The sequence below is a fragment of the Melanaphis sacchari genome, unplaced genomic scaffold (genome assembly GCF_002803265.2).
Source record: "Melanaphis sacchari strain LSU unplaced genomic scaffold, SCAv2.0 Contig0_pilon_pilon, whole genome shotgun sequence".
NCBI classification, from domain to species: Eukaryota; Metazoa; Arthropoda; class Insecta; order Hemiptera; family Aphididae; genus Melanaphis; species Melanaphis sacchari.
The window spans coordinates 8,564,991-8,637,079 of NW_020270366.1; the positions used below are offsets into that span (position 1 = coordinate 8,564,991).

At 25.5% G+C, this 72,089-nt stretch overlaps 5 protein-coding genes and 1 long non-coding RNA gene across 8 annotated transcripts; 4 read left to right on the top strand and 2 right to left on the bottom strand.

The window, feature by feature from the left end:
* Positions 1–890: 890 nt before the first annotated feature.
* Positions 891–3,754, top strand: LOC112596268. The gene is made up of 3 exons (XR_003114753.1): positions 891–949; positions 1,682–1,845; positions 1,965–3,754. It is a non-coding gene; the product is annotated as an uncharacterized LOC112596268 (long non-coding RNA).
* A 5,842-nt stretch (positions 3,755–9,596) lies between these two features.
* LOC112599058 lies at positions 9,597–11,596 on the top strand. Its single transcript, XM_025345777.1, has 2 exons — positions 9,597–10,145; positions 11,573–11,596. Exons 1-2 carry the CDS (start codon positions 9,597–9,599, stop codon positions 11,594–11,596), a joined length of 573 nt encoding a protein of 190 aa, XP_025201562.1.
* A 917-nt stretch (positions 11,597–12,513) lies between these two features.
* On the bottom strand, positions 12,514–31,046 carry LOC112591882 (ATP-binding cassette sub-family G member 4). Of its 2 annotated transcripts, XM_025335824.1 has the most exons (14): positions 30,701–31,046; positions 20,801–20,931; positions 15,785–15,902; positions 15,106–15,295; positions 14,839–14,984; positions 14,523–14,761; positions 14,313–14,459; positions 14,120–14,221; positions 13,842–14,029; positions 13,598–13,766; positions 13,429–13,529; positions 13,150–13,305; positions 12,889–13,074; positions 12,514–12,829 (listed from the first exon to the last, which is right to left on the bottom strand). In XM_025335824.1, the coding sequence occupies exons 1-14, from the start codon at positions 30,727–30,729 to the stop codon at positions 12,671–12,673; spliced, it is 2,061 nt and encodes a 686-aa protein (XP_025191609.1). In that variant the 5' UTR covers positions 30,730–31,046; the 3' UTR covers positions 12,514–12,670. The 2 variants fall into 2 exon arrangements, with proteins under 2 accessions (XP_025191609.1, XP_025191601.1); XM_025335816.1 differs by lacking the exon at positions 30,701–31,046 and having other exon boundaries at positions 20,801–21,321.
* A 6,148-nt stretch (positions 31,047–37,194) lies between these two features.
* On the top strand, positions 37,195–39,713 carry LOC112594250 (palmitoyltransferase ZDHHC3-like). 2 transcript variants are annotated; one of them, XM_025338952.1, is made up of 5 exons: positions 37,195–37,600; positions 38,135–38,274; positions 38,389–38,503; positions 38,590–38,751; positions 38,983–39,713. In XM_025338952.1, the coding sequence occupies exons 1-5, from the start codon at positions 37,482–37,484 to the stop codon at positions 39,200–39,202; spliced, it is 756 nt and encodes a 251-aa protein (XP_025194737.1). In that variant the 5' UTR covers positions 37,195–37,481; the 3' UTR covers positions 39,203–39,713. The 2 variants fall into 2 exon arrangements, with proteins under 2 accessions (XP_025194737.1, XP_025194729.1); XM_025338944.1 differs by having other exon boundaries at positions 37,482–37,600; positions 38,374–38,503.
* Positions 39,714–40,821: 1,108 nt separating this feature from the next.
* Positions 40,822–55,289, top strand: LOC112591851. The gene is made up of 21 exons (XM_025335788.1): positions 40,822–40,976; positions 41,292–41,457; positions 41,523–41,662; positions 42,543–42,837; positions 44,737–45,078; positions 46,838–47,080; positions 47,296–47,421; positions 47,518–47,706; positions 48,925–49,403; positions 49,828–50,113; positions 50,185–50,567; positions 50,660–50,764; positions 50,846–50,878; positions 50,946–51,306; positions 51,401–51,583; positions 51,889–52,281; positions 52,359–52,542; positions 52,687–53,000; positions 53,639–54,052; positions 54,137–54,271; positions 54,678–55,289. The coding sequence occupies exons 1-21, from the start codon at positions 40,822–40,824 to the stop codon at positions 55,251–55,253; spliced, it is 5,502 nt and encodes a 1,833-aa protein (XP_025191573.1). The 3' UTR covers positions 55,254–55,289.
* Positions 55,290–55,617: 328 nt separating this feature from the next.
* LOC112591860 (transmembrane emp24 domain-containing protein 6) lies at positions 55,618–58,526 on the bottom strand. Its single transcript, XM_025335796.1, has 4 exons — positions 58,042–58,526; positions 57,765–57,961; positions 57,246–57,312; positions 55,618–55,932 (listed from the first exon to the last, which is right to left on the bottom strand). The coding sequence occupies exons 1-4, from the start codon at positions 58,327–58,329 to the stop codon at positions 55,705–55,707; spliced, it is 780 nt and encodes a 259-aa protein (XP_025191581.1). The 5' UTR covers positions 58,330–58,526; the 3' UTR covers positions 55,618–55,704.
* Between the last annotated feature and the right edge of the window lie 13,563 nt (positions 58,527–72,089).

Consider the following 72,089-nt stretch of genomic DNA (forward strand, 5'->3'; position numbering starts at 1 on the left):
ATTTTCGAACATGGACATAGCACCAAAAATGTTCATGAGTGCACCAGTGTCAAATAGTACTACAGAGAGATTACTTTCATGTCTATTTAACATAGCTTTTAATAGAGAATGATATGTTTAAAGAATTAAATTGCAAACATTTAATTGACAAATTTGCTGTTACAAAATGTCGACGTAAACCGATATAATAAATAATTACCATAGTATACAAGTTTAAAGAATGTATTTTGTCATTAATTATTAATACAAATGGTTTAACTATTTAGAAATTATGTTTTAGTAATTAAATAAAATTTGTTTTGCATAATTACTTGATTAATATTTATTTTATAGTAGGTAATTAAATGATAATTCAGTTAGTGCAGTATATTATTTTAGTTATTTAGTGCGGCAACTTTTCACGGAGTCTACACGCAGAAAACATGTAAATACGCTACTATGAGTATAGAATAGTCGATTGTCAATTAATGTATTTGTTAAACTCTCACCACTCTTTCAAATGCACATAAATACATAATATTCTAATATAAGTACACTGTTAAATAGGCATGTAGATAAATTAAAAAAATAATTGATATATAATATTATATATTAATATTATTACATATGTCATTAAATAACATGTGTTTAATGGTATAACTAATTAGCTATAGTTGATATTCACAATACTTACGTAGGTATACCTATAGTACCTATATAAATATTATGTTTGTATAACTGTAGTTTTGTATGCGTTTATAATAAGTTATGACATAAAATAATCGAATAATTATTATAAACAATGTGATTCGTTTAAAAGTAAATATTTATTTTTTAGAAGTGTGTCAACGTAGCAATATTTTATTTTAAATACATACAATTATTACTAAACAACATTATATAAGAGTATCATTTTTTTCTCTAAAAATATGTTTAGTGAATTACCAAAAATGTTGATCTAAATGGTAATGTAAGTATTTGTCATGAAATTAATAGTTTGTATAGTATGTCACTACCTGTATTATAATATATTATTATTTATTACAAATTGTTAAGATCAATAATAATACGTACTCGCCTGGAGTGCCCATTTTTATTCAAGATATGGTTATGTTATCTAGGTTAAATTATGAAAATAATTGCTATATAAGTTTTAAAATTGAATAATAATAAAATTACTGCAAATGAATGACCATCGCCGCAGTAACTTTCAATTATTGACACAATGGCTATACAAAATCTTGATTTTTTTCAATTGAAAAACATCAGGAATATATACAGTTTGACGTAGAGGTGTTTTTAATATTTAATGTTTGACTAATCGTATTACAGCAAGTACTTAAAGTTGATCCATATGTAGTATGTGTATAATTATGACTTATGTGGTATTAAACATAACACACAACAATATAAATAACACACACACTGGTACAGACTCTGTTGAATGATTTTCAACACTCGTTATTAACTGAATTAACTTCATCTTTATGTTTATTGATTAAACTGTTCTAATGATATCATCTTTTAGTTATTAAGTGGCTACACTTTCGATTTCATATAATCTAAATTTTGAAATAGAATATTTTTTTTAAAAATGTTATCTACTGCAAGTATCGAATGTATTTTAGAACCTAAAGGAATCGAGAGATGTATTAGTGATTACAAAAACGTGTTTTATAAAAATATTTTTTATGTCTTTCAGAAGATTAAATAGTGCATTTTAGTGTATAGAAGGACGGACGCTATGATTCGAAGAAACTAATCACTACCACCATAAGAATCGCCCTATATCTGTGTATTTTTAGCTATGTAATTCAAGATATTAAAGTTTATGGTGAAGAATTAGTCTACAGTTCTTCGGCCCGGGTTCATAAAATATTATACTGTATAATCTCGAGTATTTTACGCGGACGCTTTGCGTAGTTGCGTCAGTACTCAATAATAATGATAATGGTTGTAATAATAATAATTATTATTTTTCGCAGATTTCGGGCACGAATAGCGCAGGTTGAATGAAGGCGATCGAGACCCGAGGATAAATATCGTTCTCGGATCCGACAACGATTATAATATTAAAAACTCTTACGTCAAAATCGCTGTCCGACTACATTATCGCAACTCTGCGTACACGTATGCGTAATATTTAATACGTATACACGCGCTCGGGTACAAAATTATAGAGGAAACGACGCTCGGAGGAATGATTACTGTTTCGCATCATCGTGTTCAATGTATAATATTATCATTGATCAACGACCATATTAATATATAACATTATAGGAGGTATACATACGCATAGCTGGTACCCATACATAATATTATAATAACATTAATAACGTATGCAATCATAGCGCGCCAGGCAGTCGTGTTGACCAGGTAGATAGTTACGACGTCGACGCACTGCCCTTTTTTTTTTTTTTTTTTCGAATCCTCGCGTACGGAATTCTATGCGTACGAAAATAATGATATTGATTATCGCTCATACTATTTTTAATTGTCGATGGGCATTATTATTACCTATAGCGTATAATTGTTTTATGTACCTACTACTACACGTCATACGACGACTTCGGCTGTGCGTCAGGACCGTGGAGCAGTTTCGATCCGCGCAACCACCACGTCGTGCCCTGTGGTGTGTGCAACCGAATTATGAGTATTGCGAAACGTACGTCGTAAACACAATAATAATAATATGTCTGCGTATAGTGTTATTGCGTGAACTGTCATTATTTTTTCGTGCGAGCCGGCCGGTTATTATGGTATACCCGTGATACGGCCACGGCACATCCGCATAATATCGTATACCAAGTGGTGTTGTTTCGATATATCATATACGACAGATACCACAACAATAATGTGTTATTACCTAGCCATAAATACCTATTATTATTATGCTTGCAAACAGGAAAAATTCGTTTTTTGAGCATTTTTTATATGCCATTATTAAATTCTTGCTCACGCTGGAATTGAAATATAAATAATACAATCTACAGTTGCCAGGTACACTGCGCTATATATTATTCACAGGATGTAAAATATTATGTAGGTATATGTATATATAACATGACCGCAAATCTGTTGTCTGTACACTAATAATAATAATAATAATATGACTAATACGAATATTATTATTATAATTATTACGGTTGGCGATGCGCTGCAGTGTAACAAGTGGTTACTATGCCGTAATACTTGTAAAGTTAATGAAAATAATATACCAACATCGGAGAACAGTGGTTAATTTATTTTTTATTTTTTACTAATTGCTTTGTTGCCGTCTATTTTTTTCACCATAAGTCGTTATGTGGTGTCATTTGGTATTCCATCTTAGCTGATAGTTATAAAACAATATTACGCAATATCCATTAAGGTCCATGGGCCTCGCGTATAAATTATTAAATATCGCTTGCGTACAAGAGACTTGCGATGGTGATTCGGGCGACACGTAATATAGTAGGTATACTGTAAATACGACAGTAAGTACCTATTGACTAGCATATAACTGCGGTTCGTATATTCGTTTTGAACTAGAAATATTCATATCGAAGCGAATAAATTAATTACAATTACTGAATTATGTACAGCAATCAAACGGTTTGGTAAAAGAGTATATATCTATTGTTCTTATATTCTCAAATATAATTATTAAAAATAGGAAATGCATATCTGGAGTATGTGGTCAGAAATTCTACTGTACAGAAAGGAAATGACATATTTATAGACTATAGTTCAGGGGTCGGAAACTTAACTTTCCTCTTCTCTCACCTAAAATATATACTGTAATACTATTGTCTATTGTATATTATATTTAGTTAATTTATATTGTAATATTTAATCTAATTTATTTAATATAATTTTATTACCTTTATTTAATAATAAAAATAAAGCTGTGGCAAAATACTGCTAGGTTATTGTAATAAAATAAATATAAATATATTTATGGCATTTTTGCTAAAATCTAACTTAATTGTTTTTATACCTACATGTTATGCTTGCGTATTTTTGGTTGGAGTCGAAAAGAATGACGATTGACATACTTCGCAAATGTAGCGATTAATGTAACCCGCGATTATGACGCGTGCATCGTATATAATGTAATGATATTGTAACTGCGTCCATTTGTAATGGTTTTGTAATTTTACTAATGACTTCTAACATAATTATGATAACTAAGAAAAGAAATATTTGTGATGAATACTTTATAATTATTTTTGTGTTAATTAGTATTTTTTTTTTTAGTTGAGAATAAAAGTAAACCCTCATGCCTAGTTTGTAAAAAAACAAATTCAGTTTTGAAAGAATATCACATAAAACGATATTATGATTCTGAGCATAAATCTACTATTAAAAATATCATTGGTGTTTTAAAAAAAATATATATCATTTTAAATCTTTATTAAAAAGTTGTTATATAATTTGTTGATATTTTTAAAAAACAAATTAATCAAAATAATTCAATAGCATGAACTAGAATAAATAGATATGTAATTGTTGAAATTATATCAAAAAATAATCATCTTTTCATTGATGCTGAATTCATTTAAAAATTCATGTTTTCTATTGTTATCTGTTGATAAAATTTGTTCGAATAAAAAAAAATTGAGACATAAGTCTTTTTTCTAATACTGAAAAATAAAAAAATAATAAAATAATGCAGTAATTCAAAGACCAAATTATTATTTTTAATTATTTTTACTCGCAACGGATGAAAGTACAGACATAGATACGTGATACAGTACTACTTTAAATTTTTATTTCTGAGATTGATGGTAATTTTAATGTTTATGAAGTACCAGATGATCTATGTAATTTAAAAAATAGGTACTACCACAGGAAAAAATTTCTTCAGAAGTATTGATAATTGATAAATCAATAATCAATTTAGGATTAGAATGGAAAAAATTAGTAAACATGAAAATAAGTAGTGGAAAATACAAGAGTAGGTAACTCAAATAAAGGTATAGTAAGAAGAATTAAGAAAAGAATATAGGAAAACGATTATAAAATTCTGATAAACTATTACTGTATAATTCACCAAAAGCATTATATTGTAAAGTTTTCGTGTGGAAAGAAGTTTTATGTGTTGTAATTTCTTCAATACATTTTATTCAAAAGAATGGTTATTTGAGTCATTATCAATTTCAACAAATTTTTATTGAAATTGAATCGAAATATGGAAACGTTATACATTTAAAAAAAAATCAGGCGGTTGAATAGATTATAGCAAAACTTAAATGGTTTTTAAATTTACGATTAATAAAGTAATATTTCTAAATGAAAAAGATAAAATTATTTCAGAATCCTTTATAATCAACAATAATTTACAAACGGAAATTATTGAATTTCAAAATTAAGAGGTTCTTAAAAATTCTTTTCGGGAATAGCTTTAATTTAATCTTAAATCTCAATATTATAGTTGCCTTTCTGTATTTACATTTAAGGGAATCAGGCAATCTGTATAAAAAACGATAGCAACGTTTACAATTACATATGTATGTGAGCAGATATTTTAAATTGTAAATTATAGGAAAAATAAACACCCTTCACAATTTAGCAATGAACATTTAAACTCGACATTTACGAATCTCAACTACAAGTTTGCAAGCTGATATTGAAAAATTAACGAATACCTTACAATTACAAAAATTGCATTAATTTAAAATTTTAATTTTTTAATATTTGATTGAATTTTTAATTTTTTCGTAAAAGTTTTTTTTTATACTTAAAAACCTATATTTTTTTTAAAAAGTTATAAATAAGTCATAGCTTATAAACATAGTTTATTTTAGTCACAAAATTATCATTATCACCTAATAATATATATAATGTGTACAATTTGTCTTTCTAATTAATACGATCCTCGACGGAAAGTTGAAAAAAATATGACTCACATGGTTAAACAGGTTGACAACCCCTTTATAGGAATCAATATTATTCTACGCGGTACAATGTAATTCGTCAAATCATCAAAAGGTTCTAAGTAAATGACCTATTAAGTGTATAAGGTGAATTAACTCTTGTTTAAACAGTAATTATATGTTTAGAATACCTATACACTATACAGCTATACCTTATATTATGTAAATACTAAATACGTATGCTCTTTACATGACCTTTTAATTTTTATTATACCTAATTCACGTCACGTGTGTTTAAGACTAATAATAATTGATATTATAGAAATTATTACATTTTGCATGTTGATGATTAGAATTAGGTATTGGTGGTTTTGGACCTAGTCAGAGTTTCCACCCTTCGTATATTATATATTTATAAATGTAATGATGGTACACGAATCTTGTATGCTGTTTATAAAAAAGTATTTACAAAAAATGATTACTAATCGTATCAATCTATAAGCATCATGTTTGACAACACCGTTTCTGATACCACAGGTATTATTTAACATTTGATTAATTTTACCAATTAGATTTGGTTTTCAATGATTTTTAAAAGTATTTTTTATTTTACGACCTCAAATTTTATCCACAGCGTTTAACTTTATATAAAAATATTAATTTTGAAATAATTCATGAGTTTTTAAAAACTGAACACAAGTTTTGTTAAAAACAATAGTAATTAGTGAGTATACCTGAATTATAACAAATAGGCACACATTTTCTTCTTTTGACCTCTCTATCTATTGGATTGTATATATATAATGTAATATAATATATATTTAAATATAAATAATATAATAAATGCATCTATTACTTACCGCAAAAAGGCATTCTACTTATAGATATTCTAACGGAGACGTCCACAGTACCTAAATGTTCTAAATCCTTAACGTAGTCCTAATTTTTTTAGTCTTGTGTAATATATTGATGTTTACCCAACTGCCTTGGACAAATAATAATGCGGACGCCGATAAATATCGTTAAAATAATAGTTTATTCAATGGGGTCAACAACCAATTACCTACTACATGAATAACGTGATATCTAATTAATATATATGTACATATATAATGGAAGAGTCCTATTAGAGACGTCATTTTTTGAATGGATAATTAACTTGAGAAAATTTCGTGCAGAGTATATTGTATTCCGAAGTTTCAGTCGTAGAAAAATTTTATTCACATTTATTTTATGGTACTCGCTTCGGTTTTTTTTCTCACTAAGAATCAATTCTGACGCACAGGATTTCCCGTCGTATTAAATTTAAGAATATCGCAAATACCGCTGAAATGACTAGACAACTATCGGTTAAATATTTGATTTCAATATCTTGTAAATTGTAATATACAATATAAATATAGATACCTAAATAAATAGTTAACATCGTCAGTCATATCTCAGGACATATGTAGAGTCAAGACTATACTTAATATTTCATGACTTGATGTATTAAATTATCGTTTATCATACTATACTACGCAGGAAGTTAATTTCAGAATTTGTGTTCAACAAATAAATAGGGCTATTTGATGTAGCACTTGTAACGCTTCGATGTACACCCAAGACCCAACTATCTACAAATTGTTTTTGCATACTTGGGAAGTTAGGTACCAATGTAACATATAATACTTACCTAGTGACTTAAACACATTATTACTTACGTATATGCACCATATAAGCATATCATGTTGACTTATATTATTAACTATTATGTTGTACTACGTTAATTCTGAGAAATATTTCTTTTCAAGTGCCTAGCGCCAATATCATTTTCAACAGTTGATTTGTATGAAACTGATTTTCAGACCGATATTGAACAGTGTAAAATGTCTACATAACCGTGGTTCACCTATCATCCAAGCATAGGCGTTACTAGACCTTAAAGTTAGGGGGGCTTCAGCCCTAGAATTTTTATTATAAGTAAATTAAGTGGAAGGCTCTACCCCCCATACCCCCATACCCCCACCCCACCAAACACCTTACATTCATTGATTATACATATAATATGAATGTAAATTAATATTTAATTATAAAACAAATAATAAACCAAGTGGTATTAACATATTATTAAGTTTTATTTTAGATATAAAGAATTTAACGATTTTTAGTTTATTGACAACTTCTTAGTAGGGAGTATTTGTGTAGTAAAAATTACACAACATGATACGTCTTACACAGGATCATTACATACAATAATATAGTTTAAATTAATATTTTTCCAAGATATTAAATTTAAAAAAATAAAACGATATTTTAAATTTAAGTTTAAAAATGTTACTAATATTGGCGGGAGTGTGGGACTAGGAATTATGACAGGAGGGCTAAAAATTATGTTGGGGGGACTAAGCCCCCCCCAAGTCCCCTCCTAGTTACGCCTATGCATCCAAGATATATATTTTGATACAAATATAAATTATTATCATTTAATTTTTAGATTTTGAGTAAAGCATTAAAAGTATTAATTTTATAGTATGTTTTATTTTATTTATGTGTTTGAATCTGAAAACACTTTCAATAGTAGAAAAAATGCTCTATTTTTCATTTCGTTAAATGTTGATTAAAATGTTTTTGTTTGACTAAGAAATTTGAAAATCTAATACAATTTTTCTCATAAGTTTGTATTAAAGCTTTATATAAATATTAAAGATATGTAGACATGATTTATTTTATAATCAATCTTATAATTATACAATTTATTGAAATCGCGAACATTTGGAATAAATTAATATTATTGAAGTTAAAAATTTATAAAGTGTTCAATAGTTAAAACTTAAAATTTAATTTAAGGTTTTTCATAAGAAGATCATACTGAAAATCAAAAAAATCTAAAATATATAAGTACACTAAAATTTTTTTTTATAGACATTTTAGGTTAAAAATTGGATATTTATTTAAACGAAGAATAACATTATAGATTCTATTAGATGACAATAACTCAAAGGTCAAAGAATTCAAAAATATTTTTAAAAAACGTGTAAAAATACAATTATTTTATCCTTTTGGTATGCATTTTATAGGATTTGTTTTGAAACCGAAGTAATTTTTTTTTTTAGTCATAAAATAAAAGAACGTATTTTGAAGGTTCATGTTGTACGACTTATACAATCGTTTAAAAACGATAATAATTGTAATCATATAATTTATTTTCATGTGGAGGTATCTATTACCGGTATCTACGTTAGAAATCCGCCTTGCTGCTTACAATAATAGTTAAGGACGCTGATCGTTTGTAATCAATTTTTAAGGTCAGACTCATCACTTATCCTGCAGTTATCCGATACTATAAGCTTTCGTCTTGTTGTTTAACGAAAAGTGAAATAACGTTTTAAAACAATCTTATTGTTATCATTAACAATCAAAAAAAAAAAAACAAACAAACAAAAGAATTGGATAAAGCATGAAATAAATAAATAATTATCAACTATGGACTAGTAATAATATCTACATTACGAATATAAACAACGATAATTAGGTAATGTTAAGGTGTACCCAGTACCCGATTCATGGACGAATCCCCGTAATACATTTCCCCGTTAGACATTTCCCCGTTACACTTTCCCCGTCCAGCGATTTTCCCCGTTAGACATTTCTTCGTCAAAAGAAGGATATACAGGGTGATTTTTTTATCAAACAACACTCATTATTTCCAAAAGTATTCATTTTTATTATTATAAAGAACTTCTAAATTTGGAAAACAATTTACGGCCAGCAAGTGTTATGGTTGATTTTGAACAAGCGCTTTTAGGTGCGATTGCAGACGTTTTCAAGGACATCCGAATAAGAGGCTGCTTTTTTCATTTTGGACAATGCATATGGAGAAAAATACAGTGTATCCCTGAAATACGAGAAAAATATATTTCAAATGCTGACTTTGCCTTAAATGTAAAACAGCTAATGGCTTTAGCATTTGTACCGATACCTGACGTTGAAAAAAAATTTGACGAGTTAATGTCCCAAAGTTTTTTTGTAGAAAATGAAGAACTATTGTTTCCATTGACAGACTACTTTGAAGATACATGGATCGGCAGACCAAATAGACGTAGAACTCGACGCCCACCTACATTTAGTTTAGCACTGCGGAATCAATACGACGTAACACTTGCAGATTTGCCAAAAACAAACAACTCCGTCGAAGGATGGCACAGAGCATTTTCGTCATTGTTAGGTGCATCTCATCCAACAATATGGCGATTAATAGACGTAATAAAAAAAGAACAAGGGTTAACGGAAATAAAAATCAATCAATTAATAGCAGGGCAAGAACAGGTAGCTAAAAAGAAAAAATATACGAAGACAACCACACGGATTAAAAAAATTGTAAATTCTTACCATGAACGTAATTTAAATGAATATTTAATTGGAATTGCTCATAATTTACAAATATAAGGTATTAATTTTTATTATAATTATTGCTCAAAATTTTTATTATTATTTATATATTTATTATTATTATTATTATTAAATAACATTTTACAAATTATTTTATGTATCTGTAATAATGTAATAACGTATACCAGTAGCATTCATTTTTATTATAATTATTGCTCAACATTTTTATTATTATTTATATATTTTTTATTATTATTATTAAATAACATTTTACAAATTATTTTATGTGTCTGTAATAACGTATACCAATAGCATTATTTTTTATTATAATTATTTCTCAAAATTTTTATTATTATTAATATTATTATTTATATACTTTTATTATTATTATTAATTAACAACATTTTACAAATTACGGGGACGGGGAAATGTCGCACGGGAAAACGTATTAGACGGAAAAATATTTTACGGGGAAGTGTTTACGGGGAAATGTTCGACGGTGAAATGGGGACGGGGAAATGACCCGTTACCTACCTATTATACTAATATTCAGCGCCAGCATACTATTAATATTTAATTTTGATTTTGATGCCGTTTTCTTATAAACTTTTATGGATGTAGGTTATTTAAAAAATCTATAATCATTCTAAATATAGTCATACTTTTCATCGTTTGTGCTAGTTTTCGACAATCATCTGCTTGATTGAAATTGAAGTATATAGGTACCTATGTAGGTACATTTAACAAACATTATTAATATTAATAAAAATATATTTTGTATTGCTTTTGGTGAAATACCAAGTTGGTACCTAATATACGTTTATAATATAAATTCAGAATATCATGGGTATACCTACCCATGAAGATCTGTAGTAATTTTAATACAGCTATTAAGTACTATAGGCAGTGGGTAAGATATAATACATACGTTACAGCCTTATAGGATATCGTATAATGTAATCATACAAATCAGTGCAGCACGTGCATTTGAGGTTGCATTTGTTTTTTCCAATATGTCTAATATAGTACAATAATATAAAATTCAGCGCGCATAATACATAAATATTGGCGAGGAATTTGTCAAATAATTGCAATACGCACAAAACACGATGATAGATGTATTTCCTAGGTATTTACGAGAGATTACAAAAAAAAAATTTAAAAACTATCAGTTGTCACTTTCTATTTAGTTTTATGTCTTGTTAAATGTATTTAGAATATCATGACTATGTATAATTATTATAACTCAAGAAGTATATTACAGGTTGGTTAGGTTAGGTCAAACCTAACTCATTTTATTAAAAGTTGCATATCATAATGTTTGTATTAAAATGTATAATTATCACTATTTAAATTTGATATAGACGCGGTGTAAGTACTATTTGTAAGATTGTAGTTGGTGTAATGGCACTGGATCAAGTAGGTAACTGTGATTCAAGTGTATTTTTTGTTTGTTTAAATATTATTTGTTTTATACTCACTTGAATAAGTTTTTCACTGTTCCACAAAATGAAGGATAAGGAAATTTAGGAAATAAAATGTATGCATTACAAAATAAACATTATATTCTACAATGTTGTACCTCTATAGTCAACACAGAAACTATATTGATTTCAAGCATAAACGATTTATCATAAATACGTGGAAACTTCCATGCATCAATAATAAAATATATGGTCCTTATTACATTTATAAATTGTTATTGTTGTGAAGCATTAACAATAATATTTTAATTGTGTATAAGTAAGTCTAAAAACGAAATAAATAAAATGATTCAAGAATAATAACATACGACATTAATTATTAGAATATAATTTTTTTTTTAAGAACAGAATAATTTATACATTTGAAAACAACAAACGATAGAATTGTCATCATTGCAACATTGCAAGTATTATTTTATTTTGTATTCAAAATTACATTTTTATACCAAATAATTATTAGAGGAAATAAGTACTCATGGAAAATAAAAGGAATCAGATCAAAGTATATTTCATAATACATTGATTTAACATTGTATATAATGCATGTATATATATATATATATAAAAGAAATAGAAACAAAAATAATAAGTTATTAAATAATCTGATAAAATTTGGTCAAAGTTCTAAAGATTAAACAAATACATAAAAAAAGTACTTAAAAAAATTAATAAACTAATGAAAACTATTAATCACAGTAATTTAACAATACAATATGTTAAATCTACTAAAACAAATGCCTTGTAGTTTTTTATTTTTTCGTCAATATAATATATAATATATTATATTGCCAAATAGAAAATATTTTTATCACAATATTACATTTAATTATTATAAAATCTGTAAAAACCATAACCGGGCAATAATAATAAATTTGTATATATATACTATATACACATTCACAGACAAATCAGATATCTTAATTAACTATTAACGTATAGTTGATCGTAATAGAAGAGCTTTTCAATAATTTATACAAATTAACGTGAAGACTTGAGCTTCCATCGGAGAAATATGAATGCAGATATACGAAGCACAAAGAATATTATGATCAGGGCAATAATATCCAAAGAAAAGCTTGCGTCCGTCATATCTAATTCTCTTAGTGTGGTACTCGGTTTTTTGAAGTGGCAATAAATCTAAAAATTTAAAAGATTTTAAACCATGTATAACATCATATAAGATATTGTTTTTGTACCTGGTGACATTGGAGGATTGTTCGGTTATAACCATAAGTAGCCAATGCTGTACCTTCAAAACCATAACGGATATAACTTAAGTATGTGATCCATCGCAAATAAATAGGTATAGCATCAAAGCTAACAAAGAAACCAGAGAAAAGCAAGAAAGGTACAGACATGACTGGTGCTAAGAACACTCCGTTCTAAAACAAATAGTGATTTTAAATTAGTTAAAAATAATATAATGTAATTATTACTATAAATTATAGTTGACTTACTTGTACATTCATTGCAGCTCCAACTACAAGTCCAACACTTTGAGCAACAAATGATATGAGAAGACAGGCTGATAAGAACATACCAAATCTGAACATTTCAAGTGGTTGTGAAGTCATGTAATACACAATACCCACATACATGACACAAAATATTGCCTTAAGAAAAAACAAAAAAGAGAATACATTAAGGTAAGATATTTTATAGTAATTCTTATTACTCAGGTAAATTTTCATATTAATTAGATATTAATTTATTATACTAATATAAAAAAAAATTACCTGGAACGGAATATCTGATAATGTAATAGCTAAGTAATATGATCTGAGAGAATACCATCTATTAAAATTTTCTTTGATCAAAACAGGCAATTCTAGAGGGACTGTAAAAATGGATTATGTATTTTACTAATTTTTAATTATTTATTAAACAATGAATTGGTAAACTTACATGACAAAATGGTGATTGTCATTGATGTGTACATAAGGAACAACATGTTGAAAAATAGAAATCCAAGATTACTAAGTACTTTGGCACCATCATTACCAATATCATAATACAATGAACCAATTAAAAATCCCACCAAAATATGAGCAAACAAACGTAAGTACATAAGAGTCTGAAATTAAATTATCCAGTTATTATTAATTAATTTAAACATTTTCATAATTTATCTAGTTTGATAAAAATATACCCAATCTCTTCTGCTGAAAAGTAATGTACGCTTAAGAACAATCCAAAATTGAGCAAATTCAGATGTAGCATATCGCTGTTGACTACTTGGTAAACCATTCTTTAATAAGGTATCAGTTGCTTCATCTGCATTATTTAGATTTCCAGTTTTTATTGAACTCAATTCTGAATTAAGAACAGAGCTATCATCTAAAACATTAAAAAAATTACTGTACATAATTATAATAATGATAAAACATATTTCATGAATAATTTATACAACATTAAATTACCACTTACCAGGTTTAGAAAATTGATTTCCTGCATACTGCAATAAACTATTAGAATCCACAGATTTTGATAATTTATCTATTTCGATGAAGTTTGAAGACAAGTTACTACCTGAAATCATAAAAAAGATAAAAAATTTAAAATATTTATTTTGAAAACATTTTGTAGTTTTCAAGATGATTAATTGTATAGTAATATTTACTTTTCATTATTTCTTTTTGGTTAACATTATTCAAATTTTCTGGTTGTGGGAAAGGTTTGCCAACTTGAATATCGTATTTTCCATTTTTAATGGCCGTCACTAATTTGCGTACATTGTCACCATACTCACCACATGACACTTCGATTACTGCGCAAGAATTTTATTAGTTATACCTTGAAATAATTTATTCGAGTATTGAATTTGACTCACGGTAAGACGCGGGGTTATGATAACTGGGACATTCAAGTCCGAGGGTGCCGAGGAAAGGGACGAGTTGTTTCGTGGATCCCTGGTAGACACATTGTCCTTCAGCAAGGGTGTACAGATGGTCAAACATCTCGAATAGTCGAGCACTGGGTTGATGAATCGTACAGATGATAGTACGTCCGCCACGACTAAGCGATTTCAGTAGGGAAATACATTGAAAACAAGAACTGCTGTCTAAGCCACTGAAATTATATAAATTAACATGTTTTAATATTTGTACGTGTTCGGACTTTATCGTGGTGCTGGTAATGTATCTAACCTAGTTGGCTCGTCGAAAAACATAATGGGAGGATTGTTTACAAGTTCAAGAGCGATAGACAAACGTTTTTTTTGCCCACCAGACAAATTGCTTGTCATTGTCCTTCGATGTTCTTGCAAACCTAATGTTTCTAATATTTCTTGAATCTAAAAACAATATTAAATTTATGAAAAATATCAATTTTTGTTTCTGCGGTTTTATAGATCTTCGTCAATCGTAAGGAACGGTAATAATTAAAATATAAATAGTACGAGTACTGCAACTAACCACTTGATATTTACTGTCCTTTGATATGTCTGATCCTAACTTTAACGAGGTAGCTACGTGCATAGCTTCTTCTACAGATAAATTGGCATGGAGTTGATTGTCCTGCATAATATAACATGACAATTTTCTGAATTGACTCAAATTTCTTTCATGCCCGTTAATCGTGATAGAACCTTTAACGCCGGAACATCTAAAAAGTAAAGTATAACGAGACATTAACACATATTATGATTACAGAATAGTAATTAGGCATGATTTTTTTTATTATATACAGTGGGAAATGAGTGTATGAGACGACATTAAACAGAACCAATAAATACCAAATTACGGAAAAAAAAAATTATTTATTTCGTGTGACAAAATATGAATTAACATTACAGGAATATGTAATAACGACCAATTAATGTACTATCGAAATGATTGATAAGTCTATAAACATTATGAACATATCATTTAGATACGCGTATATCCTTATTCAATTGATATGCCTATACATTCTAAATAATTATAATCAGTTTCTATATGCAATTAGATTTAACATTGAGTAAAAAAAATATATTTCGAACACTAAAAAAACTCCTCTAATCTTTTACTATTTTTCCGATACTAAAATTTAACGCAATATTTATAGTACAAGACAATGACTAAACTATAACCACATTATATAAACTCTTTTTACTTGTATCCCGTGAGTATGTTCAGCAGTGTGGATTTACCGGCACCAGACGGTCCCATTATGGCCGTCAATTCACCTGATCTCAAACGGCCGCTTACAGATTTTAAAATATTTTTGGAAGCTGAAAAACATGAAATAATATAGGTTAAATGCAATGTAAACAAAATATTTGAATTTAAGATGATCAGTAGCGTCTCAGTGATAAAAAGATTATAGTATATAGAAAAATCAAAAAAACTTTAAAACTCTCTGTTATTTAATGATTTTTTTTTTTTATCCTTAAGAAACTAAAAGCTGATATGTTAAATTAGTATATATCAGAGAATGTTTAAATCATTACACTAAAAAGTGATTTTGTTTAATTCAATTATTTTGCAGATTACATAATACACAAAATCTCAAAATTTTGTATCTTAGTCAATTAAGAGGATATAATCTCCTCTTTTTAATCACTTTTTTCCATATCCATTAAAAAATAATTTCAGAAAATTACTGCATGTTTCAAGGTTTTCTCTATATGAAATTGTATTGCTGTAACGCTACTAATCTCGAATTCTTTCAATATTGTTGATGATTTCAACACACATTGTAGTTGTACTACTGATTATAGACTTAGTAATTTCAATTTTTTTTATTTTAGTTTGTGAAATATCATCACAGTATTTTATATAAAACTAGCACACCGAGAAACTAAAAATGATTCAATAAGTCATACGCAATAGTGTAAGATCTGTTTTAATTGAAATTTACAAAATAAAATAAGTGTTTAATTATGCACATAGTGTAATACATTTAAAAAATATATTTCTTACGTATTATATAAATATGAATGTTAAATAAGGTCAATCATTACAAGTAGTTTCCGTAATTGTTTATACTTATCTATTTATATATATTTTAACATTAATATATAGTGTGTTATGCATACAAATATGATATTATGAAATATATTTTAAACAGCGGGTAAAGGCAACATAATGAGCTAAAATTAAAAGTTTATATTATCTAAGAACAGTAACTTACAAAGAAAATAGCAGTAAAAAAAAAAAATAAACAAACATGTCGATACAAATATTTAATTTAAAACTTAAGCTCAAAAAAATTGTAAATACATTCTTTTGAATGGTATGTCACAAGAAATATCAATGATAATTATTCTAAAAGAGGTTATATATTATATAGAAGGTATCTGCGAGTAGAAATATATAATTTGAATTAAATACCATGAACGTATTTAATCCGCTATACAGGACCTTCAAAAATTATGGATATACTTTGTGCACAACTGAAAATAATACAATATAATATGTACAAAGAAATAACAATTTTATGAGATTATATCATCATATGGTGATTTTTCCCTATTTTATTTTTAAAGATTTTTGTCCCGAAATATATGTAACAAATAAATAATAATAATAATAATAATAATAATATTATTATTATTATTATATGAAATATAAAGGTATACCATTGCAATACAATTTGAGAGATAGTATGATTAGGGGTTCTCCTTATGTCTGAAAAGTTGTATACTATAATATTATACAAGAACCGGTCTGATCGAGGACACTACACATATTGTGACCTTGCATTTTAAGTCTGCGAAGATTTTTTAAGTTAGTAAAATATTAATAGTCAACGTTTAAGTCAATGGTTAATGCATTACTAGTCATTAAAATTTCACTAAGAATTCTTCAAATACATGTAAGTAATGTAATACTTGATAATCCTTGTAATTTTGATGTGTTGTAAAAACAATACCAATTTTGTTCTTTAAAAGTCATAAGAAAAATAATATTACTTTAAATCACTAAAGCATTGAAGAAAAACATACGTAAACACTGTTTATTTCACAGACATTCATATGATTGTTATATACATAAAATTAGTTTCACTGAATTCAAAACACGATTCAGAACAAATAAATATCGTTTGCTCATAAATGTTCAAGATATTTTTTAAGTTTATGCTTTCTTTGTAGTTTCTTTGTTAGTTTCTGTTTTTTTTAATTTTAACAGCTATCGAGTAAAATAAGCTCCTTCAAGTACAAACTTAAACCTTAAGTTTAAATTTACAGTTCATAAGTATATCCTAAGTGCTTTTTAAATTATTTCAAAGTGTTCAAAAAATTTAAAAATATTTAAAAACCAATAAATACAAATGTTTATTAAATTATATACAGCACTTCCAAGAATTTTGATTTAACGGAACAATTTAAATATTATTTTATTTTTTATTTCACAATTTCAAAATATCCCACCTAGTTTGTACTCATCATAATAAAAACGTAAAAAATAATTTTAATTTATTTGAAACTATAAAATAATAATTCTTATTTATATCTACAACATTTATTTAATTTTAGTATTGAATAAATTTATGTGCAATCATTAGTCATATTATTAAAAGACAAAGTTTTTTTTAACATTCACAATGATAAATATTATCGAATTTATTATTATTCTTATAATAATTAAAACAATTTAATGTTTATATTTTTTGTATTTTTAGTGGTAGCACAATAAGGAAATTGCCTTTAATACATAATAAGCGATAGTCGCGTATTTGTTATTGAAATATACAAACGAGTTTCGGTCATGGGTAAATAGTGATTGAGACGCATCCGGTAATTATGGGTAAATGCAAGTTATTGCAAGTATTGGAGTATGTAATATATTTAAATAATAAAGTCTAAATTAAACGAAATAATAAAACAATTTCTAAATGCTCACCTATTGGTAGACATAAAAAACATACAGATAATAATTATCTAATAAACAATAATAATATATCTGTTTCAATAATCCAATATTTAATGGGTTAAATTCCAATGATTTTTTTAAATCAATTTTATTATCATTAATTCGTTACATAATATGTTTATGATTGAATATAATTATTGATAAAAGTTCACTTCGTAAAATCACGTTCAATATTTAAATCATACATATTATGAATCAATAATCGCCATAGCTCGAATAAGATAAAATTAAAATTAAAATACAAAATTGTGATTATATTATCTATAAATAATGTAGTATAACCGAAAATTCGTCTTTTTTTCGTGTAAATGGGTATTAAATGAATACAAAATAATAAATATTACTTATTAATTTGATAAATATAAATTAATTGGATAAACCATATCAATTTTTTAAACTTAAATCCACAATTTTCTTTTATAACATTTGGATGAAATTATACTATTATTCTATATGGGTAGTACTTAACTGTTTTTTAAGCAGGTTATGACAATTTAGTATCGTTTTTTTATACTCAAGCTTAAATGAAAAGTCAGGAAAACTTTTAAATAAAAAAAATAAAACAACAAAAAAGTATAGTTTTTAGAGAAATGGTACTTAAGAAGGCATGCCTCCTCCTCACTAAATGTCTCAGAAGTTATTTTAAATTCATATATATTTATTTTATTTTTTTTTATAAGCACGTTTTTGTAGTTATGATAATATTATATTTACCTAATATTAATTGATAATACGATCGTGAAATAACACAATATTATTTTTAATTCAATGAATTTCAGGAAGTAAAATTATTATAGCTTCCCTTCCTAAAAAAATATTTTGGACAATTAATTTTATAAATTAACGAATTTAAGTTCTTAATACTATAATAATACTAAAGTTATACAAATTAAAATATGTAACCTTCGATTTCTTAATGGCGTGTATAAGCATAACCTCATTTAGTAATTTAATTCAAAACGTAAAGAAATTAACATGTATGGAATTTGAATAGTACTGAAAAAATACCTAGGTATATGATACTGATATCGTAGTATTTTGATAACAGTAGATTAATGAAAACAATTAAAAGTTCATTCTTTTTATTTAAATTTTTATGAACATTTTGGAAAACACTGTTTTGGATACCTAATACTTTTCATGGACTATACTTATATATGTAATGGTTACAGGTAGGGGATACTCGACCTTCTGCCATTTCCCGCTTATTAATCGTCGTTATGTATTTGGTAATAAGTTATTATAATGAAAAGATGTTTCTTTTACAAACGTATGGGTATAGCCTAGAGTATAATAATTTAATATTTAAAAATCGACGGGAAAAAAATTACAAAAGAAATCGACCCAAGCATAATACACGCTATAGGTATACGCGAGATGTTATTGCCAACCGTTTAATAACCATACCTATAGGTAACTAATATTATAACGGGCTTGGACTCAAAAACAATAACAACTAATAAGAAAACAATGAGTAAACGCTGATTCGTCAGCCTTCGCAACAGTAATAATTTACCTACTGTAATAATATAATATGTGTCGGACATAATAATACGCGTGATCAAGATGAACTTTAGACACTTCAATAAATAAATAGTAAATTGTGTCATATCATGTTTTAGATTCCCAGTGCTGTGACCTTATATCCACGGGCAAATCTCCTATACCTACTAACGTTAAATATTTATACATATTATTATATCAGTTAAATTGGCCATAATAACCTCATTTACAAATTTCTACTACCTTTCATTATTTTATGCACCGTATAATTTTGAGATAATACGTTCTACAAAGTAGTGGTGAACGAGTGAAGACATAAGGGTAATGAGTTATAATTATATGTAAATTGTAAATAGGCATGTTCATGAAAACCAAGAATTGGAAAAGTTTCAAGAAGAACGCGTACCCTACTAAATTCTTTATAGCTCATCAATTAATATTTGTTGATACGAAGACAAACCGTATAGTTAAATTACACCGACAGAATCGATATTAAGATGGTCATTATGGTTAAGTGAACTACATGATAATGTTGTCTGCAATGGCCTCGTCGACACAAATACAATAAATACGCAATAAATAATATAACAACTGACATGATTGTATTCGTCAACTTGATTTGTCAGTTTTAAGCTATAGTTTATATATATATATATATATATATAAAACGCATGATTTTTGCACTATACTCATCTACATAGGATATAAATATGAATATAATGTATAAAAATATGATTGAATAAACACTTACTGTTTTTGGTGCCTTCGGTCACAGTGTACATAAGGTCAGAAAAGGCGATGTCCACAGGCGGCCTCTTGGGAAGGTGACTCAGGGTCTTGGGTTGACATGGCGTAATTGTCACTTTGACTGCACCGGATTTTCTGTCAACAGACACGGGATCCATAATTAAACGACCGTCTTGTTTCACGGCGGACAGTTCGTCCATTGGGACAACGATGGATTCATCGATTATAGTCATGATGAATTATCGCTGCAGGTGCAACAGGATTAACACTTTTGTGCGCGTTTTTTAATATTACGTCTCTAAATTTATAAATATTTGTACGGAAATCAATGTCCGGTTTCCGTTTGAATTGAATTCAAAAAGAATATGAAACCGATTTTAACTATCACGCATAATTTAAACGGGAACGTACAAGGACCGTTTGCTTGCAGTTCATCGCAACCACTACTAGCTACATAATATTACTACACTGACGAGCTTGACTACGTTTTTTTTTGCTTGCGCGCCGTAGTAGCGCGGCGCTCGCATATGTATAATGAATATAATAACAGTTGACGACTGAATGTTTTAATAGTAGGGACTAGGAAATAACCTTTGTTTGCCTTGAAAGACGCCGCCGTTCCCCACTACTAATGCTGACTCTATCACTCTATATATTTATATACGCGGTAAAATTATGCACACCATCCGATAGATAGGTAAATTAGTGAAATCAAAATAATACTATCCGGTGTGTGTGTAAATTTTTTTATGACGTATTATATGACCATGTTGGTCTATCTGTCAAATATTTAAACGGCACAAAGGGTAATTGTGCTACTGCATTATTTTATTAGATACATACAAATATACGGACTAAATTAGTGTCGATAGTGTGTACAATACTATAATATTATAATAACGTTTTTAATTCGTTTTTAAGCATGGCATGGAGCTAAATGTAAATCGATAAATTGGTTAGGTCAAAATACTACAAAAATGCACACGTCTTTTGTAGAAACACCAACTTTTTAAATCTAAACAAGACTTGAATGTTATATTTTTTATTGTATTTTTGATTACTTTAAAATAATAATGTATTAATTAAAATATATTATGTTATAAGAAGCAATTTTAATTGGTTACTGACATATTTACTAAAATTAACTTAACTTAAATACATCTAATACAAACTTTCATTCAAGGAATAAGAGTATTCAGATATTGAATACGAAAAAAAGTTAGGTTAACAATTGTTCCTAATATGTATTTAATTTATTCAAATAAAAGTATATCTTATACATCTTTTAACCTTTGCGTGTGTAATACAACTTTTTGAGTATACTGACAACGTCATTATGTGATGTCAAACAAAAATAGAATAAAATTCTTATTAATATGTATAATAGAAAAATATTTATAGGTATTTTCTGGTAAGTAAATGGTATCAGAAGAGGGTCTTAAGTTAAAAGTCAAGGATCATTTTCAAGTTTTTATTTTTTCATGTGCTTAATTTATGTTTTATAGTAATTTTATTTCATGTCCAAAAAATCGAATAGATAAAAAAATTACTACGACTTGGTAAATTTGATTTTTTTTTTACTTATTATAGTTTTAATTTGAAAATTATTATTATTATTTAGTCGATTGTATTAAAATTAATAAGTCTATGCGGTCAATATGTTAAAATAATTTAATTTCTCATTTCAAAGAGTAGAAGCAGGTATTAATATACGTTTAACAATAAATTACTTTAATTAATATACTTATGAACACTTAATTTTACTATGTACCTATACCTGGAGATAAATTTTAATAACTCTACCAAAAACAATAAATAATGAGATTTTTATTATTATTATTTTATTGTAGGTCATAATAATATAGAGTGAATAACATCGTGATTGTTATGAGTTAAACGTTATTGATTTAATAGATTGAAAATATACTTATTTTCTTAAATTAACTTTTAATTACACTGAATAGATAAACGAGTTTTATATATTACATTAAGCATATAATATATAGGGTATTTAAAGGAACAATAGCATAAAATTAAAATCACAGTTGAATTCAAATGATCCAGGATAAGTAAGCATACATGTGGAAGGGACCGAGGACATACAGAATGAAATTTGAGATTTAATTAAAATACTTCATGTATCTAATGTATACATACACTATAAACCCTCCTCCTGGTCCTTTAAAAAATGTAACTGGATCATAGTAAAAATAATACTTATATACTTCCGTTACTATATACCTAAGATTACATCAGTTAAATATGAGTTGGCATTTTTTATACTAATCACAATAAAAAACAAAATGTAAAACAATTAATTTGAAAATTAACCATTTGAAACTATGAGGATAAGGGCATTTGTAGATATCGCAGGCCGCAGCTATATTTTTTGAAATCGGACATATCCTTATCATTTTTAGACAATAATTTTAAACATGGTATAAAAATAAGATAAATAAATAACTTAATAAAAAAAAAGATTTATGTATTTGTTTTTATATTTTAGTTAACCTTTCCCAACCAAAAGACTTACACAATATCTAAAACTATTAGATATAACAAGAAATACATTTAATTAATTTTACAGTATACATTCCAAAGTGTTTGAAATATAAATAAAGTATTTCATTAAAATAAAATCTGCATACTTTATATTTTATGACCCGTGTTTGAATAATAAGAATAATATATTTTGTTTTTATTTTCACAACTTATTATGGGTATATAAGTATTTTGTAATTTATTAAGTATACTCATGCAATAAGTCATAAATCAACATAATTATTACAGATATCTAGGTACATAAGGCGAAATTAATATTATTAAGACTAAATATGCATACAGTACCAGACTATTACCTATATTGCAATGTAATTTATTTTGTACAATTCCAACATCCAATTAGTACAGGTAATACTATATTAAATAATAATGCGGTACACTCCGTAAACTGTGTATTATCGGTACTATAAATATATATTGTACGTCTCATTACACATTTTTTTATTTGTATTATGCTGTTATAATGATTTTTATGTTACTTAAAGATTTCAGTATATTAATAGACATTTTTGTATTTATCATTAATGAAAGAAATTACTATAAATTATAATAGATAAACATTGCTTAAATAATTTTTAAAATATTTAATATCATGAGAAAACTGAAACATTTAATACGCTTTGTATAACAGAGAATTTCATAAATCAAATAAATTATGTGTAATAAAATACGCAATTTAATATTAAAAATTATACAACTAAATCATTTTATGTTTTTGAATTTTTTTCATAAATACATTTATATTAGATACAAACTGATTACAATAAAATAATTACCTATTATTTATTGCAATTACGATTTTTCTAACACGATTTATGATCTATTTAAAATATTGGATTCTTTAATCGCAATTACCTATAGTACGTAGGTAGGTATAATGTATTTTATAATATATATAAAACCGTGTACTATACTCTATAGACTTCATAACTTCTCCTCTCACCCTTGAATTAAGAATCGCTGATATAAAATACATAGGAAGTGCATCGTGCATGTGTCGAATTAAGTACGATTAATTGAAATATAGATGAACAATGTTACAGCCTTAATAAATGTAATTATGTAAAACAAAATACACGCGTGTCGCTTGTATTGTATTTCATGACTACAACGATGTTCTTGATAATTCTATTTTTTAATTGCCTATTGTTTTAATGCCATAATATATACTTTATCATTACAATTAGTGGTATAAATTAATACAAAAATATTATGTATTACATATTGTATACATTTAGTTTCATAACTTTGTATTATTACTCAACAGACGCACTAACGCACAGATCGCAAAGACATTCTCCGTCACCCATCAACCTTATAACGTTACTGACACCAACTTTCTACTTATTATATTTATATTATTTTTATTCTAAAATTTAAAATACATTGTCTGTTAATATAACACTCTAAATTGGTTTAAAGTTCTAATATACATATGAATTGAATATAAATAAGTAATAATGATACGATTTAATGAATCCACAGCATATAATAAACATAACTTCTGATTTAAGTAAAATCATAAAAAGTTCAATTTTTACTTCAACTAAAATATTTGATTTAGACAAAAAATTAATCATCTATATTTATCTAAAAATGTATTAATGTATTTTTAATATATTTTTTTCAAAACCTTTCCATCTTAATGAGGAAACTGTGTTTCTGAGTAACTCATTATATAATAACTTTCTATTAACATAACTATTTTAATATCATAATATCAATTTTATAAGTGTACTTCAGTAGTGTATCGCGTGTCTTAAAAAGACCCAAAGAAGCAAAGCAACGTAGTGTAGATAATAAAAATATTAAAAAAAGAAAAATATGATGATTTAAATAAAATATTTATTAAATAAGCATGTAAGGTACGTTAAATAAAAAAAATATTTATACATATAACTAGTTCATTTTAATTCAACAATTATCTTTATAAAATATTTAAAAATGATGTAAAAATATCACGTTTATAACGCCAACGTATCAACAAAGTAATATTTTTAAATAAACATTATTATTATATAAACAATAATAAAATACAAGCACGTGCATGAAATAAGTTTTATCTTATAATACTTTCAAAAAACTAGGTTGCCAAAATTTATTAATTATTAAACAATTTAATTAAATGTATTTAAAAACTAGCAACAGTAGTTTAGCATGTAAAAGAATATTTAAAGATAATGCAAATACAACATGGATACTTGAATATAATAAATAAATATTTTATTGTAAATTTAAAAAAATTATATAGCATAATTATTTTAAATAACAATGAAATTAATAAATGTACGTTTTTGATATTTTCAGATATATATGTCCTCCTTGAAGAACGCAACAACAAAATCAGTTTTTTTAGATATTTTGTGTAAAATTTATAAAATTTATAAAATTTCATAGGTTTATATTTCAATATTTGTAAATACTTAAATTTTACTAAAGGATTAAAGGTAAAAAAATATTGACAATCTACAAAAAATGCAGGAGAAATCGCTGCATATGAAAATATTACTGAGTATTATGATTTTCAATTGCAATAATAATATAATACACCAAGGTTATTTATAAATGATGATAACTTTCAAAGATTATTTCATCAAATACTAAATATAGTAAACCAAATTCTTTCAAAAATTGATTTTTTTGAATACTATAATTTATGATTACCTATTTTATAGGAGAAATAAATAGGTAAGATCTTAACAAAAATGAATTTCGTAGAATTACGTACAAAAGAAGGTGGAAGAAATTCTTGTCTCTTGATCGAATTATATTTTTATACGTAGATACATATAATAATAATATAATACCTACAATAATATACAATAATAGCAATAACTAATGAAATATGGCGGAAGACTCTTACCCTTTTTCCAAATATGTGTATCATCAAGTACCAACTTATATTTAATTGTTCATGATTTATTTTAAAATATATAAAAATCTTACAACTATATGGCCGTCTACTATACACATAGTGTACCTATTTATTCTGTAAGCGCTTAGTGATAAAATTATATATTATGCTTACTTATATATATGAGTAGAGTACAGATTTTTATGCACTAAAAAATATTGAAATATGCTTTATAATATGCAATAAAAATTATAAAAATATGCAAGAAATTTTTTTTTTATTTATGTAAAATTTATAAATTAAACAATTTACAATAATTAATTACTTAAATAAATTAAGTAGGTATATAAAAATTTTTCGTTTCAATATTGAATATATTTCGAATTTTGTAGAAATATACAGAAATATACAAATAAAATTTCACTATTAGATTCAAATTATTATAATTTGTGAAAAAAATAATAAGTCCACGCTATGGTTATTATTTAATGCTAAAAAAATTATTTTTAATATTTCTACTTGACAAAATATTATTTTACACAATTTTTTTTTTAACTTTTGCTTTAATATGCAATATATTTAGAATTTTGTAAAAATATGCAACAACCATTAAATATACAGAAATATGCAAAAAAAAAATTCACTATTAAAGTAAAATTATTACGATTCATGAAGATAACTGATAAAAATCCAAAAAATTAAAAGGAAAAGATATATGTGATTGCATAGAAATCTGCGCTTTATTTGAGTATATATAAATATGGTACGTAATATATTTTATTATAATATATCAATTTCGATACTTAATGTTGAAGTTTTTTTTTTTTAAACTAAACGACTCATACCGCATGTAATTTACAAATATTTCTACGAATTTAGAGAAGAATTTAGTTAGTAAATAGAATGTTCTATTACGTTTTAGTACCTTGAACTTTTTTTGAGATATTACAAACATAATAAAAGAATAATATATTATAGCTGTAGTTAATATCAAACCTACCAAAAATGAATACGTTTAAAAAAATATATTTAAATTGCAATAAACATATACTAACAAAAATATAAGTAAAAATTATCTTTCATCATTGTAAAATATATTCAAACTCAGTAAAATGATAAATGGACAACAGATATACCCAGGCGATTAAATAACCCAATATGTAAGAAACTAAAACATAGTCCATTTATATTTTAAGAAAACATTGATACCACAAAAATGTTATATACTAAAAATTTCACTAGCATCATTTCTATGAAATAATAAGATTTATAATCATATAGTTACTTTCATGCATAGCGAGTTTAAATGTATAGTTGCATCAACAAATTATCTTTTCAAATAATTACACAATTCTTCTTCCAGAGAGAAAGTAACTACTAAATTCCTTGACCTAATCATATGTTATTTGTAAATATTGAATAAATATCTAATATCTTCTTAAGATCTATATGTTGATAAAAATATACAGAATATGAATAATACAACATATTAAAAAAGTGGAAGATATATTCTAAATTATGATTTATTTAAAATAATTATAAAAAAATTTTATATCATAGAATTTTTATATTCTGTGAAATAAAAAATATTAACTTAGATTTTTTTAATACCCCTTTAATATATCTATAATTAGGATAAGTTTAACAATATAAGTATTGATTATTTTAAATAAATTTCTCCAACATTTGTTACTAGCAATATAGATTCAGAGAACAAAAAAACAGGTTTTACAATTCCAACAGTTGTTGGTTTGAGGAAAAGTGAAAGTGAAACTGAAGGCTTAATTTATAAGATCCTCAACAAACCAAGCCTATGTACATATTGTGTTATAACAGAATGTCAGACTGCAAATCATAGATAAGAACAGATTTTATTAATAAAGTATACATTAAAAAAATAACTAGGGCCTTCAACTGCAAAAAAAAGCAGTTATAAAATTACAATTTATTAAAACATCTACCTTGAACAAAATTAATACTTGATCTCACACATATTTTTTAATAAAAATAAAATCTAGTTACAATCAAACTAAAAACAATTTAGCTAAGACATAAAATTTAAATATTATGCATATACTATTTTTTTTTTAAATTTAGAACTATATAATTAAAAAGTTGATTGAGGTAAATATTTTGAAGGATAGAAAATATATTGCATTGTTTTTAGGAAGTAGCTTAAAGCCCAATAACTAAGAAAAATACCATACTTTTTATTTTTTGATTTTTAAGTAAAAAAAAAATGTTTAAGGTATAATTGTTTTGTGCGATAATACTAAAAATACATAAATATTAATATAAATAACTCAAGTAAGTATTTAAGAGATAACAGACCTATATGTGCAGTCTTACTAATACAAAACATAGAAAATAGTATGCTGGGAAGAATTCATTTTACTGTTTTATTTTAGTATTAAAGTGATTTCATAAATTTTAAAATGCTTATACCTTGCTTTAAAATTAAAATATAAAAAAAAACCTATAAGGAGTTCTGAATAATTATCTAAATTTTAAATTTAATAATAGTAAAAATAAAAAAAAAAACATAATAAATTGTATTCTTCTTAACATACAATTTTCTGTTATGTGTTATACAGTCAGTAAGACAGAATCCTGTAAGACATCTTCTTAATTATAAATAACATATTTATTTTCTTACATAAAATAATTATTTTAACTATAAATTAGTGTATTATTAGGAAATCATTTAAAGAACTAGGAAGTAAAAACTTAGGTAGTATCTCTAAATTTTATATAATATATATGTCTAAAAATAATAATGTATCTAATGCTATAACTACTGATGATAATAATTTTAAAGAATACTTAAATAGATATCAAAACGTTTCTTTAATTCTAAATTTAAATTTATAAACGTTTATAAAATAAAATATCTTGTAAAACATTAAAACCCACTAAATAATTTAAATACAAATTTTCAATACTCCTATAATAATTAATTAATTTACATAGAGGTATTAAAGAAATACACATATATAACTATGCTCAAAATAATTTGACTAACCTAAATAATTTAATACCTACCATAGTTTCATGATCAATATTTAATTAACTTTTATTGTAAACAATTTATTTACTAGTATGCCAATCAGTATAAGAAATTATTTACTAAATAAATTTTTAAGTACCTAAAAGATAAATACAGTTTAAACTGTGTATATTTAATAAATACCGATAAATATATTACCTATAAAATTGCAATCCCTCCCTGCATCATCAATTATAAGCATAACTAAAGAAGTGCATGCCTACAACTAGCAAAAAAAAGACACATTTTTCTTCTTTGATAAATTAGAATTACCTTTCTAAAATTAATTTTTTTTGTACCTATTATTTTTCATATAATATTATGTTTTTAATTTTAATAATATGTATTTAAATTGGACCACTCCCATATTATTTATAAACAAATAAAATTAATTAATTAAATACTAGCCTATTAGTTTTGAAATAAGAAAAATAGCACATGTTTTTTAACTAAAATTTTTATTAGTGGAGATATTTATTGTTTATCTCAATTCCTTAAAAACAATATTTGTAGCTAAAAAGATAAAATATGATATAACTTTCATATTCAGGAGTGGACTGGCCAAGGAGGTAAAGGGGCAATCACCTACCAGGATCTTGATAGTGTCAATTAATAAAAATTATATATATTTAAGTATAAAAAGTAATATTAAAATAAAATAGTTAAATAGGTACCATTTATTTTCAAATGAATGAAAATTAATTAAGCACTATTAACTAAAAATATTTATTAATTAAAATGTGATAATAATAGGTCCAGTTGATTAACCCTCAGGACCCCTCGATACCTAGTCCCCCCTGAGTATATTACATATTTAATAATATTGACCATTGCATGTTAGATATAAAATATACAATGTCTTGTGTAGTGGTAAATTGTGAATCCACACTGTGCAAAAGTGTCATTAACAAATTTTATCAACATATATATCGATTACAGTATTTGTAAACACAACCACACTATCACGAGTAATATATTCATCTGAATTATAAGCATTGAAAAACCTATAAAAAAATGTGCTGCAATTGTGTTAGCTAGATACCAGACATATATTATGCGGGTGCTATACAGATGTCAGTAAACATTTTTCAAAAAAATGAAGGCAAACTTCAATACTTAAACTTAATATTATACAATTTTAAGTCGTAAACAAATCTCTTGTACTGCCCCATCCAACCGGATAACTAAAATGGTACATGGAGCAAGTTATGATTGACACATACAAGAAAATCTCTGTGCACAAGTTGTGATCTTTGTCCTAACCTAACGCAAAGGATAATCTGAAGATTTAAACCCAAATTAAATGTATATTTATGTATCCAATCACAAGCCAAACCAACCGACACTAGGTACCCTCAATTGCAATACCATAAATTCATAATAATTTAATTAAGTATCACGATATATACATATAGGCGATATCCAACGTAAATATAACTCACTTGTTGTTATTCAACACAAAGGAATTCATACTTGACGACGTGGATAAAACGGAATATCGTCGATAACGATATTACCCGGGCAATGTCGGGGTACACTTTCGGACGAAACTAGCACTACACTACCCCAAAATAATCGTGGTCGGACGAATGTCTCACGATTGATGTGGATTCAGAATATACAGTTTACGTTATTAATAAACTTCACGATTAGACGGTGATTAGCAGACGACCAAATAGTTAAAGACGCGCACTACAAAATAGATCCATGATGACGATTGAGTGCTGACTAACTAACTAAAAGTCTAAAACGACTAAAACTAAACGGGTTATCGTTATCATCGAAAGTAAAACCGCAGCGAGCTGGTGAAGTGGTGAGTGTTGACGCAAGCGTCTCACGCTCACGCGACAAGTAGGGATGACATTAAAATATCGATGTTTTAAAAACATCGATATTTCAAGCTAAAGTAATCGAGGTTTTACATAGATGGTTACGTTTCAATATTTTGCAATTTGCATCGATGTTTACATTTCAATGTTCGTGAATATTTTATATTCTTTAATACATTGAAATGATTTTAAAATGTTCTGTTACTAGCACATTAAAAATATATAGTTTATATTAACTTGTTTTTGAATCAACGAAAAATTGATCGAAATTCGAAGTTGTTTTAAAACAGTAAGCACAGAGTGCTTTACGAATTTTCGATTTATCTCATCTTAAGACTTAAATATATTGACGGAGCATTCAAAGATTTTCACAACTGGTAATTTGGAAGTCTACAAATATATGCCTAGTGCCTATTCATACGTAAGTATAATATAATAGATAATAATGATTGTTTGGGTACCTACTTTAAAAGTTACTGCAAGTCTTTTCATGGGAGTTATCGCTAGCCCTCCAATGAGGGCTCTTGATTTGTCTCTTGATATAATTTTTAATTTTTAATAATAAAATATCAAAACTATATTTTTTGGACATCCGGAAATACTCAAAAAACTTGGTTTCGTGATTTATCAATTATTTTATTGTGTTGTAAATTTTCCTTTGATATTTCTTTTCTTCTATAAATCATGAACCTATTTAGTTTTATTTTTTTTACTAGGTAGGTACTTTTTTTTTCTGCTGCTTCATCTTCATCCAGTAGCAGTGGCGCACAGAGGTATTTTGAGAGCACATGCAACTATCCAAAGTTACCCACCCACCCACCCATTTTTTTTATTTAAAAACAAAATGTTATTTTATTGAACGTAATGTAATATTTTAATAAATAACTGTGAAAATTGAATAATAATAAGTGATAGTTAATTTCACCAATAAAAAATTGCCATAGACGCATACAAAATAATTTGAAGTTCGTAGATCAAACAGTCAACAGACGAACAACACAAATTCACTAAAATATCTAGTGGAAAGTGTGGAATACCGAATACTGGAATTTATTAACCGATTATCGGTCATAATAATTAATAATTATCGTGAAGCCAATGGATAGGCCGGGTAGGGTGGTTGCTGGCTAGTTATATTGAGGGAACAGGGAAACACATTTCTAAAAATAAATACTTAATATACGCTATTATTGGTATCTTATCACCATGTAGCAATACCCGTATTGTTATTTTGATTTGTATACAAAAATATAATAATTCATAATATTAAATATACGAGCGTATCAGCTAAACAGCGTACAACATTAATATTCGAATATTGTATAATTCTTGATTCAGATGATTTTTCTATTACTTTATCATTTAATATGTTGTAACTTGTAACTATAAGTAACTTGTAACATCATATGAGTTGTCGTGTAGCATTGTTATACTTTACTCCTATACTTTATTTAGGTACCTATAACCATAGGGACTAGGGACTATACCTATCCACCCACCTACCCACCTACCCATCACGAAAGCACATGCAGTTGCACCCCTTGCTAACCTGTCTGGGCGCCACTGTCCAGTAGTATCGCCCGAGTATCGAAACCATTGCTAAATCCTCTATTTCTAAATTTTCTGTTATAAAAATAGGGTAGAAAACGCTATTGACACAAGTTCTGTATGCCATTGAATTTGTAAATCAAACTTAAAGTCACCTACTCACGAAGTTCATATTATAATATAAAATACCGAATGGCACAAAATAGGATATATTGTGTGAAGTATATGTTATCAGATGGTTCTGTCACTGAACTGACAGTACGGATAAGGATCGTATATTATATACTTTTATGTACGATATACCTAACCTTTATATGGGTTTGCGACTGTTGGCTGTCATTTAATGCCTATTTTTATATAGGCGTGACTCGTTTCTCCCAAAAATGACCGTACCAGTTTCGTCCAGATATCCGTTCGCCCAAATTTTGTTATTATAAGATTCCCGTTTCGCCCAGACTAGTTTAGAGTGTTTAGACCAATTTAAAATTAAGTTGGCAATGGTTTAGTCAAGTATTGTACATTATATTTGAATATATTTTGCGTTACCCAGAGAACACCACGAGGAGACGATACTCTTTATTCTCCAAAACTTTAAATTCATTTCGCGTTAAAAATTTAGTATTTACAAATAATACGTTCAATAAAATATTTAAAAAAAAACTACATATGTAATAAAAGGTTTTAATTTTGTTAAAATTATATTTAATACCTACACACTATTTTTAAAATTATTACACATACTTTTCATGAACTCATATCGGGTAATTTTGTTTAAACGGTATCGTATTATTTGTTTTTTATTGTGTTCTTGTCTTTTTAATTATAATTACATCTTTTAATGTTTTTGGTATTTCAACGCTATCGATTTTTATGTAAGTATCAATTTGAACATAATTTTGCATAACATTCAACCAACTTAATATAGATTGGTAATTAGAATAAAAATTGTCATTGTAAAATGAATGGAACGACTCACACACATTCGTCGTAAACCGTATATTCACTGTATTACATGCCCATAAACTAAGAGTAAATGTACTATCCTCAGAAATATAATTGTTTATTAAATAATCACAGTATTTAATAACTCTATCGTCAGTTGGACATTCCGACATCAAATCTTTAACAAAACAATCCGACACTTCGTAGCGTTTTAAATATGTTAAACCGAAAGTGTATTTAATCCATTTCAAATATAGACCATTTGCCAATGTCTGTATTTTCGCTATATTCTGTAGCTAAACTATGCTTCAGAATATTTTGAAACCATGTCTGTGTTAAGTAAAAACGACAAGTCGACACCCAACTGTCTTTAATAGAGACCAAACTTCATTAACAGCCGAGTGTATGGCTAATTAAAAGTCAATAATATTATGTTTAGGTGAAAAATTCAAGCTAATTTCATTACATTTATCTTCAATTGCATTAAGCGTATATACATATATATATATGTTTTATACTTTTTATCGAGAAGAAGACAAAAAATTAACGGTATGTAATGTCCATTTCAAAAACCATGAATGGTAAATATTTGTGTAAAAAATCAGGCATAATATTGAAAAGTCCTATCCATATAAATTGATTCCACAGTCTAGTTATGTGATCGAAAATAGAAAATGTCCAATTAAATGCAATTAATGGATAGTTCCTTATTCACGTAACCACATAAATGTTTTTATATTCCTTATACTTATTGTGCATAATTGTATAGATTGTAAATTTTTTGTAAAAAAACAATGAAATCAACTTTTATAATTGGTAATAGGTGATTAATAATTACGTTACCATAGTAAAGTTATAATACCGTTAAAATATTTGGTATATTTTGAAAACAAAGTTTGAAACAGTTTTTGATTTTCTAGACAGCATTTATAATCTATCTTTTTTTTTTTACAAGTATTTATAATAATATAACGTCAAGAATGGCTAAAATAAATGTAGAGTTTTTAATTTATAAGGCGATAAACGCCTTCAACGTGAGTATTTGGTTAATTTCCTGTAAATAACATTAAATAATGATAAAAACATTTTTCAGGGACGTATTAATCATCATTTATTGGTGAAACTTTTTGAGGTCATTATCAAGTATGTACAGCTTGATAAATAAAAAAATCAAAATAACCATTTTGTAAATTCGATTTTTAGAAATATTTTGGTTAAACAATTTTTAAAGTTTGCTTAAATCCAAATGTATTTTTCGCTTATCAATGTTATACTAATTATAGATTATCGATTATCCAGAAATCTATTTGAAATAATATAAAATTATGCGAACTTCAAAAAATTGTAAAAAATAAACGGCTGTAATTTTTTACATTTTTCATTTTTTTTTTTTTTTGCAAACATATTTTAAAAATCATATCAACGAAATGACTATTTTGATTTTTTTAAATATCAAGTTTCTTGATTTTACATACAAAATTAAAAAAAAAAAAAATCAAAAATTAATTTAAATATAGTACAGATGACAAATGATAATTAAAAAAAAAGTTGAAAATGTTCAATAGAACAAAATTTATTGCAATTGTCAGTTCACCGTGAAACATCCTGTATATTAATATATAATATTGGAAATTTAATACAATAATCAGATTATATTAGGTATAGTATATATTTATGACTCCATATCTACTTTTAATAATTTAAAGTTAATAATAATATATATTTCTTATATGTCTTATAATTAGTTATTTTAATAACCACATGAAAAAATTAATAACTGTTCCGCATAGCTATGTTTTTAAAACATTTTGTACTTATCGAAGAATTAATTTTTTTATTCGTTCCTTACGCTTATGACATTCTACAGGAACCTGCCACCTGCGAAAATTATAGGTACTTTTATACTTATACATGCATATTGAATACATTATAATAAATTATGTATTCTGTGGTTTTTAGAAAGAAAACTAATATAAGTTATAGGGATATAAAGCCGTTTAAGTAGGTACAATCATTGTAAAAATAAAAAATACAGAATCACATACCGTAGTAAAATATAATGACACTTGTCTATTTCACAATAATTATATCATTTAAAATTTGAAGATATTGAAATATGATACCAATATAATATGCCTATTTATGTAACAATGATAATCAAAATAACTTTCACGAATTAATGATTGCAACTTAAATAACTGCACTGCAGTGTAGATTCGATATATTCCAACTGCAAGATTATATTTTAATATAACAGTAGTAATGGTCTAGTTATGGTATAGTAGATATTGAATGCAGAAGCGATTTATGAGGGGTGTCGGGGTGTCGCATTTTTAGAATTAGATGAATTTACAAAAATGTTTAATACAAAGTCACCTTTTCGTGTAAAAAAAATGTATATGGACAAAAAAATACAATTATCTAATATTATTATAATTATATATCAATACCTATTTATAATTTTGTTAATAACAAATTACTCTTATAGTTACTTTATAAGTATCTAAGTGATAAGTTCATAATACTTAAATTTTAATAAAATCTTAAGGTATGTTTACTTATTAAAAAGAACTTATATTATATGTAGGTACCTACTCAAAACATTAATCATTATTAAATTTAAGCATAAATATTTTTTTAGAAATCGTCCTATGTGAGGGTGTAAGGTGTCAGCCATTTGTATTTATCTGCCTCTAATTTATAAATAAGTTCATTAAAGTTCAGGTAAGACTTAAAATAAAATAAAAAAACAATTGACTTTAAAGTACCTACATAAAAATTTAATATAGTTTTTACTATGTTCAAGACATTACATTATTTTTCTATTTTTTGTAGTGAATAATTAATGTAAGTATTTAAAACAATGATGTATGATGTATGATGTATTTCTCTCATTATTAAATTATTCATAATTTTGAAAACCGTTCCTATCTCACACTAGATCGTCTAAATTTGTCTAAAATAATTATTGATTTCTCTCATAGTAGAAATAGAAAATTACCATTTACAGGTAGCTAAACTGACTGGAAGAGTGATGGATAATTAAATCATTTTAAAAAGATTTGGAAATATGTCTTTTATTATTTTTCTGTTAATTAAATAATTTGATATTCCTTCTATTATATTTTTCAAAATTATTATTTCACATTTTAAATCATTAGAGATGATTTAAAACAAATCTGTGAATTATGTAATTTTGAATTGAATGCATGACAAAAATAGTATTAATAAATAAACAAAATATATTTATTGAGACAAAATTCTTCTTGTTTTTTGTGAGATGGGGGCTTATCCCATCAGTTACTCCTAATATACTACTACTACTACCTACTATTTATATATGCTACTTGCATTCGATTTACACAAGCTACGCTACCCTTCAGGATTTATTGGGTCTACAGAGTACGGAGTGTCGAAGTTATGGCTATTACTCAAGTTTTACATTGTTACCTTAGTACCTTACTATAAACCAATATTTCTGTGAACAAATTTACTATGGAGGCAAAACAATTTTCATTATTATCGATATCTTTTCGTTATCATTGTCTTTTAGCGCTTATCACTAAATAAATTCAATTTAGATACTGATATTTATTTAGAGTTTAGACGTCCATAGTTCATAAATCATAATTTTATAATGTATTATTAATTAATATTTATTTTACCTTTATAGTATGAAACATAAATACTTAACACTTCAGTTCGTTTTATTGTCTTGTTGATTTGTTTAAATTTATCAATTATTTTAACATTATATGGATACTAGGCTTTGGGCAATAGGCATGTTCTTAAGTATTCTTGGTTATCGTTATTTATGATGGGGACAAAGTTTCTTATGGTTATAATCAAATATAGTATTAATAAGTAATGTAATTCAAGTTTGTGTGGTTAGAAACCTACAATTATGATGAAATTAGTTAATGATCCTTGTGGTATATTTTGCATAATATTCACATATACTTCAATCATATACGCTGACTATGTAGTGATACAATGGGTTGTTTTGCACACCATGCAAGATAGGTAATATTTTATTTTATTATGTCTAATAATGTGTTTCCTATATTTTTAGTCTATTTATTAAATGTTAATGCTTTTAATAAACTAACATACGTTTTAACTTAGTGTAAGACATTTGCAATATAATAAATTATTTCAACCTATCAAATTTTTTTTCTTTATTATATATTTTACATAAAGAATAGTTTCTACTTATATTTGTGATTCTATATAACATACTCTAATATGAGTATACATAAAACTTAAAATATTACAAAACCAATCCAGTTATATTATTATATCTAGATATCTACCTACTTAAGAAATAATTTATCGGCCTAATAAAAACATTTAAAAATGTTTGAGTTTTAGTCATAAATAAAGTATTTTATTAGTATAAATGTAGTTTTTACCAATTTTATTAAACCTAAAGTTAAATTTTTATTTTTTTTATTGATAAATTAACTATATATATATTTACACCTATATTCTTATTATAATTTCTTTGAATTTCATATAAATTATTTACTCAAGATTATTATTTTATATACTTTTCAGCTTATGGGCTCCATTTCACATAGTGCTTTTCAATACGTTTCTTTTGTTATTGACAGTATCACATTTACGAGCAATGTTTTCTGATCCTGGAACTGTACCTCTATCACATACTAACGTTTCTTTATCAGACTTACGGCAAGGTATGTAATTAAATACAATTATTTTATTTTTATAAATTATTAGTTGACAAATGTCTATGACCCTTTCTATGATGTTTGTGAACATACCTACCTATATAGTTAATGAACCTTTAGTGAAAAGAGAAGATTGGACTATGTGTACACGATGTGAAGCATATCGACCACCTCGAGCTCATCACTGTCGAATTTGTAAGCGCTGTATTAGACGAATGGATCATCATTGCCCATGGTATTAATAAAAAAAAAAAATATTAATGCAATATATTTATCATTACTTTTATTGTTATTTATGGTGAAACTTTTTTTTAAAATTAGGATTAATAATTGTGTTGGAGAAAAAAATCAAAAATATTTTGTCCAATTTCTTTTTTTTGTTTGTATTATTTCCGCATACACTATCATGTTAGTTATCATGTCATGGGTACGTGAATGCCGGCAGTGTAAACTATATGATATGGATACAAGACAAACACAAGTGTAAGTTTTTTGTATACTTGATATAACTACTGTGATTTTTATTACATATTATAATAAAATAAGGTTAAATATTAGTATCTCTGCTCAATAAAAAATTATTGTGTATTATCTAATGTAAACATGTTAATTTTGATTAGAAGACTAAATTTAATTTAAAGTATTTCATAATTATTAGATTATTTATTTATTTTATAATTAATTATATAACATTTTTTCTTGTTTATTTTTTAGCCTACATTCAGTAATTTTAATAATGGAAAGTGCTCTTTTTGGTATGTTTGTTATTGCAATCTTGTATGATCAAATGGATGCTATTTATAATGATCAGACAACAATAGAACAAACAGTCTATAAACGTCCAAATCCATTACACAGATATATATTTTCTGTTATTTGTCGTTGGCCAAAAATATCTAGGTCTACATCTAAAATCAACATTCGATCTGTATGATTTGTTTATTGTTAATTTACATAATTAATGTAGAGATTAGTTAAATTTTTTAATTTTTAAATTCATATTAGCAATAGGTACATTATGTTATGTAAATGATTCATTATGCAAAGCAATTAAACTCTGTGTTATTTAAATTGATTTAAAACACAAAATTATAAAATATTTATATCTTAAAATTGTCAAGCAAAACAGATTGTGTTCGGTTTTATAATTTTGTGTTGTTTTTTTTTTTTTACTTATGTTTATTATGGTACAAATTACAATTATATTTTGTCTTGTACATATATTTTGTAAATAACATTCATGTGGCACTTTCATGTCAGTCATATTCTTATTCTTCTTAGCTACATTTCTCTTATAATTAAACTTTTTACTAATTATTCCCAAATATCTCACAATTCATTGACTGATCTTATTTTAACTGTTAGCTTTTCAATTTAAAATGTTAATGGTAATTCTTCCCTAAATTTACTAATGTACCTTTTCCATGCACAAATCACTGTTAAACAATTTATACATAGTAAATACAAGATCAATTACTTAAATAAAGTTTCAAATTTATAAGAACTTGTTATAATTTATCATTACATTAAACTATAATTATATATTTCTATTCTTAGAACAAATTAAGTGATACTTGTACCCAACATCTGGTTTTTGTTACAATAGTTATAATTTTTTTTAGATTGTTTTTTTAAGAAATTTATAAATTAACATAATTAATTTTAATTTAATGTTAACATATAACTTTAATTAGTTATATACTTAATATTTTATTTTTATCTTAAGAAATTGAATAAAACGGTGCCAGATTATTATTGGCATAAAATCATAAAATATCAAAATGTTTTTTATGAATGTACATGCACAGTTTGTACTATTATTATTAAATTATTTAATCTGAAAAAATCAAATATGTATTAAATAATAACTATTTTTTCAATATTGAGTTGATCATGATGTGATGAAAATATTTATAAAATACAATCAATATCATAATAGAATTGATAAAGTTTTCTTATAGTGACAAAATATTTAATACTCATACTATCTATTTTTAAAATTTTTAGTTCAGTTTACTTATATTGGATCCTGTCTATTTTTGTAGATACTTATATACATTAATAATTATAAAATTTTTGTGGATTATTATTCCATAATAATTATGTAATGTTAATATTTTTGAAACATGGTGTTAAGTTTAATAATTTATATAGTTCATATCTACTTAATTATTAATTTCAATTTTAAAATGTAGCATAAATTCTGAAATTACTATTATATTGTTAAATTTTTGTATTGTAATTATAAATATGTAAAAATAATATTTCCATGTAAAAAGTATATAATTCTGTTAAAATTTGAATACAATAAATGTTATTGTGTTTTTAAATAATGACATGTATAAATATATACAATTTATTTAGCAAATAACTGTATTTATTATTTCTTATATTCTAGATAAAAATGTTTTATTTTTAATCCACATTTTATTGATTAAACTAAATATTTACTCATACTAGATTATTTGCTAGGCAACAGAACTTACTGTTGTTATTATTTTATTCAATATCTTTGTTGCATTTAAAATTTCTCTTAAATTTAATTTTTACATAATGTTTTGTTATAAAAAATATAGTAAACATATCACAGAAGAAACAATTAATGGTCATCAAAATGATGACAATAATTTGTTAAAAAGTGGTGATTTCATATCCAAACCAATTAAAAGTATGAAATGTACAATAGATGAAAATATACTACAACTTCAGTATCCTTTCTCATATCAAAATAGTATTTTGCACGTATAGATTTTAATGTGTAATTGTAGTTACAGTTTATACCTAATTATCTTTTTTTTTTTATGAAACAAAAGTTATCTATAATTAAGAGGTATCTAATTAGGTGTGGTAGATGATATTACATACAAATAAATAATAATGTAGTTTAATTGATATTATTATCTTTATTTTTTTAATATTAAATACTAATAATTCTGTTAAATAGTTACACAAACAATATGATGTATGGTACCTAGGGGGTAACCTGTAACAGAGGTAAAAAATCCTTAAGCTCTATGTCTAAGTCATTCTTTTGGCTATGATTGCTGTCATAAAATGTTCAATATATGTGCAGCAGACAAGCATACAGTTGTATATGCAGCAGGTAGTTATATAATTATGTTTGACATTAATGAAGGAAAATTGGATTTTAGAAAATGTGCCGGCAATGGAGGAATAGGACATATAACTGTAAGTTTATTGAATATTTAGAGTATTTTTCAATAATTAATAACAATACATTTTTGTTAAAATAGAAAAATCCAGTTTTGAGCCACATTGCAGTAGGAGAAAATTGTACTAATCCACTGATTATTGTGTATGAATGGCCAACATTTAAAATAATTAGTGTTCTCAAAGACAGTGCCAAACAACAAAACAACTGGTTATCTTATAGGTTTAACTAGTATAAGTATATTATGATATGAATTAAATGTACCTATTAATATATGCTATTAACATAATAAACATAAAAATTGAGTATAGTAGGTTATTGATACTTATCATTTGTATAATTACGACATATCTGATCATTGAGCATTTATTAAGTCACAATAATTGAATAATGTACCTATGTATTAAGTATTTGAATTCAATGATAAACCTAGGTACCTATGAAAAACTACTTAGCATGAAGACAATCTGTTTGAGAATTATTACTAAATACTAAGTACATTTTGTTATATTAAAATAATTAATCTAAATATTTTAAAAATTTCACTGTATACAGTAAATATATAGTAATATACCTATGTAAAAGTTTTAAGTATCTATTATGTATCCACAAATAGTATTTTTGAATGGCAACAAAATAAGTAACTAAAATTAATATTTTTATTTGAACATCTAATATTGTTAAAATTTGAACTTCTATTAGGTACCTGCCTACTTATAAAAAATTTGTGTTATGGCTTTATGCTAAACTTTTTTTTAACTTCCGTGAACAAAATTTAGGAAAAGTCTTAAAATATTTGAATTTTTTAAATATCAGGTGTTAAAATAAAAATTGCATACATTTATATCTACAAAATAATTTGCATTTTTTCATGATTTCGATGAATTTCATAAACATTTGGACATAAAACCCATATATAAAAAATAATGACTATTTTCAATAATTTTTAATTGATATAAAAATCACTTATGAGTTATGAGTTATTGTATTACATTTTCAACCTTTTTTAGTCGAAAATATTTTGAATATTTCATCTAAGTAGTAAATGCTAATAAAAGACTATAATATATTTTTATAATAAAAATTCCATTTTTGTTTTTAGCCAAAATGGTGAATATTTGTGTTCACAAGCAGGAGAACCCGATAATACTTTAACAATTTGGGATTGGAAGAAATCAAAAATAGTTTTGAAGACTAAGTCTTACGATCAGAATGTATCTGTATGTAGATTTTCAAACTTTATACCCGATCACTTGGTAACAGCAGGGACGGGACACTTAAAATTTTGGAAAATGGCAAAAACATTTAGTGGATTAAAGCTTCAAGGTCAGCTCGGACGTTTTGGAAAAACAGAAGTATCGAACGTCATTGGAATTTTTTCGATGCCCGATGAGAAAGTAAAATAAATATGGTCATATTTTTAATAACTTTAATAAATAAGAGCAAATACTATTATATAATAATATATATATACATGTATTTTGGTTATTGACTTATTGTAATGTTAGTATTTGTGTTATTTGTGTTGTATGTGTTATAATCATTTCATTTATTCGAAATTCTCGATTATGAATATTAATAATATACAATCGATCACCCCCCCCCCCCCCCCCCCCCCACCACCCATAAAAAAAAAAAGAATTTTTTTTAAAAACAATTACCTACCTTGTTATGTTATCTATTGTAAGTTTTATGAATAAGGCGGGGAAACATATTTTCTTAGATAGGTATTTAAAATTATTATAGTTTCCTAAGTTTCATTTTCCATTGATTATACGTATTATGAATCTGTTAGTACAACATTAATGAGTAGACGTTGAATATTTAAATTTTAAAGTATAAGTTTTTTAAATGAGTTAATTAAATACTATTTTTACTAAATTTTTAAATGTAATTGCTGCCCATATTTCATATCAATTATTAAAAGTCTTTCTAATCATTACTTTGTACAGCCTTAATATTTTTTTTTTAGATTTGAATAATTTAGATAACGCTAAGAAGCTCGCAAAAGAAGCTCTTTCTGTCTTTACTATTCTCATATTTATATCACGTGATTAATCGTTTTTTTTTTTCTAAAAATTATTGTGGAATTCTTCAAATTTTTCAAAAGCTGTTGAATCCATGTTGTCCTGAGAAAGCTCTCTGTAAAGAAGTTTCAATATTTTGTTTTTTTTCTTCATATATCGGCTCTAATTTTTTGTGGTTTTTTCAAAAACTTTAGTTAAACATAAAATTCCTCTAGTAATTCACTATTTTGAAAAGATGTTCAGTTGAATCGTAGCTAGAATTTGTACTTAGTGTTGATTGATCGCTACAATACTTGTTTTATTTTGCATAATTCGCTCTGCTTTGAAGATTTAGATCTTCGATATATTATCTTCTTCAGAAAGTTTGCTAGGTATCATTTATGACTTAAGTAATTCTATGAAATATTTTCTCCATATTTTAGCCTTTTTTTTTTGTTTCATGTGAATAGATTTTGATTTATTTTTTATTGTTTTTAACTTTTAAGCTTGGGTTGAATTGTTGATGTTCTTAATAACACTACAAAAATAACTTTAGTTACCTACCTCGTAAAACTTTTTTCTTTCCGTTTAGGTACTCTAATATTTAATTTAAATAATTTTACTTTCTCTTTTGCAAAATATGTTATCTAGCAATTTTTGCTTTTCAATTGTTTTTTGGCAAACTTTATTTAATTATTTATTCTTTGAATTAAAAAAAAAAAAAAATCAATTTCTTATTTTGCAAATATCCTTAAGTAGTTAACTGATTTAGGTCCAGTCTAAATCTAAGTCTTGTAAGTTGAAGTTTTTAATTTTTATCCAGTTTTCCATAAAGTTATGTTGGATTTTTGGGTCTTTGACTGCCTTACATCGTCACCCTTACATCGTCACCCTTAAATCTTCTTACATCTTTGATTTAGGATCTTAAATGTTTTTGTATTTATACATGGTCAATTTGGTTGGTTACCTTTTCATCTAGTTATTTTCAAGGAATCTTGTGAATCTTTTTGAGTATAAAAGTTGTTATACTTATAATCTTTGTCTTGGATGCTGCAAATTATATTATCTTTGGGCCCTTTAAATTGGTATCTATCCTGTGGAAAATATTAATCTATTTGGAAGCTAAGCGTTATCATACCTATATTTTGAAGGAAAATAAATAGAAAAAAGTCCCAATTATTACAACAAACTAATCACTCAAATCTACATAATACTAATTTAATAAGTAAATATAGATATAAATAATTATATGAAAGATTATAATAACTCGTCTATCATATTAAATAATAGGTGATATCTGGCTGCAATTGGGGTAATATTTTAGTATGGGATAAAGAATTTATCGACGTCGAAGTTACGAGGAAATTTAGAAAACCTTGTCATTCAGCACCGATCATCATGTTTTTGTATTCCAAAAATGACGAGCTGTTGACGAGCATCAGCATAGACGGTACAATCAAATTCTGGTATTATCGTACAGTGGATTTAGCCGACCCGCCTGAAAATGATCGTGTGCTGGAAATGGAACCGTCCTTTACAATCAGTGTTCAAGACAATGTGGGCAACGCAAAAATCATGGGTATGTGTAAGGTTGACGACGGCGACAACAAATCAAACGATTATTTCATTCAGGTATAATTAACATTTGACGAATCTAGCTATATGTTCTATGTATAATTAATTATTATGATATAGCTATAGTGATATGACTTTATATAATACAAATGTATAATATGAATATTGTGTTATACATAATGTATAGTATTATACATCTATACACGTATACACGTTGTATAGAATTATTTTATACATGACTGTTAAATATCAAATATGTTTAGTAAAGTTGTAATTTATTAATATTTAAATATTTTATATTGATGTACAAAAATGTAACCTTTAGAACTACAAAAATAAGAAAGTAAAAGTATTTATTTTTATTTTTAATTTCTTAAATGTTTGAGTAACCAAGTTTTATATATGATTTCAAATTTGATTATCTTTAAATAAAGTACCTATTTAGATTTTTATACCGTAAAAATATACCTATTTAAGATATTGGTAATATACTAATGTGTAATTTTAGTCGCGTAATAATTTAATTGCATGGGTGATTATCAATGGTTTTTATAACTAGTGTGCTCAAAACGATTAAATAATTATAATCAACTTAACGATTTGTACTAAATCTCGAACTATTCGAACGCGGAACTATTGCGCAACTGAAAATTGTATGCTAATTATAAATTATATACATATAAGGTAAAAGGTATATTAGGTGGATGGATTTATATGTTTGTTATGTATTCATGTGAATAAAACAAATAGACATAACCAATAGGCAATATTATGTTGGACAATAATTGGATTAAAAAATATAACAAACATAAGAATAAAAAAATTAATTAAAATATAATAGGTATAAAAAAAAGTTATTTACACTATGTCATTATTTTTAGAAATATTAAAAGTATAAAAATTAAAACGTTATGTATAATATTTTTTAACAGGAAATTTTGAACGATTCCATATTAAAAGGATGTTTTAGTCTAATTACATGACTTTAAACAATTCTTAGAATTCGTTTATCCGCATCAATAAATGTCTTTAATTTTTTGAGGGGACTGATATTGACTATAGGTATTTATATAAAAATTAATACTAAAATACATTTTTTACGTGAATCACTAAAAATATTTCACTTGACAAAAAGTTATCTGATTGATATGATTATTTATTGATCTGATTGGCTAATTGATTTTTAGGTAGTGTTAAGAACCCCTCATTTAGTTATAGAAATATAGCATGTAAGCATTTTCATTGCGTATGCGACATTCCTAGCTCGCATATTTTTTTGCAATCAGTCGATCGCAAACTGTGAAAATAATAAGACGCTTCATTATTACAATGTAAATTTAAAACTTATACATTAAGTAAATCAATAAAAATAAATCTTATCGACTAAAAACTGTGTCAATAATTTTCTTTTTTAAGAAGAACCCATTATCAAACAACCAAACCAGACTAAATTGGAACGGCATATAACAGTAGTATACTTGTATACTATACCTAAATATGTTTGGTTTATAAGATACATTTACTTTTATAATCGTATGTGGTTATTAAAATTAAAAAAAAAATAATTGTCCAACAAATGCCCATTATATTTAATTTAAATTTTTTGAGTTTTGAATGTTTAAACTTTACAACGATGAATAGTATTATAATATGGTTAAGAAATGAAAGTAATAATATGCATTATAAATGTACAATATATAAATAATTTAACACATTTTTTATATTTATTTTATATAACATTTTGATAATGGTATATAAGCTTATCGTAAACTTTTTTGTTGAATATATTTGTATCGATTTTGTCGTTCAATTTTAGGATGGTAATGGGGGAATGTGGCTTGCTGACATCGAAATGGCCGCAAACGCGAAACCGCTAAGACGGCTAGCTAAGTTTCATGGCGGTGAAATAACTTCTTTGCAACCATCGTCTATCGGTTATTTTATTGCTACTACTTCGTTGGACGGTTGGCTCCATGTGTACGATGTCATCAACAAAAAGTTGATATTCACTCATGATTTTAAAACACCAATTACTTCATCAATTTGGTTACCGCTGGAGGTATATGAACTTCATATTTTTTCACCGTTGTTTTTTTGTAATTAAGAGAGACGTATTCAGTATTTTGATGCTCCTGATCTATGTTGTAGGTGATCACCCGCCTAGTCATACCCTTAAATATGTGTTACAAACTTACAAACATGACTTAATAATTATCACGTATATTATATTTTAATGTAATGTTTAAACCAAATTTCAACTAATAATCTGTATAGATAGCTAGCTCGGGAGATATTTTCGTGATTGGATTTCAAACTGGAATTTTAAAAATAGTCGCCGTACCCCTCAAAAAATGTATTGAAGAAAAAATATTAAATCCTACTGAATTAGTGGAAGTACAAGTATGTTATAAGTACTGACTTATTAAAACTTATAGAAATATCTACAGATTAATTATAATAATTGTAGGTACAAGATCGTATTGTTTTTTTTTTTAGAGTTCAAAACCTCATACTAGTACAATCAGGCATTTGTCTATAAATCCTAGCGCCAACACTCTGTTATCTGGAAGTGATGATAACACAATATTTGTCTACAAAATAAAAACTAAACCTATCAAGTTGAGTCCTATTGGAATGTTTCCATTACCTGGAAAAGTCACTTTTATTCAATGGAAACCTTCAGAAGTAAAGATATTTATATTCGTAATAATTAATAACTAGGGCTGTGAATTTAATTCTGAAAAATATATTTAAATGTAAAAAGATCAATTTAAAATGCTAAGAAAACTTAATTAAAAAAATATAAAAATCTACCAAGATTTATTGAAGGAAAAAATCATATTTTTATTATAACGATAAAAATAATCTATAAAATTTCTATTAATAGAGATCTATAACAATATTTTCAAAAAAAGGTCCACTTATAAAATTTAAATAAAATAAAGTCCCCCAAAAAATATTCTTGATTATATTTCCCTAAAAAAAATACCTGTAATTTAAATAATGTTTATTAATGGCCCATATTTTTAACTTTCTACGTATAATATGGAATATAGTACATTAGCTATAAAAATGCATTGTAAAATTGATTAATAAATATTAGAAACAGTATAAGTTATAAATTTATTTATTTCATTAACCTTTATTTAGTTCATACTTGAAAATACATTAAAAAGTTGTTTTGTTAAGACTCACAGAATACCTAAATAGTTCCTAATGCGTATATGCATATATTTCTTAAATTCTTACATTATAGAAGTACGATAATATAATTTGATGGATACTTGAATGTCATTTAATTTATATTTAAGTTAATACAAAAATTTTCATAATATATTTTCATGATGGTCAATGGACAATTAAAGTTATTGAAATATGTGATACATACTTTTAATACATTTTTTATTTATTTATGCGTGAGTTTTTGTTTAGTATTTATTTATTTATGTTTCATGTTTCTTTTAGAATAATATTAACCTATCAAATTATTTTTATTATTTTTGAATTACTAAATCTGACTTTTTATTTGGACATTTTTTACGTATATTTGGTTCTGAAACAGTAAATAGTTTTAATTGTAAGAAACTGTTGAGAAATTCGAGATATTTAGTCACTTAAGTTAAACGCGAGTTGGATCTGGGTAGTAATTTAATACTACTTGAATTATATTCACGTAATCATAACTTGCGGTGGCTTTGAAATAAAAGGTTATAAATTTTACTAAGCCAAAATTCACTGATTTCGTGAGTCACAGTTGAGTCCTACTAAAATGTTTCCATTTTCTGAAAAATGTCTTTTATTTATTGGAACCATTCCAAAGTAAAATTATTTTTACGTGTTTACATTTTATAATCATTAATCAATAAATTTTGTGATTTTTTTCAATATTTAAATTGATTTCAGAAACAAATGGTGTTAATAAGTTGCGCTTCTGGACATATTGTAGAAGTGAAAGTTCCTACAAGCCGTCCGTCTTACACCACAGAATCATTTTTGTTAAAACTTGAATCACGTGTAATTCAAACTATGAGCATTAAATCAGAAATACAACGTCAACAATATTCTTTTGATTTGGAGCACAAAAAAAAAGAGAAAATTAATAAAAAAATAGAGAAATTGAAAATTATTAGAGAAAAAAATTCCAATCTAGAAATTGATTCTGAAGAAAACGAAGAACCGCCAAAAAAATGTATTCTATCATTACCAAACCCTGTATTGTTTGCAATATACACTCCATCAGAGAAAGGTATATGGGTGTCAATTGATGGATATGATGCTGGTTATTTGTATGAATATGATTTTAATACGTCCAGACCAGTAATGAATGCGCATATAATAATACCATATAAAAATAATATTCCACTAACTGCGATTACAATGTTGTAAGTATATATATTAGGTACTCTTATAAGTGTATACTGTAGTTTCTACTAAAATTAATAACTGCATAATATATTCTATACTCTATATATATTATGTCTATATGCTTTCTTAACAAGTTACGAGTAGCTAGTGCTTGAATTTCGAAGGGCCACGGGGAGAGGGAGTATCTCTTTTTTCATAAAAGTATTTTAACTTATTTATTTTGATTGTATCATGATCAATAAGAAATTTAAATCATCAGATGCACATATTTTTTAAATTCCTCTATTTAAATAATATGAAGTATAATAAATCTTTTTACTTTTTGTAAGAATCCATTTTTTTTTAATTAAAAATATTTGCTAATCTTCACATAATGTTTTTATCTTGTCATATAACTAATAATCTATGTTTTATTAATATATACCTCATTATGATTTTAAGTGGAACTGATCCATTAACAATTTTAATGGGATTTGCTGATGGTAGAATACGCCTTACAAATGTTCAAGTTAAAGATATATCAGATTTTGGTGATTATATTGAGTATTCAATTCACGATAACAAAAGAGGAAGAGTAAATATGTTATGTTTCAGTCATGATAATTGTATGTTATATACTTGTGGTAATGATGGAAACATTTTTAGTTTTGTATTTCAATGTAAAAATAAAGTCATTGAGAAGTGTATGTTTTCAATTTCTAAATTTCCTCAGTCATCTGTATTGGTTGTAAGTATTATGCTATAAAATAATAATATAATATAATTATTTAAAATTATAAATTTTTATTTATAAATTAGGGAGAAGATATTTTAACTGCTAAAGAAGACTTAAAATTAAGTTTGGAAGAGAGAAAAATTTATCAAGAAAATCTTAAAGCTTTAAATTTAGCTAATAAAGAAAAGGATAAGACTAGTAATCTATTAAATGAATTGAGAGAGAGGTTCAAACAAGTTATAGTCAGCAACAAGTCATTACCAGAGACATTACAATTAACTGATGATTATTTTCAATTAGATGAACGAATTAATAGTTCACTTATTGAAGAAGCACAATCTGAAATGGATAAATTACATTTGAAGTTAGCGTTTGATTATGAAAAAAGCTCATTAGGTCTTAGATATTTGAAAAGTTATTTCATCGATCCAATTTTAACTAATAAGTTTGCAGTTAAAGCAATTTTGTACGTATACTAATTTGACAAGATTAATACATTTTTTTTTATATAAATATTATTTTTGTTAATACCTTTATTTTTAAATTAAATATTTATAGGAGAGATGTAGTAGTCAAAACATTATACCATGAAATGCGTCATAATTTATTTAGTAGTTTAGTAGAAGAATTTATGTCTAAAAAACTTAAACTTCCAAAACAGTCGTAAGTAATTAATTTTAATAATCATATTTAAAATATTATCAGATGTTTAATGAACAACAAATAAATGTGTATGCTGCTAAGGCTTGAGGAAATAAAAGTTCCAAACAGTATAAGGTCTGTATAATTTTAAATTAGTTGTATAAACATAAAATATTGATATTTACTGTTATTGTATTTGTAGAAGACATGGATCTACTGTATTAAACAAAGGAGCTCACAATCAGATTCATAATGTATCTGAATCAGAAATATTTCTTCGAAATGTACTTGAAGAGTATCCTTCTTTACCGAAGAAAATTCAAAGTGCCATAGATAGGTTTGCTACGAGAAGAGATTTTGAAAATCAAGAAATTCTTAAAATTCAAAATATGTATAACAATAAGCCAAACAATAACACTATTGAAGAAGAAGCATTGCTAGATAATGCTTGGAATACTATTGGCTATATGAACTTAAAAACAGGATCGGATTTCAAGCTGACTGAAAATGAAATAGTTACAATGAAAGATAAATTTGAAAAATACATTAATGTTAAAAATGAGGTTAATTATTATTTATTATTCAAAATACTTAAAATATATACATTTATTAGGTATAATTTAAGTATATATCATATTATATGTATTTATGTAATAGGCTTACAACTTGAAAACATCTTTTAATGAAAAAGTGTTAGGCCTTAAACTACGCAAAATAAGTTTAATACACGATTACAAACAATTCAAGTTTGACGTTTGTATGATACAAAAAGAATTTAATGATCCAGAAATAATGACCCCATCAAATTTTCCTGAAGTTCTATTGGATGAATCTATTGATGTAAGAAACAATATACAATTGTAGTAATTTATTATCATTAAGTTCTAAAGATAATAGATAGGAAATGTAATAATTCATAACATTTATCATAGAAGTTTTGAATATGAAGCACAATATTTTAAAACATGAAGGCTCAGTAAAAACGTATACATCTCCTCATCTCCAGTATTAATATTTATTTTATTTTTGAATACTGTATATCATTGTATTAATACATATTATATAGTTTAAATATTACTATAGTCTACTAAAATATAATTGTATGATGTACATAATTGATTAATTATGATTTAATTATGTTTTAGCCTAGCTTAATTGATTCATTTGAACCTATTAGTCATTGGGATCCGACAGATTTGATTTTAAAACCAAAAAAAAATCATATGTATGAAAATACAATTTTAGATGAGCCTACTCATCTAGAAATTATTATGCAAAATATGAGAAAAGAACAATTGAAATATAGACATATGCGTTTGCATGAAACCATATTAACAAAAATCAATTTGTTTGATGAAGATCTAATAGAATTGGATAAAATGCGAAAAAATATAAAGCTCAGAATTAAATTTCTTGATTTATTGGCTTTAACATTTGAAGAAGAATTGATTATTTTAAATGATTTTGATTTAGTTGAAGATGAATATTTACAGAGAGTATGTGTTAAAATAGGTTTACAGAATGATAAAGTTAATCAAGTAATGTATTTATTTAATAAACTTTTATCAATTAAATAATAATACTAATTAACTAGACGTAATTTTATTTCTTCTAGATACAAAATATTCAAGAAAAAATCAAATATTTGAATGATATTATTAATAACAAGTCAAATATGTTAATAGATATTCAACATACTTTTGAAATGGAAATTCGAAATGATGGATTTGCTAAATATCTTAAAAAAATTTTCAAAAAGAAATTGAAAGTACCTAAACTCAAATCTGATGATGCTGAAGGTTTCTATCATAATATATTTTATTAAATTAATAATAATATTTATTTTATAGTTTCTTGATACTTCCTCTAGAAGTTATCCACATAAGTTATTTGTTTTCATGAAATATTAGGTATGTTAATAAAAAATATTTAATTATTTTTAGATACACTTTCATCTTCTTCATCTGGAGGAAGTGACGAATCTGATTCAGAATTTATTAATGAAAGCGCAGAATCATTTATGGCAATGAGTCGAGAAGCCGTTTTTGATGAAAAAGTATTACCATTAGGTTGTGATCCAAAATTATTTAATATTACATTAGAATTGAGGTCAAAACGATATGAAATCAAAAAAATCATTGAGGATAATAAAAAAAAAATGGATGTTCTTAATACACGTTTAAGTTTATCTTATGAAGAATTTGATGCCCTTGAAAATGAATTAAAACAAAATATAAATGAACTAGAAGCATATCGGGTTAGAATTTTACTTACATAATTTTTGTTTTTTAGTTAGGTATTAGCATATTAAATGTAAGCAAATTTGCTTCTCTAAAACTTGAAAGAATAGATTTTTAGTGACACTTTAATAGAACAACTCAAGTAAGGATAATAATTTAGTATCAAAATAAACATTTATACTCTTAACGAAAAATTGAATGATGACCAAAGACTATAATTATAATGTATTTAATTATATTTAGGTATGATGCATTGGTTTAACTACTATGATACCATTGGTACTAACACATTATTCCAGAAGCTAGCTGAAATAATGTTAAATGTTAGAAGTATCACTATTATTCTTGTTTATTGAATAATTTTATATAAAGTAGAAACGTTAATATTTCGGATTATATTGTCTTCAATATAAAATTACGATTATTTCAAAATATAGTCTGGCAGCAAAATACATAGAATTTTGCTTATAATTTGACAAAAACATTTTTCAAGTTGTATATTATTATATAACTATTCTTTCAAGGATACAATTTTATACACCAGTTCTACTGGTACAAAAGTTAATTTTAATAAATTTAAAAAAAATAATAATTTGATTTAATTTCCTATTTATAATAGTGGATTTATTGATTTTTATATTTATTTAAATTATAGATGAAAAAACAATTGAAACTAAATGATGTTAAAACTACAATTGTATTAAATAAATCTCAAATGACTAAAGCTAAATTATTGAAAAATTGTATCGTATTATATGGAAATGTTATGCAAGATCTAACAAACAGAGTAATGGAGTTAAAAAAAGAAAAAAAAGAGATAATAAATACATTTAAAAATGAAAAATTAGTTGCTAAACAGTTTCGTATGGAAATAACCAAAATGGAGAATATTTTAAAAAGTTATAAAATAGCCATTAAAGATGAGATGATAAAAAAATTTAAAATTGAAACAGACTGGAATTTTTTAGATGAAATGGAAATGACTATAATAGACTTTATGATTATAAACTCTAAGTCCAAGGCCAAAGATACAAAGGAATGTTTCCTTCGAGAAATAAGACTATTAGAAGTATCTATACCTATTACAATATAATATACGATATAGGAACATAAATTTTAGTTATTAACTATTTCAGGAATTGTTTTTTTTCAGAATAAAATCAGCTCTCAAACAGAGTTAATAATTGATTTGTTAAAATGGAATACTTACAAAACAAAAATTTTAAAAGATGTTTGTGAAAACATAAATAAAATTCAACAGTGTTTGGCTGAACAAAAAAAAATAAATGTAAGTAATATTTTTTTCAAATAAGTAGAATATTTTAGCTAATTAAAATGTTAACCCAATTATTTAAATATCTATAACTGGTTTATAATTTATTAGTTTATTATTAACGTTTTGAAAATATTTTTTCTGAAATAATGAATGGTTAACCTATTCTTAAAAGAATTACTTTATATACTTTTACAATTATACATAGAACATTAAAATTTTAACATAATTAAGAAACCAACAATAATTAGAAATTTGTTAACCCAAATTGATATAAAAAAGGGTACCAGAAAGTTTGTACTCTATCATTGACATTGACATTATATGTTTTATTATTCTGATGTGAGATAATTTTACATCAGTTTGGGTCAACCAATTTCTAGTAAATATATGTAGTAAATATTTATTTTCTAATACTTAGATAAAACTTCAAAATTTAACATTGGAATCATCATTTATTATGGAATTAACTACTATTAAACATACACATGACACATTACTAAAACAGAAACAAGACATTAGTGAAAAAATAAACATGTATAAATGTAAAGGCAAAATGTTCCCTCCCATAATAAAACAATCGTGCACCAAGTCAATACAAAATCAGGCAATCAATGACCGGTCCTTAGTTATAACTCCTACTTTACAAGAGGAGAGTGAAGAGTCTTGGACAATTAATGATGAACAACTTACTTACAACATGGAGTTTAATGTTGAACCGAAGATATCAAATTTATCTAAACAATCATTATCACGGTTAACGAAGCAGTCATCAAATTATGATAGTTTTGAAAATATTGATGAAGTGTATGGAACAAACAAATGGATGAATTATTATGATGATGAAGTGATATCACCTGTAAAAGAGGCTGTCGAAGACGTTAGAGAAAATAATGTTTTTAGCAAGATGACTGAATCCGAGAATAGTTTGTCAGATGATAATGAAGTTAATGGTAATCTCAATAATATTCATAGTAACAATGAACCAAAAAATTAACATAAAAACTTAAAGAAACAAAGCTATAAAATAAAATATAAAATATGAATAGTATGTACATTTGTTTTCAAATAATGAATATAAAATAGGTATCTACTTCTTGAATTTTTATAATTTTAGAAAAGAAACTTTAGATTAAATAAAAGTTAATATAATACAATTTAATATGATACCATTAGTATTATCAGATTTTATTTTAGTTTTAGTCAATTGCATTATAAAATTATGTGGGACAAAATAAAAATATTAAAAACTATTATATATTTAACAAAATTATTCTATTTTATCATTTTTATTAATCACAGATTAAATATTGTATATATTAATATATTTGATGTTATTACATTACTTTATAAAAGGATGCATTGCATTATCCTAAAAAAAAAAAAAAAAGGAATGACATAATAATAAAATAACATAATATTATACACACACAAATATGATATTCTTTTTAAGCCCTCGTTTTTGACTTTCCAGCCTTAGTTTCAAATAATTTACGAACAAAATATACTTGTAAAGTTGTTGTTCCCATTATTAACAAAATTTGCATTATAGACCATCTGTTTACATATGTCTTGTTATCAATCAATAGATTATAATCGCGATTTTCTTGACTGCGGACATGGTGTTGATGTTGCAACATGTGATTTATGTTATTTTCAACTGATTTCACGGTAGACTAAAACAAATAATAATAAATACTTTAAATATATTATAGATGAAAAATTTTCAATAGTTTCATACATAAAGTACATAGTTGAAATATTTCATTCATCTAGCAGTAGCAACAACCATTTGAAAAACTGGTGGGTGAATAGATAGTGATATGCATAATAATAATAAGATATACTTATAATACTTAATTTATAAGTTGAAAGTATTTTTTATAACTAAAATGGTAAATAAAAAGATTTTAAATGATTGTGGATACGTGAGATGGATTAAATATGATTTTAACACATTGTATTAGGATTTAGTATGCCACTATAAACAATTATATACTTATTTCAACTAAATGTATTAAAACATGTTTATTTTTATTTGTTTTAATGATTTATTCATAAGAGTTCTATACAAGTATTAGTTAATTTGTAGACTGTACTATTACCAAATTTCAGAAGAACCAATTTTAATTTATAATATACCTAGTTAAATTAAATACAAATTATTTTTGTTTAGATAAACTTCAATAAAATAAGTTATACTCATATTATCAGTTGTTTAAATATGGATAAATAAGTACATATTTTATTTAATGTTCAAACAATTTGATTAAGATTAATTTGTATAACTGATTATTTATAAAATATTGTACTGAATGACTATTTTATTGTGCATTTACTTATAACTGATTTAACTGGATGCATATATGATGCATTGTATTATAGGTTTAATTTTCAAAATACATGTTCATAAAAAATAACAGGATAATTAGGAAAACTTTTTTTAATACACTTTTATATATATCTAATTTTTACTCATTGTACAAACATAAATAGTATTACAATTGAAAACTCTAAATACATAATATAGTATAGTCCGTCAGCACAATTTTCTGTACATAATAAGTATAATCTTTAAATTACAAACATTTTTTACATGGTCACCATTCATAAAATATGTTTTAATAAGGGATTTGTTTCAGTATTTCATCAGATAGTATAGATAATTTTGTAAAATAGGAATATCATTTTAGAATTAAGAAATAGGTCGTAGTACTGCTCATGATTTATGGTTATAATTTGGAGATAGGTCATTTCACTATACAATAATTTATTATTTTATTAATTTAATATTTTAAAATATTTGATTTATTTTTATTATTATAGTAAGAGTAAGTAGATTTGATTTGTTTACCACGAACAGATTTAAATAAAAATTTCAATATTATAGTTATTATTAATAGCATTGATAAAAAGATATTATTGTTTATGGTTTATTAAACTAATTTTTAGCTATTAATGAAATTAAGATATTTTTTATAAGACTTACTGTAAAATTTTCTACGCCGACATTCATATCTTCTATTTCTTTATGATATTCATCCCATTTATCATACCTGAAAATAAACAAGTTAAATAATTTAAATGACACAAATATTTTATTATGGTAAATTATGTTCATTACATCGATAGAAAAAAAATTCTCTGAAAAAAGATAAAAAAAATTAGTTTTTTTAAATTTTATAGATATATGATTTTTTATTATGTTTAATTATATTGTGTATCTATCAATTATAATATGGTTTGTAACTAATTTTAATAAATGAGTTAATAATTTCAATTATAAAATAAAAAATGTACAACAAAACTATATCAGTGACAATTTAGCATACATAAATACCAATACTGGAATGTGGATATAAATGTACGAGAATTTCCTCAGCAAAATGATTTTTAATTCAATTGATTTTATGTATGTACTTATAGGGCATTTTTTTTTTTAGATATAAAATAGAAATACTGTGACAAAATTCTCCATGGTTTTTTTCCTAAATTTCATCATACTAACCTAATAACAGTGATGTACAAATTTACTAATTTGGCAGCAAACTTTGAAAACTGATTATCTATACAAACACTGTAGTAACCTCCTGTGGACTCTTGGTCTTGGTAATCAGAGCTGGCTTTCCACTGATATGGGTGAACGATCTGGCCATTGGGATGTCTGACGGCAAAACCAGCCATCCCATCACCACCTCTTAGTACCTGTTAAAAATAATATAATTATCAATTAAATAATTAGCACCAAAACAGTCACAAATCATTTAAAATCTTTTCATCCATACTTGAGCGCTTGCGTAAAAAGTTGCTCCAGGATTGACAAATTGAAAATAACAATCCTCTTTGCCTGGATCAATGATTACTTTGTAATCCATAGCGACGGCTGGCAAGGTTTCGTACCATGGCGCTGTGGGTTGAACCGGTGGGGGCTGCTGTTCTTGAGCAGGAATTGGCTGTGCTTGGCCATTTACATCGTCCAATATCGTAAAAAACACAGCGACGATATAACATAGACCAAACGTCGATGGCGACAACCAGTGGACTGCTGCACTTTTCTGGCGTTCAGCGACCATAATTGTGAAGTCACCGTCGCAAATTTTTTGGGAACACAACAAACTAGTTTGTGGTAAAAAAAAATGCTCACAGCTGCACGTTTAAAGACATTTTGTCTTTTACTGATGAAGAATGAATCACTTTCACTTTATACGCGAGTCTAAGTCAACCGCTTGGCGCCTACAGGCTACAGTACAGATATACACGACACATCGGCACGTTATCATTAACGTGATATCACAAGTTTTAGTCTACCAGTCAACATGATTTTAATATAATTGCGTGTCATACATGAAGTTCGGAGCGAATTAAATTTGTTCGATTATCAATTAATATTGTTATCTACAGTAAAGTGATTTGAATTCAGAGATGTTAAACAAATCTCTGTTTGAATTAGTGAATTACAATTTACAGTCAACACTCAACAGTACAGATCTTACTTTCTGTAATTGTGGTTTGGACCCAAGATCACGGTTTAAAACATATTTAAAAAAATTTTAAATAAATAAATCAAATTAACAATATTAGTTATGTATTATTGTTATTAGTGTATATTTTAAACATTTAAACCGTGATTTGGATTCCTAAACGTGAAGACTAGGTACATTCTTATGTACCTACATAAGAATATGTTTGACATAAGCGCTTAAGGTATCGTTTGATGTTTCGGTTTTATAAAAAATTATCAATAATATACCTACATACAAATAAAATATATAATTTTAATTAATTGGTTGATTTTTTAATCCAATTTTTTTTACATATTTCATACGATTTATTTCACCATCATGGTATTTCTTTCATTGTACAATTATTTCTCTTGGTACACCTTAATGACACGTTACTGCTGGCCATTTCTCGTAAAAATCTATATTTTTGATCTTTAAATAAAATACACACAACACCTTTATTAGCAATAGTTTTTGTAAAATTAATTTTAACGAATGACGCATACTTTGTTTTATATTTTTGATGATATTGTATAAAAATAGTTATTTTTCTTTATCAAAACACATAATTATGTATCATATTAATCGAATAATATTCCTATATGCGTTTACCATGTATATATTTCAGTGTTTTATAAAGGAGAACTTACATAATAAATTATTAATTATTATATTACATTAAATTTATTCGGTGGTACTGTGGTAGATTAATTTATATTGTACATCTGAACTTGATACAATGAACTACTAGGCCTCGTTATAGGTATCGTTGTAGACTGTAGTTTATGTTTTAATTTATAACTATTATTATACAATTATCGAAAGTACTTATTGCATACAACCCAATATCCATTGATATTAAATTTCTTTGAAATTTGAATAATACCTACCGAAACCAGTTAGATTTGCAGCCATTTAAATTTTCGCTCATCAATAACACAGTAACACTGTATCTATTGTTACCCTTCTACATTTAGTGGTTGTTGGTTAATGATCTCCAAACGGAGTGTACGAATATATAAAATCTTCAAACGTATTCCACGACATAAATGCTGTATCGTAATGGTAAAATTATCAATATAGCAGCAGCTGGCAGATTACGTTACATAAACTTTATAAACTAAAATGAATAGTATTGTTGCGTGCCAATATCAGATCCAGACTCAGGGTGTTATTTAAATGTAATTTACAACTCTTAAGAACAATAATGTGTTTATTACGTATAAATGAAGTACATGTAACTTATACAAAAAGTGGCTGAGTGTCGTGAAGTTGCTCAGGTCTTCGTGGCTCTGGTATAGTCTGGTACATCTGCCTCTGTTGGTCTCTGGACTCCCTTATATACAAAGAAGTCTCTTGTTGTTGTAGTCAACAACCTTCTTCTATTTCATATTAATTCTTGGAATTGTTTTCACATTTGAAAACAACAATCTCCAGGATATCTTCTGTTCTTAAGTGGCAATTTGTGGAATTGTAATAATACATTTAAACGACCTCGACATTTTAACAACTGCCATTATGATGATGAATTATAATGGATTATTATGCTTCTAGCAATATTATTATATATTTTATTATATATAGGTACTATCGTAGCATATCTCGTAGCCCATAACAGTATATAGTATATAGAGTGGACGATTTTAAGTTGACATTCCTAAAGCAAATGACTAAGGAAAAAAATAGAAGTTAGTTAAGGCCGTTTATGGCTTTGTTGATTAATTTTCATCTAATAAAATATCTCAACTTGAATTAATAAAAAAAGTGTATCCCAATAGTGTATCTATTTGTTAAAGCCAATTTTGTGTTAGTTTGGTTATTAAATACAATTCTTAACGCTTTAAGTTAAAGTAAGAATTTGCAATTTCTAAAAAATAGTCTGTAATATTTAAAAATTATTTGCTAAATGTTGATATCATTTTTAAGTCCAAAAGGAACAATTTAATTTAATTTGTTTAACAAAGTTTTATTTTCCTTTTTTACGAAAATTGTAGGTATATTTTTAAGTTAAATTAGATCTAATTTCATTAATTTATTTTACTTTAAAATATTATATACTATGATTATTACTAATTCCTATTTTTTTAAATTTTATTGTTTGAAAGGAATAGGTAGGGGCAATTTGTGTGTGTGTTTTTTTCAATGTTTGTACCAATTTATCATTATTATAAAGAAATAAAATTATGATTAAACATTTATAACTAGCTCATACTTTTAGCGACCCACTGATATTTTCTAGGTACCTTGGTGGCCCAATTCGCCAAAAGCCTGACCTTCATCATGACTTCTCCATATCCTTTGCTACAGACGTGGTTAAAACATATTATAAAAGATTTCATGATTCCTTTCTAAATCATAGAAATTCACTCATACACAATATCACTTCCATGTCCATTCATAGAAACCCTCTCAAATAGTTCAAGCATAAATGGTGTAGAAACTTATTGACAAATTATCAAATTATCAACGTCATTTTTTAAATCTATGGAGTATTATTAATGAATGATTCTCCGCTTGAGCTACAGTCACTGATGTCTATAGATAGACATCTGTGGCTACAGTTAATGATAAAATTTCATAATATTTATATCTATCGTATCATTCACATTTGAGTGTTACTGCTGGATAGCTACTCTTTTCAAGCTTTCATGCCTTGTATGCACATTTTTTTCTCCTCTCAATAAACTTATTGTGACTATAAAAGGTGTATAGATATTTTGTATCTAAAATCAATTTTCACCTGTAATCAATAATCCATTACCACAGAATTTAACATGTTAATAAATATAACCATTTTTTTTTTTAAATATTCAGTTTTTATCTACAAGCCGATTTATATATTTAGTAAATTAGCATTTATTGAAATTCAAAACAATTAATTAATTTATAGGTTTGTATATTAAGTGTAATATGATGAAATTATAAAATAATTTACCGACGTATATTGATTTTTATATATGAGTTAAAATATCAGTCTAGTAGGTAATATATTAAATTTGAAATGATATTATATCACAAAATCCACTGGGCTTTAATCAGTGGTTCTTCAAAGTTTAAACTGAACCTTTTGCGGTCATGCTTAACCCGTGTTAAAGAAGTTTCGGACAGTTTGTATATATAGATTGTGAATATTGAACACTAAAGTTATTTTTAAGAGAGTGTTATTAGAATTTTCCAGAAAATTACAGAGGAAAGCAGAAATATTGTATACTGCAAACTTCATAAAAAACATTGATTTTGGTTATTATTTTAATTTAATGAATGCAAAAAAAAATTATCATTTGAGGACTGGAAATGTTTGCAGGTTTTGGTATTATAATAGTATAAATCACATAATATTTTAATATTATACATTTATACTTTTTTCTATGTCACCTAATCTATTGTTTATTAAATAAAAACCTACGATGCCATAATACCTACTCTCTACTAAACCACAAACTATGAAAAACTTTTCACGATTGCATATAAATTGTTAAGGTTAATTAATATATAAATTAGTGAATACTCTCAAAGATAAACTATTATTCTATACTCAAGTGTTCAACTTTTACATATATCTATATATATAGATACTATAGTATATTATAATAAATAGTGTAAGTGTATGTAATAAATAATAATATTAAATAACTATGTTTACACACAAAAGCTATTACAACAGCAAACGAGAATAGGTATTAAGTTTCATATATATAGACATCAATTAAATAATTCTAAAAATGTATTCTAATTATTATTTATAAATTATTTTTTCTGACTTCTGGGTTTTTCTATTGATAGTTAAGTATATATATTTAAGTGTGTTTAAAATTTCCTGCAGCTTTTATTAATTTTGTTACCTAAACATTTAAAACAATAAAGTAGTTAAACTAAAAACATTACACATTTTATATTTCCTTCAGTGTATACATGCATATAATACTTAATAAGTAATGACAATGATAACGTTAGTACGTTAGGTGGTAGTTACCAGAGTCAGTCTGATTCATAATGGGGTCTCTGACCCAGTAATTTTGAATGAGCTTCGATGTTCTATACAAACTTTAGAAAAATATAACCACCGTCTTAGCAATGCGATGGGAAGATAATATAAAAAAGGATGTTGAACAGATGGGAGGTTCTTCCAATTGAAGAAATCTAGCATTAGATAGAGAAGGATAGAAGCTTGGTTGTGAGACGGGATGGTCTTAAAGGCCCAATAAACCAAAAAAAAAAAATATTAGTAAAAAAATAATTAATTTCTTTAAAATTATTTGTTATCTATTACAATTATTTAAAAAAAGTATAATCAACAATATTTTTCGTACGTTTTTTTTTTTTTTTTTCATTTAAAATGATACTTTTAAAACTTTTTCTTCTATAGATTCTAGTCGTCTAAACACCAAAACATCACTTGCATTTAATTTATTTTCATAAAACAATAGAATTACTGGACTACGTATTGAATTTATTGAATGGTAAGATTACTGCGAGAGTCTACTGTACTTTTTTTCCAATTTGTACACATTGAATATAAAATACATATTTAATTTTTTAAAAACATATGAATAACATATATTAAATATTATTAATAAATAATATCATATATATTATTAATTATTATTAAAATAGTAATATTTTTAATTTATTGTTGAAAAATTATTAGAAAATATTAATAGTTTATTTTTTGTTTATAAATTGAATGATTTTTTTTTAACAAGCAAACAAGTTAAATGATTCAAATATTGTAAACTCATTGAAGATTTGAGTTTAGTTTTTGAAATTTTAAGCTTTGAAAATCTCATCTTTAAGTGGTTTAAATATACATTTTTTTCACTTAGCTATGGATTTCCAATATTTAAAAATATCCTTAGTCCTCTAGAAATCATCGGTTAGCCGGAAAGTCTAAATCAACTTTGTAACTATACTTAACCTATGTAAGCGAAGGAACTAGATTTTTAAATTAGAAACACAGAAATTCACAGTACATATTACAAATAAAATTAATTATTCAAATTTTATATATTAATAAATTTTAATTTTATATTTCATAACAACTTTACTATGATTATAATAAAATTAATAAATATACATATTTTTATTTTACATTAATTACGGGTTTACCTATTTTACCTAAATTTTGCATTTGATTTTAATCAACCATACAATATTCTATTGTTGGCAGTATTTACTCATCTCTAGTAGTATTATACAAAATATTGAATGCCTATACCATGTGCCGTGCAATACTATTTGAAAAATAAATTATAGCAGCCAGACGCATAATGGTGTCGGAAAATCATCTCGTTTAATCGAGGTACTCATTAAGGCTTAGGATACAATTGGTGGACAAAACGACACCCAATTGACTGGTTTATGGTAGATAATTGAAACCTGATATTTTTATAACATAGACAATCTTTAATATGACAATATTATAATTTAATTGTATCACGTACGTTTATCGCTTAAAGAATTTTTGTTCTAATGCGTGAATATTTTATTTGTGGGTTATATTATTCGTTTTTAAAAAAGTATTCTAAAAGCTTGGTGTTTTTACCCATCAAATCAAATGGCGTTTGTGGTTGAAATATTCCGAGTAAATAAATCGTTCGAGTTACTTGATTTCAGTACATTTTTAACTTTCCCAATAAATCCCACTTTTAAAATTTTTTTATTTTTTTATTTGTATTTGTTATTACTGTAATGTGATACTAGATTAAGTGTTTTATTTTAATTGGAAAAAAATATTACGATGTGTAATAAATTACGCGTATCCAGTAATAAATTATAGAACATTTTTCATTTTCTGTTCAACGACGCTTTTATTAAATAGGCAATTATAATTTTTATTTGTCCAATACATTATGTAATAGAGTTTTGTATAATCTGTTAAAAATTTTGTTTTTGACGTCAAATGTTTTAGATTTATAGAATAAACAAGCAATTTGTAAACATAATAATATAATTATAATTTTATCATTGTTTTTGAAAATTATACATAGTTATAGCGAATGTTGGTTTTTATATAAATATTTAGGACCAAAAGTAAATTTTTATTAATTTTTTTATCAAAAATAAACTAAAAAATAGGTGATATAAAAATTATTGTATAAAGGAATACATGGTTTTAAGGTTACTTGAATTTATAAGAAGAAATAATTTGAAAAAATGCAGTATTTAATGTAAATGAAAAATAATATTCCACACATAACGAGTAACTAATTTATTTTATATTACACAAATTTATACATTTAAAAATTGTAATTTATGAATTTTTTATATTTATTTCAATAGAATTTGTAATTTAAAGAAAGTAAGAATTTAAAATTGAATACAAGTGGCTATTCAAGTAATATTCATTTTCGTGTTCAATATGCTATGAGACTCTTTATATAATCTCTCTAAAGTTTAATATATTCTGTAAACAGATTAAATACTATAGAGCAATAGGTACACATTTGAAATTAGTACATACTCATCGTAATATTCTTAATTCTGCTGGGAATCGTTTTTTAAACGCTATTCAATTTATTCATCTTTTCAAATTTAAGCAGGTACTCTTTTTGCAGTGACCCATTCGTCTTGTATACTCTTTTTTTTTTAAACTAAAAGATTAACGTTAAATATTTTAAAACCTAAAATTTTTTTTTTAAATTGTGTAGCTATTAATTAAAATAAGTTTAAAACATTACAATACTAAATAGATGACCACTATCATAAAATAATCCAATGTTTACTTATACCTATCTCATATATTTCATTACAAAATGATAAAATATTATACTATTATTGAATCACATTGATCGCATTAAAATTTCAATGGACCATTATTTTCTCGCTTAGCAGATTAAGCTGCAAAGGCGTTGTACAAACGTGTTAATTGTATTTTTGGCTAAATGCCTAATAGTAACTGCTGATTAATCAATCTTGTGACTGATTCAGAGCTTAATAAAGATGTATATGTAGATTTATTTTATTATCTTACGTTTGAACGATCGAAATTTGTTGTTATAGGGAATCATAATAAATTATGTTCGTCACTTCACAAAATTCGTTAATAATTTTTTATCAAATCGATTTTTTCAAAAACATTTGCACTTAGGTTGTTTACATTTATATAAGTAACAAAGTGTTATAGGGATAAACGAATAATTCATTTACACAAATATATTATAGTACAATTAATTTTAGCTCGTACAATGTGTATATAATATGGATTTTCGTAACAGCATCACAAATTATAATGCTCTTTACCCATTATTCATATCATCTATGACAAAGATATTATTATAGAGTATGTTGCATATCATACTAAGTAACTACAAAAAGATCTTACAGTGATAACTGTAAACGAAAAACGATGTTGAACGGAGACAGTCTGTTAAGTGTTAAGCATCACTTTAAAATATATCGCTTTGTATATTTCATGAAATGTTTTTTGATATAACTTTAAAGCAATTTGTTTTACTTTTAGTATTACGTTCAATTGATTTTTTTAGTCTTAGTGTGAACTACTTATGAGGAACATTGTATTGAATTTTTATATCTCATCTTTATATATTTATTATTTTTTACTACAAATTGTTTGTAGTTTGTTTTTAATTTTGAAGAATTTTGTAAAAATTCGAACTTCGTAGGTAATTACATATAAAAAAAAAAAAATAAAAAAATTGTGTCTGTATGTTTTAATAATTTTTGTAAAGTCACATCTTACGTGATATTTTGTATTCAATTTTCAAGAATTTTGATTCAGCGAATAATTTTAAATCAACGGAATAATATATGGAGCGACCTCGACAAAAAAAAAAAAAAATGACGGACGATAATTTTGAAAATATTATGTTTTTTTTTTTTTTTTATGTGCATTGTGCAACAAATAATTATTTCATAAATATAAATTATTACATTACATTAATAATTACAAATCTGTAAAATAATGACCAAAATTATTTGAAAAGTATTTAAAATATTTTCTCAAAGTTTTTGAGTAGTATTTGAAATATATTATGAAAAAAGTATTCTTTACAATATTGCGTTTAGATTGTGTATTGGATCGTTAATCATTAGAACATGTTTTCCACAATTTTTTAAGTTAAGCAAATATAGTGGTAAGTATTTTTTCGTTTATTAAACATGGTATTAATCTAACTCTATGTAAATTTGGGGGGTGCACATATTTTCAATCTTACTAGCCATACACTATGTGACTAGTAATTGAAATATTATTTATTATTTTTTTATTTATAATGTTCTACGTTAACATGTAAGAATAACAGTGAACGTGATGTAATCGTTTTATAGTTACTGACTTACTGTTCTGTTCAAATGCAATAATGATTAGCTTCAGTGCATTAATCATTAAAACATGTGAATGATTCGCATAAATGTATACACGAGTACCTATAAAGTATAAAGTATAAAGCCTTTTGAACATAATATTCTTGTTCTGGAACAGGGAGTTCACAGATAGGCATATAATATAAGCATTGACTGCTACTAAATTTATTAAGGCAGTCATATTTTATACAGTAAAATAATATTGTTAATTGTACGGGATGCACGATTAATCGAAAGAATATCAAATGAGCATTTTTCGAGGAGTTCATACCGGAGAGAGATGTATTCACATGTACTCGTATATCTGCGAATTTTTGCATACGATTATCATTATTATTATTAAATAGTATTGTATCGTTTAAGTATATAATAATTACGCATGTGTCACTCGCGAGCTCATTTCAGTGTATCTACTGCGTATAATAGTATACAGTGCACTGATGAGCTTTACTCAAAAACTGGTAATTTTAATGGTGAAAATGTTTGAAATGTAAAATGTATAATATAATATCGCAATGTGATGTCATCTTGGTACCGTCAAATTTGACATTTTGTAGGAGGAAACTATTGAGTTGTTAGAAATCGTGTAGGGTATAAGGTTCATTGGTTTTCGAAAACCTGTGGTGTAGAATTAATGCGACATAACTTATCATCTCTATTTTCAATATTCTTAGATCAAAATCAACCACCCGTCCAGTGAGAGTTAAAAGTGACACATGTACATTGATGTACGTGGTGGGTTATTTTAACGTAATGATTTTTTTTTCAATGAAAGACTCTCATTTTTAAACGGAAAAGTAATAATATCATTCACATAATTTATTAAATATTCTTATACACTAAAATATTATGTATTAAACAATTTACTAGTAACATCGAGAAAAATATGAAATAAAATAAAAATGTTTAGAATACTGAATAATGTTTAATTATTATAAATTACTTTAATTATTGTTAAAGGTTTGGTGAAAACGGAGGTGATTGGTCAAAATATCTTTTATACTGATTTTTATCAGCTTATTAGTTATTACTTATTACATAACATCATTGTATCTACAATCGACATTTTATATTTTAATATCTAAAAATAGTTGCGGGTCTATTAATTACTAGGTATTTATTACGTGTACATATTATTATGCCATTAAGATAAAAATAGAAGAGACCTTATTGGTTTATTAGGTGGATTTTTTGTAACATAACTATAACTGAAAATTTCAGTAGGTTTATATATCATTTATAGCCATTTGTAGTTTTACTCGTTAGTTGATTTTTAATCTTTTATTTTCTCTCTTAAATTTGGTTTAAATATGGCTCTTTATTTGCATTAAAAGTCAAGCGAAAAAGGTAATAACCTATTAGGTATTATACAATGAATATATTCATATTTCATATTATTTATAACAATGGTAAAAATAAATATATTTGGTGGCTGTATCGAGTATAATAAGTATAAATGCAGTTTGTGTTTTACGAGTACAAAAATGAAGCAGTTAATTATTGTATTACCTACATGAATATCATTATTTACGAAGTATATTATATTAAATTATAGACATAATAATATATTATAAAGGAGTCCTATTATTTACATGACGTGTTGAATGGTACCAAAATACAAGTTAAGGAAATTTCGGAAAAAATGAAAGATGATGCAAAAAATAATTAAGTGCACACAAAGAATTTGATTAGTGAATCTATCCGTTACTACTGTTCTACTATAATGTATAATATGTCGCATCCACATAGTGAAACCACTCATTTCATGAACTGGATATCCAGATAGTGAAATTCGTCCAGATTGTAAATTTTGACGAAAATACATTATATGGACATCCATTTCATGAAATGGACAATACCTATATCGTGTACTTTGTGTAATTATTATTTTATTATATAATGGTTCATAAACTATCATTATACATTTATACGTATATTATATTTTATTATATAAATAATTATATTTTAACAAAAATATTTTTATTTTATTTTTCACGATTGATTATGACATTGACTGTTACAAAGCATACTTTTCAATATCAATAAAGATAATAATGCTTTATCCGTGATCTATATTATATGAGGCTATTAGAGAGATATAAAATTTAATTTCGGTAATTTCACATCCGATATCATATGAATGTTTCTTTATCGGATATTTGGATGACAGTTGACGGATACCTATGTAACTCCTAAGTTGTTCAAAAAATAACATTTAGTGAGTGTTTGTGTATAACACAGTTACTATTGTGTTTGCAGTTTATACGTGTTATAGTCAATGTCATAATCAATCGTGAAAAATAAAATAAAAATATTTTTGTTAAAATATAATTATTTATATAATAAAATATAATATACATATAAATGTATAATGATAGTTTATGAACTATTATATAATAAAATAATAATTACACAAAGTACACGATATAGGTATTGTCCGTTTTATGAAATGTATGTCCATATAATGTATTTTCGTCAAAATTCACGATCTGGAAAAATTTTACTATCTGGATATCCAGTTCATGAAATGAGTGGTTTCACTATGTGGATGCGACATACAGATTTTACAACGAGTCAACTAGTTTTCTACAAAATCGATTATCATTAGTTGTACGTCATGGTCTTTTAGAGCTATTTATGATTTTTTTTTATAAATATGTTGTTAAAATAATTTTCGTTTTGTTAAAAACTTGAAAATTTAATTTAAGGCTTCTCGTAAGTCATTATGAGTGAAACTTAAAAAGACAAATTCATTATTTTATAAGCATATTTTAAAGTCATTACATATTTACCTGTAAAATAAACGACTTCTTATTTTGTTGCAATTAAAAAATGAATAACAGTAGATACTCGAAATTTTTACTAAATATTATATTATTATTTTCTCTACGTGATATAATTTTTAAGACAATTAGATTTTTTTCAAAGTTATTTATTAATAATAAATTGATATTATTGATTTTATTATTTTTTTTCTTTAAATATCAATAAAATGTATACTATATATTGTGGTATTGTATCGTTATCTTTTAAATCATCATTGTTTATCGATTAATATCGTTATTTACATTTTTTCATAGCTAACATTATTTTATTTTTTTTGCTATTAAGTTTTACATGATAAATATTCCAATCTATTTGATAACTGTGAACGAATAGGGTGCAAATCGATTATTTAAGATGCAACCAGATTTGTGGAATGTTAAGTGAACCGTGCAAGATTGTTATTTGTTACAAAAAAAAAAAAAAAAAACAAAGCATATAAATCCTAATTTTGCGTGCACAAAGTATTCAGAAACTACCACAGTATTCCTTGCACACTTGAATGGCGTCCGTATTTACAATAAATTATATATATTATATTGTATGCAAATACCACTGAAGTAACTTTACGGGCTTAATAGAATGGGTCGTTGTTGGCACTCTTTCGCGGTGTTTATTTTTTCTAGACTTGACGTAACGGTTAAAATAATAAGTATCATTAGTGGCTAGTTTTCACGATACATTCGTTTAAAGTAATATTTCGTTTAATAATATTTGGCTAATTTTTAAGTTGCTAAAAAAGGTTGGGCTTATCAAGGAACACTGTTATTCCATTATCTACTTATAAAAAGTATTACGCACTCTATACATACCTCTATTATGCGACGTGTATGAATAATGAAAAAATCTCTCTTTAAATTCATATTCCCTTATTGTTTACCTTTTTTTGATCTTCTTTTCGTTTTATTGGATATAGAACGTACAGCATAACACTAACGAAGATAAAAATAATAATTACACTTTTTTTTATGTATCATATAATATTTATGGTACATAGTATAAGATATTATTTTATTATTTTCTAGGGCTTTATACCAGACTTGAAGATGTCCTTGATATATCATTCTGGATCCGCAGCAAAAGCTCTTACTAGATGATAATACATTGTTGAGTATCGGTGGAAAAACAGAGGCTGGTGCGTTTGATACTATGGTGGAAACGATATTCGATCAGAAGGAGGCTGCAGAGTGTGGCAGCTAGGCAAGAGGTGGACGGTTAGGTCAAATGTGATTTAATTCAGTGAGTTGAAGGTCAACTATTCAGGGTGGTTAGAGGTTCCCATCTATGTATAATGTATTTAAAAGTTAGCGAATAAAAAATACGGGACCAGGTGGTAGTATTGGGGTAAACAGTTTCTATCCGTTCCTTGTTTTTTAAACGGGTGGGAGAGGGAGAAAAACGAAAAAGGCTTTAAACCTTTTAAACCCTTTATAGTATGATTACTTTTGGAGTTTGAAAAATAATAACCACTATTACTGTTATTTTATGCGAATTTTTATTCTTGGTTATTTTTTAATCTATAACTTTTTAAACATAAAATAAATTAATCGTGTTAAAATTTTTTATCGATTTCTGGTATTTATAAACACTTACAAGAAAACTAGAGTTAGGTTTTAACACTTTGTTTACCAGTGAAAAATTAACTCAGTTACCTTTTCAGAAAGACGTGTCTTTTAAATTTCTTACCTAATTTAAGCTACATTTCAATGAAAATATTAATCATGAAAATCAAAAAAAAAAAAAAAAAGAATAAGATAATGATTTCAGTTAATCATTTTATATACCAGAGCAAGGTAACAAAAAAAATTTTTTTTAGAAGGCTTTCTGGCTTAATTTAATGTAGTGTCTTCTTGATAATACCAATAGACTGGGCTAACTAAACTTGAGTTTTCTAAAATAAATATATAGAGACCAATTTATGTACTCGGTAAAATAGTTTAGTAAAATTACTAGTGAATTTAAAACGACAAATACAACATTATTCTCACATGGATTATGGTTATCCTGCAGAATATTAATAAGGCTCTCTTATTATTTTTAAAACTGACAGTTTGATTAACTTAGGACGTAAACATCAGATAAATATAAAAATTAAATTACGATTTTTTTTATTAAGCATCTTAAGGAGATTATTTTACTGCTTACAAATTAAATTTGAGCACGTCAATAAACGATTATGGATTAAG

Coding starts and splice junctions, on each gene's coding strand:
- LOC112599058 (XM_025345777.1), top strand. CDS start 9,597: ATGGTTGATTTTGAACAAGCGCTTTTAGGTGCGATTGCAGACGTTTTC. Junction 10,146..11,572: donor TAATAGCAGGGCAAGAACAG/GTAGCTAAAAAG, acceptor AATTTGATATAG/ACGCGGTGTAAGTACTATTT.
- LOC112594250 (XM_025338944.1), top strand. CDS start 37,482: ATGATGAAATTAGTTAATGATCCTTGTGGTATATTTTGCATAATATTC. Junction 37,601..38,134: donor TTGCACACCATGCAAGATAG/GTAATATTTTAT, acceptor TATACTTTTCAG/CTTATGGGCTCCATTTCACA. Junction 38,504..38,589: donor ATGGATCATCATTGCCCATG/GTATTAATAAAA, acceptor TTTTAAAATTAG/GATTAATAATTGTGTTGGAG.
- LOC112591851 (XM_025335788.1), top strand. CDS start 40,822: ATGTTTTGTTATAAAAAATATAGTAAACATATCACAGAAGAAACAATT. Junction 42,838..44,736: donor TTTCGATGCCCGATGAGAAA/GTAAAATAAATA, acceptor ATTAAATAATAG/GTGATATCTGGCTGCAATTG. Junction 50,114..50,184: donor CTCAGTCATCTGTATTGGTT/GTAAGTATTATG, acceptor TTTATAAATTAG/GGAGAAGATATTTTAACTGC.
- LOC112591860 (XM_025335796.1), bottom strand. CDS start 58,329: ATGGTCGCTGAACGCCAGAAAAGTGCAGCAGTCCACTGGTTGTCGCCA. Junction 57,962..58,041: donor CTTTTTACGCAAGCGCTCAA/GTATGGATGAAA, acceptor TATTTTTAACAG/GTACTAAGAGGTGGTGATGG. Junction 55,933..57,245: donor TCGGCGTAGAAAATTTTACA/GTAAGTCTTATA, acceptor TATTTGTTTTAG/TCTACCGTGAAATCAGTTGA.
- LOC112591882 (XM_025335816.1), bottom strand. CDS start 21,029: ATGACTATAATCGATGAATCCATCGTTGTCCCAATGGACGAACTGTCC. Junction 14,460..14,522: donor TCATAACCCCGCGTCTTACC/GTGAGTCAAATT, acceptor ATTCTTGCGCAG/TAATCGAAGTGTCATGTGGT. Junction 14,030..14,119: donor AAATCAATTTTCTAAACCTG/GTAAGTGGTAAT, acceptor TTAATGTTTTAG/ATGATAGCTCTGTTCTTAAT.